Source organism: Vipera ursinii (genome assembly GCF_947247035.1).
Source record: "Vipera ursinii genome assembly, chromosome: W".
Classification (NCBI taxonomy): domain Eukaryota; kingdom Metazoa; phylum Chordata; class Lepidosauria; order Squamata; family Viperidae; genus Vipera; species Vipera ursinii.
The window spans coordinates 16,398,230-16,470,318 of NC_139522.1; positions in this window are offsets into that span (position 1 = coordinate 16,398,230).

Here is a 72,089-nt window from a genome sequence, read left to right on the forward strand (position 1 = left end):
CTCAAATTCTAAAAACAAACACATATTCATGTTCCCCCGGCTGACCTTAGACCAAAAAACCATGGATTTTGCAGATCTGATGTCTCCTTGTGGAGATAGCCCATGTTATATCTTGCATTTGTTTGGAAAATCTGCTTATAGCATGAAAAGTGCCCATTGCAGATAGAGCTCAAATTCGAAAAACAAACACATATTCATGTTCCCCTGGCGCAGCAAACACCAAAAAACCATGGGTTTTGCAGATCTGATGTCTCCTTGCGGAGATAGCCCATGTTATATCTTGCATTTGTTACGAAAAACTGCTTATAGCATGAAAAGTACCCATTGCACATAGAGCTCAAATTCTAAAAACAAACACATATTCATGTTCCTCCTGCTCACCGAAGACCAAAAAACCATGGGTTTTGCAGATCTGATGTCTCCTTGCAGAGATAGCCCATGTTATATCTTGCATTTGTTAGGAAAATCTGCTTATAGCATGAAAACTGCCCATTGCAGATAGAGCTCAAATTCGAAAAACAAACACATATTCATGTTCCCTCGGCTCACCGAAGACCAAAAAACCATGTGTTTTGCAGATCTAATATCTCCTTGCGGAGATAGCCCATGTTATATCTTGCATTTGTTACGAAAAACTGCTTATAGCATGAAAAGTACCCATTGCACATAGAGCTCAAATTCTAAAAACAAACACATATTCATGTTCCTCCTGCTCACCGAAGACCAAAAAACCATGGGTTTTGCAGATCTGATGTCTCCTTGCAGAGATAGCCCATGTTATATCTTGCATTTGTTAGGAAAATCTGCTTATAGCATGAAAAGTGCCCATTGCAGATAGAGCTCAAATTCTAAAAACAAACACATATTCATGTTCCCCATCTTGGCGGAGCCAAGATGGTGGAGAGGCAGCAAAGGCTGTAAAGAGCTCCTCCAAAAGTAAAGGTTTTATTTTATTTTACTTTATTTTTATTTTAACTTTTTAACCTCTTTTAATATTGTATTTTAACCTACCTTTTTTAAACTTTTTAAACCCATTTTTAACCCATTTCAACTTTTTAAACCATAGTTTTAAACTTATTTTTAAACCTGAATGGGGAAAAGAAGGAAGAGACAGCACTCTGCAGCAGAAAGTATATCCAAGCCTTTGAAGCAGCAGAAAATGGAGGATTATATTACAAACAGACAGTCTGCTCCAGTAAGTAACTCATTCGCAGGCACCTTATCAGATAAATTTAATTTATGTGACTCATCGGAATGGGACTTACAAACTGAACTGGAGAGCAGACAGCGTGTGGAGTTGTCCTCCTCCCTCTTGGAGAATGGCTCCCCTCCTTGGAATCTGGTAACAGCCTCTTTTACACAGGAGGGAGATGTAGCAAATTTGAAGGGGGAAAATGTGACAGACTTCCTCTCTAGACAATGTTTGCTTACAGCCCAAACTGTAAACTCAATATATAATCTCTTGTCAATTGTCATGGATAAGGTTGATTGTCTGAAAGAGTCTTTTGCAGAGTTTGTTAGGAGCCACCCAAATACTGTGGAAGGACTTGGGAGGATAACCATGGACAGACATGGGATGGCTAACTCAGAAGGTGAAAGTAGAGAAGGACCTTGTTCTCCTCCCAAAAATTCGAACACCTACAGAGAAAACACTCAATCAGGCAAAGGTCTAAGAGATGACCAATATAACTACAGTCTGCAAACTAACCAGGTTACTTTGCAAATTTATGACAAGAGAGTAAATAGAGGGCGTTGGAGCAATAGAAAAGCTATTAGGCTGTCCCTGAGCCAGCTGCTCCGCTGTGAATCCACTCTGATAGATCTACTACATGTAGAGTGGCTGCCAGCAAGAACACAATGTATGAGAATTCTCCTATCATTCAAGCAGCCCACAATTCCCTCCATGCTCTTCAGAATGAAGCCCTTTCTGAGCTTTTTCTCTATATTTCCAATAAGGGTCTTTTGCTCAGAAAAAGTGTGCCCACTCCTGAAACTGCGTCACCAAGAGGGAACTGTTGCTTTAAATCTAGGCTGCAACAGCCCTCACACTACTAAGCCTGAGGCTGCTGCAACTGAACTGACCCTGAGAAAGCAAAGAAGCAATATACGAACTGTGTTACCCACAGCTGCAGGAACTGCTGAGGATGTGCCAGAGGAAATGTTGATTGACCTATTCAGTGCACTGCCAGAACCTGAGCAAGTTAACATCATTCAAAGATTGGACGACCTAAAAGAGGCACTGACAACAACCCAATCTACAGTAAAGCCTCTATTTAATTTGGATCCACTAAACACGCAACCTTGTGACAAGATATTTAATCAACGATCTGCCTTTACCTCAACAGTAAAAAAGGTGTTGTCACACAGGCTGAGAGTGGAGTAACTGCACTGACTGACCCAGCCTCTGAGAAACAACTGAAAGACAAAGGGCTTCATCACACAGTGCCCCCTAAGCTGACAAACACTAAGGACACAATCCAGCTTCCATCCTCATCTGATTTAGAAGTTCCCACAACATCTCTCCACAAGATGAACCCTCAGCCAAGCCCCTCCAAAAATGGACATAAATCTACATTTATAGACTTAAGCCAGAGTACCTGCTCTTTGGAAAAAAAATCATTCTTGGAGCAAGAGCAGAGGCACACTGGCAACCGAGATATAGAGGAGCAACAACAAGTTCTGCAACCCACGAGGAGAAATATCAAACCTCACAACAACTGTGTTTATATGGGAAGCTTAAATGATATTGACCCAGCTCCATTGTCAAGTTGACATCTGGCATTTCCACCATCTAGCCAATCAACCAAGTCAGACCACGTTGCTTCTGAGAACCCCATACAGTTGATGAGCTGGAACATAGCTGGCTGGAAAAGGATGGTTGATAGTGGACTAATGAGCTTTCTTTCTAGATTTGACGTAATAGCCTTTCAAGAAACCTGGCTAACCGAAGTGGATGAACCAGTACAATTGCCAGGCTTTCAGGGATGGGCCTCCCCAGCCCTAAAAACAAAGAACAAAGGGAGACCCTCTGGTGGGCTATGCATTCTTATAAAGGAAGAGTTGCAATGGCAGGGAGAGAAATTATATAACGAAGATAAGTATCCGTACTTTCTAGCTGTCAAATTTGAATATGACCAGTTTGAGTTAATATTGGTAAATGTGTACATTCCTCCAAGCACATCCCAGCACTATAATTTTGAATATTGGATGGGCTTGGAAGTTATCTTAGAAGATTTATCTATATTGTACCCTCAGTCCATAGTGGTATTATTAGGAGATCTGAACGCTAGACTGGGTCCCTCTCTGTATGAGCTTGCCCAGAAGAAGGGAATCCCAGGGAAGTTCTTTGATAACCATCCTCAGTGGCTCTCAAGAGACTGTAAAAGTAATGCCGCTGGCCTGCTCCTAGTCTCCTTAATTTTTAAGGGTAATCTCCAAATTTTGGGAGGTAAGGACAAGAATTATACATACCCTTATACATACCACTCAGCCAATTCAAGTAGTGTACTGGATCTCTTTTGTGTGTCTAGAGATAAGGCTGACCTCTTCTCAGAGGTCACAGTACACTTTAGCGACAATAGCGACCATCAGCCTGTAAGTGTGACATTGCGAGGCCGCTCAGATTTAAGACCATATAACATGGCTGACAGATGGCTCACCAAAAAGGTAGAGGTGACCCAAAATAAAAGGTTAATTTGGGCCAAAGTTGATACTAAGGCAATATTAGAATGCCTTAAAACAGAGAATGCTACTAAGTGGGCTAGAACAATACAGGCATCTACAACTGACTGGATGTCAGCCTTCAATGCATTCTCCAATCTGTGTAACATACTGAAGAAACACCTAACAGCTAAACCTACTACAAAAAGAGCCCAAGTGGGTAGACCTCGCTGGTTTGATCCTGATTGCCAGCGACAGAAAAAGAAATTGAAGGCAGCCATGAGGCTTGCCCAGAGGAATCCTACTGTCCATATACAAGCTAAGATGCTGCACACAAGAAGGGAATATAAAAAAAACTATAACATTAAAGAAAAAACGTTTTGCCATTTCAATCTGGTCAGAACTTGAGTTGGCTGCCAGAAGTCATAATTCAGTATTATTTTGGCACTCAGTAGCAGGTATTCTGAAGGAACGGAGATTTGCATTTGACATACCAATCTCTGCTGCGGACTGGGAGAATTATTATCAGTGCTTGTTTGCCCCCACCGAACCGGTAAAGAAATTATTTTTAAACAGTGATTTGGTAAATCCTAGAACCCTCCCCCCTTGGCCACCAGTTTCAGAAAAGGAGATACAGTCCATCATTAAAAGCTTAAAGAGCAATAAAGCCCCAGGCGAGGATTTTTTACCAGCAGAATTATTTAAGAAATTTCCCAACTGGTGGGGTCCTGTATTAGCAGGTCTTTTTACACACATAAATAACACCTGCCATATACCAGACGGGTGGAAGATGGCAATAGTTGTCCCTATATATAAAAAAGGGAATAAAAAGGATCCTAGTAATTATAGGCCCATCAGCCTGATTGACATTGTAGCAAAAATATATGCTAGGTACCTTTTGAACAGAATTGAAATCTGGGTAGAGGAAAACAACATCCTCACAGAAGAACAAGCAGGTTTTAGACAGAACAGATCTACTATTGATAACTGCTTTGTTTTGAACCATCTAATTGCCAAATATGCCTATAAGAGGAGACCCCTGTTTGCTGCTTTTATAGACCTTACAGCAGCATTTGATATGGTAAATAGAGACGTACTATGGAGTAAATTGACATCTCTTAAAATAGAACCCCGACTTCTGGCTTTGATTAAAGCCCTTTACACAAGTACCTGTTTGAGGGTGCGGTATGGGGTTAATGGGGCCCTGACTAATAGGATTCACATAAATAAAGGGATAAGGCAAGGGTGTATCCTGGCCCCATTATTATTTAATTTATACATCAATGATTTGCCAGGGTTAATGAAGGATACCATGGTACACATGCCGATGATCCTAAATACTTACTGTAACAGCTTGCTTTATGCTGATGATATGATTTTATTATCATACTCACAAGTAGGATTACGTAGGCTATTAAGAAGATTCAGCTCTTATTGCCAGGATAACTCCCTAATTATTAGCAAATCCAAATCAAAAATAATGGTGTTTGGAAGAAACCATCAGAGACATAAGTGGCAATTAGACGGTGAACCAATTGAACAGGTTAATACCTTTGTATATTTGGGAGTAACTTTTTCCAAGACTGGATCTTGGGCCTGCCATCATCAACAAAGTACATTTAGAGCAAAAGCCCGTTTGAATTTATTGCTCAAACTAAAGAATCATAGTTACCCAGGGTCCCTAGCTCCACTACTCAAAGTTTATAAGGCTAAGGTTACGACAATGCTCTTGTATGGAGCAGAAATTTGGGGTCTTTATTCAACCACAGCTTTAGAACGAACACAGTCCCAGCATCTGAGATGCATTTTGGGTGTAGATCCAAGAACATCTGCTGCAGCAGTTAGAGCTGAATTGGGAATTCATACAATTCAGGCATTATCTAAAATTAGAGCTTATAACTACTGGTGCAAAGTTAATGAAATGGAGACTGATAGACTCCCCAAATTATGCCTACTAGAGCAAATAAAACTACAATCACAAAACTCCTGGATCACCAAACTAACAAATTTTGTAAGAAGCTGTGGCCTTCCTGTTTCTTGCGTAACAGGAGAACAATCTAAAAAAAGAGTTGCCCAAAGAATTAAGGATATAGAAGCACAAACTGATATAGCTACCCTTAGTAAGGTGGGTAACTTGAAATGGCTGAGTAAATACAAATGTACTTTTCAAGTGGACAGTTATTTGAAGTCACAACTCCCCAAACATCTTAGGGAGATATTTACGAGAGCAAGATTTGAACAGCTTGACACAATGGTCAGATATGGGAGATTTCATGCTATACCGTACAATGAGCGTCTCTGCATTTGCGGAGCGGCAGAGGTAGAGGACCTGGCTCACATCCTATTTGACTGTTGTTTGTATAAGAGGGTGAGAGACAGGTATCTTGGTCTATATACCAAATGAATGACCCATTGGGATCCCCATATCAAAATAACTTACCTTATGTCCGGCCAGAACTTGAAAATAACATCCAACGTAGCACAATATTTGAACAAAATGATCCAGTTAAGATCTGCATATGTGGGACTGATTGGGGTAGATTGTAAGGGCGACTCCGAAATATAATGTTTCCATATTTTATCTATATCTTAAAATAGAGCTCAAATTCAAAAAACAAACACATATTCATGTTCCCAGGACTAAGCGAAGACCGAAAATCCATGAGTTTTGCAGATCTGATGTCTCCTTGCGGAGATAGCCCATGTTATATCTTGCATTTGTTAGGAAAAATTGCTTATATAGCATGAAAAGTGCCCATTGCAGATAGAGCTCAAATTCAAAAGACAAACACATATTCATGTTCCCCCGGCTCACCGAAGACCAAAAAACCATGTGTTTTGCAGATCTAATATCTCCTTGCGGAGATAGCCCATGTTATATCTTGCATTTGTTACGAAAAACTGCTTATAGCATGAAAAGTACCCATTGCACATAGAGCTCAAATTCTAAAAACAAACACATATTCATGTTCCCCCGGCTCACCGAAGACCAAAAAACGATGGGTTTTGCAGATCTGATGTCTCCTTGCGGAGATAGCCCATGTTATATCTTGCATTTGTTAGGAAAATCTGCTTATAGCATGAAAAGTGCCCATTGCACATAGAGCTCAAATTCTAAAAACAAACACATATTCATGTTCCCCTGGCTCTCCAAAGACCAAAAAACCATGAGTTTTGCAGATCTGATGTCTCCTTGCGGAGATGGCCAAGTTATATCTTGCATTTGTTAGGAAAATCTGCTTATAGCATGAAAACTGCCCATTGCAGATAGAGCTCAAATTCGAAAAACAAACACATATTCATGTTCCCCTGGCACAGCAAACACCAAAAAACCATGGGTTTTGCAGATCTGATGTCTCCTTGTGGAGATTGCCCATGTTATATCTTGCATTTGCTAGGAAAAACTGCTTATAGCATGAAAAGTACCCATTGCACATAGAGCTCAAATTCTAAAAACAAACACATATTCATGTTCCCCTGGCTCTCCAAAGACCAAAAAACCATGTGTTTTGCAGATCTAATGTCTCCTTGCGGAGATAGCCCATGTTATATCTTGCATTTGTTAGGAAAAAACTGCTTATAGCATGAAAAGTACCCATTGCACATAGAGCTCAAATTCTAAAAACAAACACATATTCGTGTTCCCCCGGCTCACCGAAGACCGAAAAACCATGAATTTTGCAGATCTAATATCTCCTTGCGGAGATAGCCCATGTTATATCTTGCATTTGTTACGAAAAACTGCTTATAGCATGAAAAGTGCCCATTGCAGATAGAGCTCAAATTCTAAAAACAAACACATATTCATGTTCCCCCGGCTCACCGAAGACCAAAAAACCATGGGTTTTGCAGATCTGATGTCTCCTTGTGGAGATAGCCCATGTTATATCTTGCATTTGCTAGGAAAAACTGCTTATAGCATGAAAAGTACCCATTGCACATAGAGCTCAAATTCTAAAAACAAACACATATTCATGTTCCCTTGGCTCTCCAAAGACCAAAAAACCATGAGTTTTGCAGATCTGATGTCTCCTTGCGGAGATGGCCAAGTTATATCTTGCATTTGTTCTGAAAATCTGCTTATAGCATGAAAACTGCCCATTGCAGATAGAGCTGAAATTCGAAAAACAAACACATATTCATGTTCCCCCGGCTCACCGAAGACCAAAAAACCATGGGTTTTGCAGATCTGTTGCCTCCTTGCGGAGATAGCCCATGTTATATCTTTCATTTTTTAGGAAAAACTGCTTATAGCATGAAAAGTGGCCATTGCAGATAGAGCTCAAATTCGAAAAACAAACACATACTCATGTTCCCAGGACTAAGCGAAGACCGAAAATCCATGAGTTTTGCAGATCTGATGTCTCCTTGCGGAGATAGCACATACTATATCTTGTATTAGTTAGGAAAAACGGCTTATAGCATGAAAAGTGCCCATTGCAGATAGAGCTCAAATTCGAAAGACAAACACATATTCATGTTCCCCCGGCTCACCGAAGACAAAAAAACCATGTGTTTTGCAGATCTAATGTCTCCTTGCGGAGATAGCCCATGTTATATCTTGCATTTGTTGGGAAAAAACTGCTTATAGCATGAAAAGTACCCATTGCACATAGAGCTCAAATTCTAAAAACAAACACATATTCATGTTCCCCCGGCTCACCGAAGACCGAAAAACCATGAATTTTGCAGATCTGATGTCTCCTTGCGGAGATAGCCCATGTTATATCTTGCATTTGTTAGGAAAAACTGCTTATATAGCATGAAAAGTGCCCATTGCAGATAGAGCTCGAATTCGAAAAACAAACACATATTCATGTTCCCCTGGCGCAGCAAACACCAAAAAACCATGGGTTTTGCAGATCTGATGTCTCCTTGCGGAGATGGCCCATGTTATATCTTGCATTTGTTAGGAAAAACTGCTTATAGCATGAAAAGTGCCCATTGCAGATAGAGCTCAAATTCGAAAAACAAACACATATTCATGTTCCCCTGGCTCTCTGAAGACCAAAAAACCATGAGGTTTGCAGATCTGATGTCTCCTTGCGGAGATAGCCCATGTTATATCTTGCATTTGTTAGGAAAATCTGCTTATAGCATGAAAAGTGCCCATTGCAGATAGAGGTCAAATTCTAAAAACAAACACATATTCATGTTCTCCCGGCTCACCGAAGACCAAAAAACCATGGGTTTTGCAGATCTGATGTCTCCTTGTGGAGATAGCCCATTCATATCTTGCATTTGTTTGGAAAATCTGCTTATAGCATGAAAAGTGCCCATTGCAGATAGAGCTCAAATTCGAAAGATAAACACATATTCATGTTCCCCCGGCTCACCGAAGATCAAAAAACCATGTGTTTTGCAGATCTAATGTCTCCTTGCGGAGATAGCCCATGTTATATCTTGCATTTGTTTGGAAAATCTGCTTATAGAATGAAAAGTACCCATTGCACATAGAGCTCAAATTCTAAAAACAAACACATATTCATGTTCCCCCGGCTGACCTTAGACCAAAAAACCATGGATTTTGCAGATCTGATGTCTCCTTGTGGAGATAGCCCATGTTATATCTTGCATTTGTTTGGAAAATCTGCTTATAGCATGAAAAGTGCCCATTGCAGATAGAGCTCAAATTCGAAAAACAAACACATATTCATGTTCCCCTGGCGCAGCAAACACCAAAAAACCATGGGTTTTGTAGATCTGATGTCTCCTTGCGGAGATAGCCCATGTTATATCTTGCATTTGTTACGAAAAACTGCTTATAGCATGAAAAGTACCCATTGCACATAGAGCTCAAATTCTAAAAACAAACACATATTCATGTTCCTCCTGCTCACCGAAGACCAAAAAACCATGGGTTTTGCAGATCTGATGTCTCCTTGCAGAGATAGCCCATGTTATATCTTGCATTTGTTAGGAAAATCTGCTTATAGCATGAAAACTGCCCATTGCAGATAGAGCTCAAATTCGAAAAACAAACACATATTCATGTTCCCTCGGCTCACCGAAGACCAAAAAACCATGTGTTTTGCAGATCTAATATCTCCTTGCGGAGATAGCCCATGTTATATCTTGCATTTGTTACGAAAAACTGCTTATAGCATGAAAAGTACCCATTGCACATAGAGCTCAAATTCTAAAAACAAACACATATTCATGTTCCTCCTGCTCACCGAAGACCAAAAAACCATGGGTTTTGCAGATCTGATGTCTCCTTGCAGAGATAGCCCATGTTATATCTTGCATTTGTTAGGAAAATCTGCTTATAGCATGAAAAGTGCCCATTGCAGATAGAGCTCAAATTCTAAAAACAAACACATATTCATGTTCCCCATCTTGGCGGAGCCAAGATGGTGGAGAGGCAGCAAAGGCTGTAAAGAGCTCCTCCAAAAGTAAAGGTTTTATTTTATTTTACTTTATTTTTATTTTAACTTTTTAACCTCTTTTAATATTGTATTTTAACCTACCTTTTTTAAACTTTTTAAACCCATTTTTAACCCATTTCAACTTTTTAAACCATAGTTTTAAACTTATTTTTAAACCTGAATGGGGAAAAGAAGGAAGAGACAGCACTCTGCAGCAGAAAGTATATCCAAGCCTTTGAAGCAGCAGAAAATGGAGGATTATATTACAAACAGACAGTCTGCTCCAGTAAGTAACTCATTCGCAGGCACCTTATCAGATAAATTTAATTTATGTGACTCATCGGAATGGGACTTACAAACTGAACTGGAGAGCAGACAGCGTGTGGAGTTGTCCTCCTCCCTCTTGGAGAATGGCTCCCCTCCTTGGAATCTGGTAACAGCCTCTTTTACACAGGAGGGAGATGTAGCAAATTTGAAGGGGGAAAATGTGACAGACTTCCTCTCTAGACAATGTTTGCTTACAGCCCAAACTGTAAACTCAATATATAATCTCTTGTCAATTGTCATGGATAAGGTTGATTGTCTGAAAGAGTCTTTTGCAGAGTTTGTTAGGAGCCACCCAAATACTGTGGAAGGACTTGGGAGGATAACCATGGACAGACATGGGATGGCTAACTCAGAAGGTGAAAGTAGAGAAGGACCTTGTTCTCCTCCCAAAAATTCGAACACCTACAGAGAAAACACTCAATCAGGCAAAGGTCTAAGAGATGACCAATATAACTACAGTCTGCAAACTAACCAGGTTACTTTGCAAATTTATGACAAGAGAGTAAATAGAGGGCGTTGGAGCAATAGAAAAGCTATTAGGCTGTCCCTGAGCCAGCTGCTCCGCTGTGAATCCACTCTGATAGATCTACTACATGTAGAGTGGCTGCCAGCAAGAACACAATGTATGAGAATTCTCCTATCATTCAAGCAGCCCACAATTCCCTCCATGCTCTTCAGAATGAAGCCCTTTCTGAGCTTTTTCTCTATATTTCCAATAAGGGTCTTTTGCTCAGAAAAAGTGTGCCCACTCCTGAAACTGCGTCACCAAGAGGGAACTGTTGCTTTAAATCTAGGCTGCAACAGCCCTCACACTACTAAGCCTGAGGCTGCTGCAACTGAACTGACCCTGAGAAAGCAAAGAAGCAATATACGAACTGTGTTACCCACAGCTGCAGGAACTGCTGAGGATGTGCCAGAGGAAATGTTGATTGACCTATTCAGTGCACTGCCAGAACCTGAGCAAGTTAACATCATTCAAAGATTGGACGACCTAAAAGAGGCACTGACAACAACCCAATCTACAGTAAAGCCTCTATTTAATTTGGATCCACTAAACACGCAACCTTGTGACAAGATATTTAATCAACGATCTGCCTTTACCTCAACAGTAAAAAAAGGTGTTGTCACACAGGCTGAGAGTGGAGTAACTGCACTGACTGACCCAGCCTCTGAGAAACAACTGAAAGACAAAGGGCTTCATCACACAGTGCCCCCTAAGCTGACAAACACTAAGGACACAATCCAGCTTCCATCCTCATCTGATTTAGAAGTTCCCACAACATCTCTCCACAAGATGAACCCTCAGCCAAGCCCCTCCAAAAATGGACATAAATCTACATTTATAGACTTAAGCCAGAGTACCTGCTCTTTGGAAAAAAAATCATTCTTGGAGCAAGAGCAGAGGCACACTGGCAACCGAGATATAGAGGAGCAACAACAAGTTCTGCAACCCACGAGGAGAAATATCAAACCTCACAACAACTGTGTTTATATGGGAAGCTTAAATGATATTGACCCAGCTCCATTGTCAAGTTGACATCTGGCATTTCCACCATCTAGCCAATCAACCAAGTCAGACCACGTTGCTTCTGAGAACCCCATACAGTTGATGAGCTGGAACATAGCTGGCTGGAAAAGGATGGTTGATAGTGGACTAATGAGCTTTCTTTCTAGATTTGACGTAATAGCCTTTCAAGAAACCTGGCTAACCGAAGTGGATGAACCAGTACAATTGCCAGGCTTTCAGGGATGGGCCTCCCCAGCCCTAAAAACAAAGAACAAAGGGAGACCCTCTGGTGGGCTATGCATTCTTATAAAGGAAGAGTTGCAATGGCAGGGAGAGAAATTATATAACGAAGATAAGTATCTGTACTTTCTAGCTGTCAAATTTGAATATGACCAGTTTGAGTTAATATTGGTAAATGTGTACATTCCTCCAAGCACATCCCAGCACTATAATTTTGAATATTGGATGGGCTTGGAAGTTATCTTAGAAGATTTATCTATATTGTACCCTCAGTCCATAGTGGTATTATTAGGAGATCTGAACGCTAGACTGGGTCCCTCTCTGTATGAGCTTGCCCAGAAGAAGGGAATCCCAGGGAAGTTCTTTGATAACCATCCTCAGTGGCTCTCAAGAGACTGTAAAAGTAATGCCGCTGGCCTGCTCCTAGTCTCCTTAATTTTTAAGGGTAATCTCCAAATTTTGGGAGGTAAGGACAAGAATTATACATACCCTTATACATACCACTCAGCCAATTCAAGTAGTGTACTGGATCTCTTTTGTGTGTCTAGAGATAAGGCTGACCTCTTCTCAGAGGTCACAGTACACTTTAGCGACAATAGCGACCATCAGCCTGTAAGTGTGACATTGCGAGGCCGCTCAGATTTAAGACCATATAACATGGCTGACAGATGGCTCACCAAAAAGGTAGAGGTGACCCAAAATAAAAGGTTAATTTGGGCCAAAGTTGATACTAAGGCAATATTAGAATGCCTTAAAACAGAGAATGCTACTAAGTGGGCTAGAACAATACAGGCATCTACAACTGACTGGATGTCAGCCTTCAATGCATTCTCCAATCTGTGTAACATACTGAAGAAACACCTAACAGCTAAACCTACTACAAAAAGAGCCCAAGTGGGTAGACCTCGCTGGTTTGATCCTGATTGCCAGCGACAGAAAAAGAAATTGAAGGCAGCCATGAGGCTTGCCCAGAGGAATCCTACTGTCCATATACAAGCTAAGATGCTGCACACAAGAAGGGAATATAAAAAAAACTATAACATTAAAGAAAAAACGTTTTGCCATTTCAATCTGGTCAGAACTTGAGTTGGCTGCCAGAAGTCATAATTCAGTATTATTTTGGCACTCAGTAGCAGGTATTCTGAAGGAACGGAGATTTGCATTTGACATACCAATCTCTGCTGCGGACTGGGAGAATTATTATCAGTGCTTGTTTGCCCCCACCGAACCGGTAAAGAAATTATTTTTAAACAGTGATTTGGTAAATCCTAGAACCCTCCCCCCTTGGCCACCAGTTTCAGAAAAGGAGATACAGTCCATCATTAAAAGCTTAAAGAGCAATAAAGCCCCAGGCGAGGATTTTTTACCAGCAGAATTATTTAAGAAATTTCCCAACTGGTGGGGTCCTGTATTAGCAGGTCTTTTTACACACATAAATAACACCTGCCATATACCAGACGGGTGGAAGATGGCAATAGTTGTCCCTATATATAAAAAAGGGAATAAAAAGGATCCTAGTAATTATAGGCCCATCAGCCTGATTGACATTGTAGCAAAAATATATGCTAGGTACCTTTTGAACAGAATTGAAATCTGGGTAGAGGAAAACAACATCCTCACAGAAGAACAAGCAGGTTTTAGACAGAACAGATCTACTATTGATAACTGCTTTGTTTTGAACCATCTAATTGCCAAATATGCCTATAAGAGGAGACCCCTGTTTGCTGCTTTTATAGACCTTACAGCAGCATTTGATATGGTAAATAGAGACGTACTATGGAGTAAATTGACATCTCTTAAAATAGAACCCTGACTTCTGGCTTTGATTAAAGCCCTTTACACAAGTACCTGTTTGAGGGTGCGGTATGGGGTTAATGGGGCCCTGACTAATAGGATTCACATAAATAAAGGGATAAGGCAAGGGTGTATCCTGGCCCCATTATTATTTAATTTATACATCAATGATTTGCCAGGGTTAATGAAGGATACCATGGTACACATGCCGATGATCCTAAATACTTACTGTAACAGCTTGCTTTATGCTGATGATATGATTTTATTATCATACTCACAAGTAGGATTACGTAGGCTATTAAGAAGATTCAGCTCTTATTGCCAGGATAACTCCCTAATTATTAGCAAATCCAAATCAAAAATAATGGTGTTTGGAAGAAACCATCAGAGACATAAGTGGCAATTAGACGGTGAACCAATTGAACAGGTTAATACCTTTGTATATTTGGGAGTAACTTTTTCCAAGACTGGATCTTGGGCCTGCCATCATCAACAAAGTACATTTAGAGCAAAAGCCCGTTTGAATTTATTGCTCAAACTAAAGAATCATAGTTACCCAGGGTCCCTAGCTCCACTACTCAAAGTTTATAAGGCTAAGGTTACGACAATGCTCTTGTATGGAGCAGAAATTTGGGGTCTTTATTCAACCACAGCTTTAGAACGAACACAGTCCCAGCATCTGAGATGCATTTTGGGTGTAGATCCAAGAACATCTGCTGCAGCAGTTAGAGCTGAATTGGGAATTCATACAATTCAGGCATTATCTAAAATTAGAGCTTATAACTACTGGTGCAAAGTTAATGAAATGGAGACTGATAGACTCCCCAAATTATGCCTACTAGAGCAAATAAAACTACAATCACAAAACTCCTGGATCACCAAACTAACAAATTTTGTAAGAAGCTGTGGCCTTCCTGTTTCTTGCGTAACAGGAGAACAATCTAAAAAAAGAGTTGCCCAAAGAATTAAGGATATAGAAGCACAAACTGATATAGCTACCCTTAGTAAGGTGGGTAACTTGAAATGGCTGAGTAAATACAAATGTACTTTTCAAGTGGACAGTTATTTGAAGTCACAACTCCCCAAACATCTTAGGGAGATATTTACGAGAGCAAGATTTGAACAGCTTGACACAATGGTCAGATATGGGAGATTTCATGCTATACCGTACAATGAGCGTCTCTGCATTTGCGGAGCGGCAGAGGTAGAGGACCTGGCTCACATCCTATTTGACTGTTGTTTGTATAAGAGGGTGAGAGACAGGTATCTTGGTCTATATACCAAATGAATGACCCATTGGGATCCCCATATCAAAATAACTTACCTTATGTCCGGCCAGAACTTGAAAATAACATCCAACGTAGCACAATATTTGAACAAAATGATCCAGTTAAGATCTGCATATGTGGGACTGATTGGGGTAGATTGTAAGGGCGACTCCGAAATATAATGTTTCCATATTTTATCTATATCTTAAAATAGAGCTCAAATTCAAAAAACAAACACATATTCATGTTCCCAGGACTAAGCGAAGACCGAAAATCCATGAGTTTTGCAGATCTGATGTCTCCTTGCGGAGATAGCCCATGTTATATCTTGCATTTGTTAGGAAAAATTGCTTATATAGCATGAAAAGTGCCCATTGCAGATAGAGCTCAAATTCAAAAGACAAACACATATTCATGTTCCCCCGGCTCACCGAAGACCAAAAAACCATGTGTTTTGCAGATCTAATATCTCCTTGCGGAGATAGCCCATGTTATATCTTGCATTTGTTACGAAAAACTGCTTATAGCATGAAAAGTACCCATTGCACATAGAGCTCAAATTCTAAAAACAAACACATATTCATGTTCCCCCGGCTCACCGAAGACCAAAAAACGATGGGTTTTGCAGATCTGATGTCTCCTTGCGGAGATAGCCCATGTTATATCTTGCATTTGTTAGGAAAATCTGCTTATAGCATGAAAAGTGCCCATTGCACATAGAGCTCAAATTCTAAAAACAAACACATATTCATGTTCCCCTGGCTCTCCAAAGACCAAAAAACCATGAGTTTTGCAGATCTGATGTCTCCTTGCGGAGATGGCCAAGTTATATCTTGCATTTGTTAGGAAAATCTGCTTATAGCATGAAAACTGCCCATTGCAGATAGAGCTCAAATTCGAAAAACAAACACATATTCATGTTCCCCTGGCGCAGCAAACACCAAAAAACCATGGGTTTTGCAGATCTGATGTCTCCTTGTGGAGATTGCCCATGTTATATCTTGCATTTGCTAGGAAAAACTGCTTATAGCATGAAAAGTACCCATTGCACATAGAGCTCAAATTCTAAAAACAAACACATATTCATGTTCCCCTGGCTCTCCAAAGACCAAAAAACCATGTGTTTTGCAGATCTAATGTCTCCTTGCGGAGATAGCCCATGTTATATCTTGCATTTGTTAGGAAAAAACTGCTTATAGCATGAAAAGTACCCATTGCACATAGAGCTCAAATTCTAAAAACAAACACATATTCATGTTCCCTTGGCTCTCCAAAGACCAAAAAACCATGAGTTTTGCAGATCTGATGTCTCCTTGCGGAGATGGCCAAGTTATATCTTGCATTTGTTCTGAAAATCTGCTTATAGCATGAAAACTGCCCATTGCAGATAGAGCTGAAATTCGAAAAACAAACACATATTCATGTTCCCCCGGCTCACCGAAGACCAAAAAACCATGGGTTTTGCAGATCTGTTGCCTCCTTGCGGAGATAGCCCATGTTATATCTTTCATTTTTTAGGAAAAACTGCTTATAGCATGAAAAGTGGCCATTGCAGATAGAGCTCAAATTCGAAAAACAAACACATACTCATGTTCCCAGGACTAAGCGAAGACCGAAAATCCATGAGTTTTGCAGATCTGATGTCTCCTTGCGGAGATAGCACATACTATATCTTGTATTAGTTAGGAAAAACGGCTTATAGCATGAAAAGTGCCCATTGCAGATACAGCTCAAATTCGAAAGACAAACACATATTCATGTTCCCCCGGCTCACCGAAGACAAAAAAACCATGTGTTTTGCAGATCTAATGTCTCCTTGCGGAGATAGCCCATGTTATATCTTGCATTTGTTGGGAAAAAACTGCTTATAGCATGAAAAGTACCCATTGCACATAGAGCTCAAATTCTAAAAACAAACACATATTCATGTTCCCCCGGCTCACCGAAGACCGAAAAACCATGAATTTTGCAGATCTGATGTCTCCTTGCGGAGATAGCCCATGTTATATCTTGCATTTGTTAGGAAAAACTGCTTATATAGCATGAAAAGTGCCCATTGCAGATAGAGCTCGAATTCGAAAAACAAACACATATTCATGTTCCCCTGGCGCAGCAAACACCAAAAAACCATGGGTTTTGCAGATCTGATGTCTCCTTGCGGAGATGGCCCATGTTATATCTTGCATTTGTTAGGAAAAACTGCTTATAGCATGAAAAGTACCCATTGCAGATAGAGCTCAAATTCGAAAAACAAGCACATATTCATGTTCCCCTGGTGCAGCAAACACCAAAAAACCATGGGTTTTGCAGATCTGATGTCTCCTTGTGGAGATAGCCCATGTTATATCTTGCATTTGTTTGGAAAATCTGCTTATAGCATGAAAAGTGCCCATTGCAGATAGAGCTCAAATTCGAAAAACAAACACATATTCATGTTCCCCTGGCGCAGCAAACACCAAAAAACCATGGGTTTTGCAGATCTGATGTCTCCTTGCGGAGATAGCCCATGTTATATCTTGCATTTGTTACGAAAAACTGCTTATAGCATGAAAAGTGCCCATTGCAGATAGAGCTCAAATTAGAAAAACAAACACATATTCATGTTCCCGTGGCGCAGCAAACACCAAAAAACCATGGGTTTTGCAGATCTGATGTCTCCTTGTGGAGATGGCCCATGTTATATCTTGCATTTGTTAGGAAAAACTGCTTATAGCATGAAAAGTGCCCATTGCAGATAGAGCTCAAATTCGAAAAACAAGCACATATTCATGTTCCCCTGGTGCAGCAAACACCAAAAAACCATGGGTTTTGCAGATCTGATGTCTCCTTGTGGAGATAGCCCATGTTATATCTTGCATTTGTTTGGAAAATCTGCTTATAGCATGAAAAGTGCCCATTGCAGATAGAGCTCAAATTCGAAAAACAAACACATATTCATGTTCCCCTGGCGCAGCAAACACCAAAAAACCATGGGTTTTGCAGATCTGATGTCTCCTTGCGGAGATAGCCCATGTTATATCTTGCATTTGTTACGAAAAACTGCTTATAGCATGAAAAGTGCCCATTGCAGATAGAGCTCAAATTAGAAAAACAAACACATATTCATGTTCCCGTGGCGCAGCAAACACCAAAAAACCATGGGTTTTGCAGATCTGATGTCTCCTTGTGGAGATGGCCCATGTTATATCTTGCATTTGTTAGGAAAAACTGCTTATAGCATGAAAAGTGCCCATTGCAGATAGAGCTCAAATTCGAAAAACAAACACATATTCATGTTCCCGGGACTAAGCGAAGACCAAAAAACCATGAGTTTTGCAGATCTGATGTCTCCTTGCGGAGATAGCCCATGTTATATCTTGCATTTGTTAGGAAAAACTGCTTATATAGCATGAAAAGTGCCCATTGCAGATAGAGTTCAAATTGGAAAAACAAACACATATTCATTTTCCCCTGGCTCAGCAAACACCAAAAAGCCATGGGTTTTGCAGATCTGATGTCTCCTTGCGGAGATAGCCCATGTTATATCTTGCATTTGTTAGGAAAAACTGCTTATAGCATGAAAAGTGCCCATTGAAGATAGAGCTCAAATTCGAAAGACAAACACATATTCATGTTCCCCCGGCTCACCGAAGACCGAAAAACCATGAATTTTGCAGATCTAATATCTCCTTGCGGAGATAGCCCATGTTATATCTTGCATTTGTTAGGAAAAACTGCTTATAGCATGAAAAGTGCCCATTGCAGATAGAGGTCAAATTCTAAAAACAAACACATATTCATGTTCCCCCGGCTCACCGAAGACCAAAAAACCATGGGTTTTGCAGATCTGATGTCTCCTTGCGGAGATAGCCCATGCTTGTGTATATCTTGCATTTGTTAGGAAAAACGCCTTATAGCATGAAAAGTGCCCATTGCAGATAGAGCTCAAATTTGAAAAACAAACGTATATTCATGTTCCCCTGGCGCAGCAAACACCAAAAAACCATGGGTTTTGCAGATCTGATGTCTCCTTGTGGAGATAGCCCATGTTATATCTTGCATTTGTTAGAAAAATCTGCTTATAGCATGAAAAGTGCCCATTGCAGATAGAGCTCAAATTCGAAAAACAAACACATATTCATGTTCCCCTGGCTCTCTGAAGACCAAAAAACCATGAGGTTTGCAGATCTGATGTCTCCTTGCGGAGATAGCCCATGTTATATCTTGCATTTGTTAGGAAAATCTGCTTATAGCATGAAAAGTGCCCATTGCAGATAGAGCTCAAATTCTAAAAACAAACACATATTCATGTTCTCCCGGCTCACCGAAGACCAAAAAACCATGGGTTTTGCAGATCTGATGTCTCCTTGTGGAGATAGCCCATGTTATATCTTGCATTTGCTAGGAAAAACTGCTTATAGCATGAAAAGTACCCATTGCACATAGAGCTCAAATTCTAAAAACAAACACATATTCATGTTCCCCTGGCTCTCCAAAGACCAAAAAACCATGAGTTTTGCAGATCTGATGTCTCCTTGCGGAGATGGCCAAGTTATATCTTGCATTTTTTAGGAAAAACTGCTTATAGCATGAAAAGTGCCCATTGCAGATAGAGCTCAAATTCGAAAAACAAACACATATTCATGTTCCCCCGGCTCACCGAAGACCAAAAAACCTTGGGTTTTGCAGATCTGTTGTCTCCTTGCGGAGATAGCCCATGTTATATCTTTCATTTTTTAGGAAAAACTGCTTATAGCATGAAAAGTGGCCATTGCAGATAGAGCTCAAATTCGAAAAACAAACACATATTCATGTTCCCAGGACTAAGCGAAGACCGAAAATCCATGAGTTTTGCAGATCTGATGTCTCCTTGCGGAGATAGCACATGCTATATCTTGTATTTGTTTGGAAAAACGGCTTATAGCATGAAAAGTGCCCATTGCAGATAGAGCTCAAATTCGAAAGACAAACACATATTCATGTTCCCCCGGCTCACCGAAGACCAAAAAAACATGTGTTTTGCAGATCTAATGTCTCCTTGCGGAGATAGCCCATGTTATATCTTGCATTTGTTAGGAAAAAACTGCTTATAGCATGAAAAGTACCCATTGCACATAGAGCTCAAATTCTAAAAACAAACACATATTCATGTTCCCCCGGCTCACCGAAGACCGAAAAACCATGAATTTTGCAGATCTGATGTCTCCTTGCAGAGATAGCCCATGTTATATCTTGCATTTGTTAGGAAAAACTGCTTATATAGCATGAAAAGTGCCCATTGCAGATAGAGCTCAAATTCGAAAAACAAACACATATTCATGTTCCCCTGGCGCAGCAAACACCAAAAAACCATGGGTTTTGCAGATCTGATGTCTCCTTGCGGAGATGGCCCATGTTATATCTTGCATTTGTTAGGAAAAACTGCTTATAGCATGAAAAATGCCCATTGAAGATAGAGCTCAAATTCGAAAGACAAACACATATTCATGTTCCCCCGGCTCACCGAAGACCGAAAAACCATGAATTTTGCAGATCTAATATCTCCTTGCGGAGATAGCCCATGTTATATCTTGCATTTGTTAGGAAAAACTGCTTATAGCATGAAAAGTGCCCATTGCAGATAGAGCTCAAATTCTAAAAACAAACACATATTCATGTTCCCCCGGCTCACCGAAGACCAAAAAACCATGGGTTTTGCAGATCTGATGTCTCCTTGCGGAGATAGCCCATGCTTGTGTATATCTTGCATTTGTTAGGAAAAACGGCTTATAGCATGAAAAGTGCCCATTGCAGATAGAGCTCAAATTCGAAAAACAAACACATATTCATGTTCCCCTGGCGCAGCAAACACCAAAAAACCATGGGTTTTGCAGATCTGATGTCTCCTTGTGGAGATAGCCCATGTTATATCTTGCATTTGTTAGAAAAATCTGCTTATAGCATCAAAAGTGCCCATTGCAGATAGAGCTCAAATTCGAAAAACAAACACATATTCATGTTCCCCTGGCTCTCTGAAGACCAAAAAACCATGAGGTTTGCAGATCTGATGTCTCCTTGCGGAGATAGCCCATGTTATATCTTGCATTTGTTAGGAAAATCTGCTTATAGCATGAAAAGTGCCCATTGCAGATAGAGGTCAAATTCTAAAAACAAACACATATTCATGTTCTCCCGGCTCACCGAAGACCAAAAAACCATGGGTTTTGCAGATCTGATGTCTCCTTGTGGAGATAGCCCATTCATATCTTGCATTTGTTTGGAAAATCTGCTTATAGCATGAAAAGTGCCCATTGCAGATAGAGCTCAAATTCGAAAGATAAACACATATTCATGTTCCCCCGGCTCACCGAAGATCAAAAAACCATGTGTTTTGCAGATCTAATGTCTCCTTGCGGAGATAGCCCATGTTATATCTTGCATTTGTTTGGAAAATCTGCTTATAGAATGAAAAGTACCCATTGCACATAGAGCTCAAATTCGAAAAACAAACACATATTCATGTTCCCCTGGCGCAGCAAACACCAAAAAACCATGGGTTTTGCAGATCTGATGTCTCCTTGTGGAGATAGCCCATTCATATCTTGCATTTGTTTGGAAAATCTGCTTATAGCATGAAAAGTGCCCATTGCAGATAGAGCTCAAATTCGAAAGATAAACACATATTCATGTTCCCCCGGCTCACCGAAGATCAAAAAACCATGTGTTTTGCAGATCTAATGTCTCCTTGCGGAGATAGCCCATGTTATATCTTGCATTTGTTTGGAAAATCTGCTTATAGAATGAAAAGTACCCATTGCACATAGAGCTCAAATTCGAAAAACAAACACATATTCATGTTCCCCTGGCGCAGCAAACACCAAAAAACCATGGGTTTTGCAGATCTGATGTCTCCTTGCGGAGATAGCCCATGTTATATCTTGCATTTGTTACGAAAAACTGCTTATAGCATGAAAAGTGCCCATTGCAGATAGAGCTCAAATTCGAAAAACAAACACATATTCATGTTCCCCCGGCTCACTGAAGACCAAAAAACCATGGGTTTTGCAGATCTGATGTCTCCTTGCGGAGATAGCCCATGTTATATCTTGCATTTGTTAGGAAAAACTGCTTATAGCATGAAAAGTACCCATTGCAGATAGAGCTCAAATTCGAAAAACAAACACATATTCTTGTTCCCCCGGCTCACCGAAGACCAAAAAACCATGGGTTTTGCAGATCTGATGTCTCCTTGTGGAGATAGCCCATGTTATATCTTGCATTTGTTTGGAAAATCTGCTTATAGCATGAAAAGTGCCCATTGTAGATAGAGCTCAAATTCGAAAAACAAACACATATTCATGTTCCCCCGGCTCACCGAAGACCAAAAAACCATGGGTTTTGCAGATCTGATGTCTCCTTGCGGAGATAGCCCATGTTATATCTTGCATTTGTTAGGAAAATCTGCTTATAGCATGAAAAGTGCCCATTGCAGATAGAGCTCAAATTCTAAAAACAAACACATATTCATGTTCCTCCGGCTCACCGAAGACCAAAAAACCATGGGTTTTGCAGATCTGATGTCTCCTTGTGGAGATAGCCCATGTTATATCTTGCATTTGTTTGGAAAATTTGCTTATAGCATGAAAAGTGCCCATTGCAGATAGAGCTCAAATTCGAAAAACAAGCACATATTCATGTTCCCCTGGTGCAGCAAACACCAAAAAACCATGGGTTTTGCAGATCTGATGTCTCCTTGCGGAGATAGCCCATGTTATATCTTGCATTTGTTACGAAAAACTGCTTATAGCATGAAAAGTACCCATTGCACATAGAGCTCAAATTCTAAAAACAAACACATATTCATGTTCCCCTGGCTCTCCGAAGACCAAAAAACCATGAGTTTTGCAGATCTGATGTCTCCTTGCGGAGATAGCCCATGTTATATCTTGCATTTGTTAGGAAAATCTGCTTATAGCATGAAAAGTGCCCATTGCAGATAGAGCTCAAATTCGAAAAACAAACACATATTTATGTTCCCCCAGCTCACCGAAGACCAAAAAACCATGGGTTTTGCAGATCTGATGTCTCCTTGCGGAGATAGCCTATGTTATATCTTGCATTTGTTAGGAAAAACTGCTTATAGCATGAAAAGTGCCCATTGCAGATAGAGCTCAAATTCGAAAAACAAACACATATTCATGTTCCCAGGACTAAGCGAAGACCGAAAAACCATGAGTTTTGCAGATCTGATGTCTCCTTGCGGAGATAGCCCATGTTATATCTTGCATTTGTTAGGAAAAACTGCTTATAGCATGAAAAGTGCCCATTGCAGATAGAGCTCAAATTCGAAAGACAAACACATATTCATGTTCCCCCGGCTCACTGAATACCAAAAAACCATGTGTTTTGCATATCTAATGTCTCCTTGCGGAGATAGCCCATGTTATATCTTGCATTTGTTAGGAAAAACTGCTTATAGCATGAAAAGTGCCCATTGCAGATAGAGCTCAAATTCGAAAGACAAACACATATTCATGTTCCCCCGGCTCACTGAATACCAAAAAACCATGTGTTTTGCATATCTAATGTCTCCTTGCGGAGATAGCCCATGTTATATCTTGCATTTGTTAGGAAAAACTGCTTATAGCATGAAAAGTACCCATTGCACATAGAGCTCAAATTCTAAAAACAAACACATATTCGTGTTCCCCCGGCTCACCGAAGACCGAAAAACCATGAATTTTGCAGATTTGATGTCTCCTTGCGGAGATAGCCCATGTTATATCTTGCATTTGTTAGGGAAAACTGCTTATAGCATGAAAAGTGCCCATTGCAGATAGAGCTCAAATTCGAAAAACAAACACATATTCATGTTCCCCTGGCTCTCCGAAGACCAAAAAACCATGAATTTTGCAGTTCTGATGTCTCCTTGCGGAGATAGCCCATGTTATATCTTGCATTTGTTAGGAAAAACTGCTTATAGCATGAAAAGTGCCCATTGCAGATAGAGCTCAAATTCGAAAGACAAACACATATTCATGTTCCCCTGGCTCTCCGAAGACCAAAAAACCATGAATTTTGCAGATCTGATGTCTCCTTGCGGAGATAGCCCATGTTATATCTTGCCTTGGTGGAGCAGTGGGCTAATGCCTCCTGAAGTAACACCATCTCCCTGCAATTAGTGCAGGTTCGCATCCCACCAGGCTCAAGGTTGACTGAGCCTTCCATCCTTCTGAGGTAGGTAAAATGAGGACCCAGATTGTTGGGGGCAATTAAGCTGACTTTGTAATAATGCCGCTTGGGGGTGTGTGTGAAAGCCCTAATAAGCAGGCATATACATAGAATGAAGGCTACTGCTAAGCTTGCAAGCCGCCCTGAGTCTTCAGAGAAGGGCGGGATATAAATGGAATTAAAATTAAAAAAAACTAAAAAACAACAACAATGGTGATAATGGACATCCCTGTCTTGTACCCTTTTCAATTTTACAAGCTTCTGATAAGCTACCATTAATTATTATTTGAGCTTTTTGTTTGTGATATATAGCCCTAATAGGTTGTAGAAACTTATCCCCAAATTGCATCTTCTCTAACACCTTAAATAAAAATTGCCAATTCAATTGATCGAAAGCTTTTTCAGCGTCCAAAAAAATCAGCGCTGCAGGGACTTGGTTATTTCTTTCTAAATATTCTAATACATTTACAATGTGTCTCACGTTATTTTTCATTTGCCTACCACTTATAAATCCTGTTTGATCAATATAAATCATTTGTTCCATAATCTTCATCAATCTATTTGCTAAAATTTTTGCAAATATCTTATAATCAGTATTTAACAACGATATAGGTCTATAATTTTTGGTTTGTGCAGGAACTTGATCTTCCTTTGGAATCAACATTATAAATGCTGTTTTCCATGATGGGGGTACCTCCCCTTCAGATTGAATCATTCTAAACCATTCTTTTAAAGGTTCCACCATCTCTAATTGTAAATTTTTATAATAAGTAGCAGTCAATCCATCTGTCCCAGGTGCCTTTCCTACTTTTAATTGTTTAATTGCTAAAATAATTTCTTCAGTGGTTATCAATTGAAAACCATCATTGACACCCTCCATAAGGAGGGAAAGCCTCAAAAGATAATTGCAAAAGAAGTTGGATGTTCCCAAAGTGCTGTATGAAAGCACATTAATAGAAAGTTATGTGGAAGGGAAAAGTGTGGAAGAAAAAGGTGCACAAGCAGCAGAGATGACCGCAGCCTGGAGAGGATTGTCAGGAAAAGGCCATTCAAAAGTGTTGGGGACTTTCACAAGGAGTGGACTGAGGCTGGAGTCAGTGCATCAAGAGCCACCACAGACAGACGGATCCTGGACATGGGCTTCAAATGTCGTATTCCTCTTGTCAAGCCGCTCCTGAACAACAAACAACGTCAGAAGCGTCTTACCTGGGCTAAAGAAAAACAGACCTGGTCTGTTGCTCAGTGGTCCGAAGTCCGCTTTTCTGATGAGAGCAACTTTTGCATCTCATTTGGAAACCAAGGATCCAGTGTCTGGAGGAAGAATGGAGAAGCACACATTGCAAGATGCTTGAAGTCTAGTGTGAAGTTTCCACAGTCTGTGTTGATTTGGGGAGCCATGTCATTTTCTGATGTTGGTCCACTGTGCTTCATTAAGTCCAGGGTCAACGCAGCCGTCTACCAGGAGATTTTGGAGCACTTCATGTTTCCTTCCACAGACGAGCTTTATGGGGATGCTGACTTCATTTTCCAGCAGGACTTGGCACCTGCCCACACTGCCAAAAGCACCAAAACCTGGTTCAATGACCGTGGGATTACTGTGGTTGATTGGCCAGCAAACTCGCCTGACCTGAACCCCATAGAGAATCTATGGGGCATTGCCAAGACAAAGATGAGAGACATGAGACCGAACAATGCAGAAGAGCTGAAAGCTGCTATTGAAGCATCCTGGTCTTCCATAACACCTCAGCAGTGCCACAGGCTGATAGCTTCCATGCCATTGAGGCAGTAATTGCTGCAAAAGGGGCCCAATCCAAGTACTGAGTATATATACATGCTTATACTTTTCAGAGGTCCAATATTGTTCTATGTACACTCCTTGTTTTATTGATTGCATGTAATATTCTAATTTTCTGAGATTGTGGATTTTGGGTTTTCATGAGCTGTACACCATAATCATCACAATTATGACAAATCACAGCTTGAAATATCTTGGTTTGCATGTAATGAGTCTATCTCATATATTAGTTTCCCCTGTTAAGTTGCATTACTGAAATAAATGAACTTTTGCACGATATTCTAATTTTTCGAATTTCACCTGTATGTGGTTAATATTCTACACATTCTTATCTGAAGACAGTTTACAGAAGAAAATTGCAGAAGACAATTACCGGGGAGTATGTGTAGTTATGCTAACAGGATTATGGCTACCTTGATCAGCATCTGCCTTAAGGACAAGACTACGTTTGCTGACACAATGACTTTTAATACATTTCCTCTTTATTCCCCCCTTTTGAGACTTATCTCAACTTGTGACGATGAGTCTCAACAGAGGTCTTCTTTGGTTTGTAATCTTTCATATTCCCACATTGCCATTACCTGTGCAGTAGCTTTTCTTTCAGCAAGTAAATCTAAGCTATTGGATATAGTTCTTATAAAAATAGGCAAGAAACAAGGAATCAACACACATCCTGCAGCTATCAGTCTTATGAGAGCCACGATTGCTTGTAACCCTAGAAGTTTGGGAAACCATCCACTGAAAATCTCTTGGAAATTAAAACCCTTCCAGGTTTGATCTGCATTGTGTGTCAATTGCCTCATTTCAGTGGTTAATTGTTTGATTACCTGTCCAGTTTCATCAATTTGAAGACAAAAATTTGAAAGATTAAATTTTCCCCACACTCCACCTTCTTTTGCCAATAGGTATTCTAAAGCCAATTGGTTTTGATAGACTGCTGTCCGTGTCGTATGAAAAGAGACTCACACGAATCTTGAGCAGCTGTGGTCTTTATTGGTCAACATTCACTCATACATGTATGTCTTAAACAATAGCTTTAGCAGTTAAACATTAACAGTTTACATGCCATCCCGAAATTGGTTGTTTTTCCTTATCTATTGCTTATCCCTTTCAATTAACACAAGGATTAATATATTTTCCAGTTTCTTGCATTCCATAAGCTTATCTTTCTAATTTAAGATCTTGTTATCTCAAGCGCACTCTGTACACTTCCTATGCAGTCCTTGTCTGAGGTTTGCCATCCAAGACAGGAATGTGCAGAATGTGTATTTCAAGATGGACTCAGAAAACATGCCTACATGTCCTCTCTTTTTATTTTAAATTGAGGAAACAAAGCCTTTTGAAGATTTTGAAGCTGAATGGGATGGAGAGAAACTGGAGCAGGGCGAAATAAGGCAATGAAAGATGGTATACATTGAGCAAAACAACAACAAGCAATACAAAATGGCCGGGTAAGGTCAGGGGCTCTCGATCCAAATTTAATAGGAGGCCCCTGGTTACTTTTTTAGTTAAATTTTTTAGGGGGTTAGGGAGGGGGGCGGGGGGTAATGGTTGTTTGACTATGGGGGGTGGCCATACAACCACGGTGCAGGCCAGGCCTGGGTCTGACTGCGTTCAGGGGGAGCGGGGTGTGGTTACATCTGGGGCTCAGGAGCGGGTCGTGGGATTGCCGATTCCCACGACACTGGGGTATGGCAGCAGGCGTATGGACAGAGGGCCGTATCGTTACCGGGAGGGCCGTCCCCGCTGTTTACAAGCGGTGAGGCGCTCCGACCCTCTGTTTCTTCCCCGAGGTGCCGGGAGCGAGGATGCGCAGCCTCCTGAGCTCCGGCTGGTGTACCTGAATGCCAGGTCCGTGGTTAATAAGGCTCCCCTTGTGCGGGATTTGGTGGAGGGTGAGCATGCGGACCTGGCTTGTATTACCGAAACCTGGTTGGGCCCAGAGGGTGGGGTCCCTTTGGTTGATCTTTGCCCACCAGGTTTCCGAGCGTTACACCGGCCCCGGGCTCATGGTAGGGGCGGGGGAGTGGCGGTAGTTATCAGGGAGACCTTATGCCCGCGGGAGACCACCGTCCCTCAGATAGTTGGGTGTGAGTCTCTCTTTTTGAGGTTTGGTTCGGGGGCGCAGTTGGGCTTGCTGCTGGTGTACGTTTCGCCTAGTCACACAGCGGCAGCCCTGCCTGAGCTACTCGATGTCCTCTCCGGTTTGGTGATTGAGTTCCCCAAACTTTTAGTTTTGGGTGACTTCAATCTACCATCCCTGGGAGGGTCATCTGAGTTGGCTCGGGAGTTCATGGCTTCCATGACGGCCATGGACCTGACGCAGGTAATTTCTGAACCAACTCATGAGGGAGGCCACACCCTGGACCTAGTTTTTTTATCTGGACGATGGCTGGATGATCTTGGTGGGGGCTCTCCATTTATCATGCCCCTGTCATGGACGGATCATCACCTCCTGCGGCTGGTCTTCCGTTTTACCACCCCCCGCCGTGGGGATACGGAACCAATTAGATGGTACCGCCCCAGGCGCTTAATGGACCCTGATGGGTTCCAGGCAGTGCTGGGATCCCCACCTGCTTCCGTCGCTCACAACTCGGCGGATGCCTTAGTGGAAGCCTGGGAAAGGGCAGCCACTGAGGCACTGGACCGAGTTGTACCCTTGCGGCCCCTGACCCGGCGCAGATCCCATCGAGCTCCATGGTTCTCCGCGGAGCTCCGGGAGATGAAGCGTCGGAAACGGGGCCTAGAGAGCTGCTGGAGGTCCAGCCGATCCGAATCCGACCGGTTGCGGTTAAGAACCTATATTAGGTCTTATCTCGCAGCGATGAGGGTGGCGAGGTGTAACTACTTCTCCACCCTCATCGCGTCCGCAGATAATCGCCCGGCCGCCCTGTTTAGGGTGACTCGCTCACTTCTTAATCAGGAGGTGAGGGGGGATCCCTTACAGGGTCGTGCCGAGGAGTTTGGTCAGCATCTGTCGGACAAAATCGCTCGGATTCGGACCGGTTTGGACTCCAGCTGGGCAGAGTCTGACGATCAGGACACGGGCGGTCTTGTCAATGTTATCTGGGAGGAGTTTGATTCTGTGACCCCTGATGAAGTGGACAGGATTATGGGGAGGCTGAGCTCCACCACATGTTTATTGGACCCGTGCCCTTCCTGGCTGGTTTATGCAGCTAGGGAGAGGACACGAGGCTGGTTCCAGGCGGTGATATCTGCTTCTTTGAGTGAGGGTAATTTCCCCACCGTCTTGAAGGAGGCGGTGGTGAGACCCCTCCTCAAGAAGCCTGCCTTGGACCCAGCTGTGTTGAACAACTTTCGTCCAGTCTCCAACCTTCGCTTTCTTGCGAAGGTTGTTGAGAGTGTGGTGGCGCATCAGCTCCCTCTGGTCCTGGATGAAGCGGATTATCTGGACCCGTACCAATCGGGTTTCAGGCCCGGGTACAGCACGGAGACGGCATTGGTCGCTCTGGTGAATGATCTCTGGAGGGCTCGGGATAGGGGATGTTCCTCTGTCCTAGTCCTATTAGACCTCTCAGCGGCTTTCGATACCATCGACCATGGTATCCTGCTGCGGCGTCTCAGGGGATTGGGAGTGGGAGGCACAGTTCTTCGGTGGTTCTCCTCCTATCTCCTGGGACGTTCGCAGTCGGTGTTGGCAGGGGGGCAGAGATCGGCCCCTAGGTCTCTCGTTTGTGGAGTTCCTCAGGGGTCGGTTCTCTCGCCTCTCCTGTTCAACATCTACATGAAACCGCTGGGTGAGATCATTCGTGGTTTTGGAGTTGGGTATCATCAATATGCTGATGATACCCAACTTTTTATTTCTACCCCAAACCACCCCAGTGATGCCCTCGCTGTGATGTCCCGTTGCCTGGAGGCGGTTCGGGTCTGGATGGGGAGGAACAGACTTCAACTCAACCCGGACAAGACTGAGTGGCTGTACATTCCGGCATCCCGGGACATTCAAAATGTTCCATCCCTTTCTATGGGGGGTGAGCTGTTACCCCCCGTGGATAGGGCTCGCAACTTGGGAGTCCTCCTAGATTCACGACTTACCTTGGAAGATCATGTAGCAGCTGTGACTAGGGGGGCTTTCGCCCAGGTTCGCCTGGTGCGCCAGTTGCGGCCCTATCTGGACCGGGATGCCCTGTGTACGGTCACTCATGCGCTCGTGACCTCTCGCCTTGACTACTGTAATGCTCTCTACATGGGGCTTCCCTTGAAGACCACTCGGAAGCTCCAACTGGTACAGAATGCGGCCGCGAGAGTTGTCTTGGGAGTTTCCCGGTACTCCCATGTTACACCTTTGCTCCGCGAGCTACATTGGTTACCAGTTGTCTTCCGGGTGAGGTTCAAGGTCTTAGTGACGGTTTTTAAGTCCCTACATGGCATGGGTCCGGAATACCTCGGGGACCACCTGCTGCCGGCGTCAACCCCCCTCCGCCCTGTGCGTTCCCACAGAGAGGGCCTCCTCAGGGTGCCTCCAGTCAGAGAATGCCGGCTGGTGGCCCCCAGGGGGAGGGCCTTCTCTGTGGGCGCCCCGGCCTTATGGAATGAACTGCCGGTGGAGCTCCGGATGGCACCGGATCTCCGCTCCTTCCGGCGCGGGTTAAAGACCCACCTGTTTGAACAAGCTGGCCTGGCCTGATGGGGAGTTAATTTGGGTTTTTAAATATTTGTATATTTTACTGTTTTATTTTGGGCATTAATTTAATTCTATTTTAACTTTTGTAGTTTTGTACTTTTATTATCTGCCCTGTTCACCGCCCTGAGTCCCTAGGGAGAAGGGCGTTATAAAAATTTAATAAAAACTAAACTAAACTAAACTAAAACTAAAATCCAATGACCAAGAGGCCATAGAAAAACAGTTGACGGAGCCAAGTCCAATCAGGAAGCCAGTCAACCATTCAAAAGGGGAGGGAGTATGAGTATTATCCAAAATATATGTTTGGAGTTTAGCTAATTCATCCTCAATAGTTTTATTCAAAGAATGGTAATGCACAGCACAAGCACGATTACCCACAAGCTTACAAAATCCCCCCTGACGTGCTAACAAATAATCAATTGCAAAGCGCTGTTGAATCATGTCTTGGTTGAGTTCTTCAATTTCAGCCTGCAAATCACGCACAATGGCAGCAGTGGCATTGATAGTCTTCTCCAAGCGACAAGTGAGCCCTAGAATAGAATGGCTATTTTCTTGTGCTATGATGCCAGGATAAGAACCTAAGGTGATAATGTTAGTAATGGCACCAGTAATAGCACAGCCAAAGGTGGAACCTCCAGAAAGCTGTTTGTCAATGATAACATTATCCTCACACATGGGACCCATGAGATCTCGACGAAGCCGGGAGGAAGAAACTGCAGGGGCAACTTGAACAGGTAGAGAAGAATAACCTATAGCAGCACACTGATAATTTTGAGGGTGCACATTTGTGGCATACTTATCAAAAAGAACCACATATTAGGATCCTTCAGCTGCCATCCAGCACAAATGGAGCCTGGATTAGAGCTATCAGTGGCATTGAACAAGGGAAAATCTTGCGGATATGATTCAGGGGCAATATTATGGCCATAAAGAGAGGTGTTAAAGGTTCCCCATAACCAATAGTAGTCAGAACAATAGGTATAATTTCCAGGTTTATTGAGAATTTTACGAGCTTTACTTATATCCTTCCAGTTGTTAAGCCAAGTATGACCGGCATGGCAACAAAAACAAACCCCTTTGTGAAATGGGTAAGTTTAAAATAACGCCACTGAACATTGTTCAGCTGAGTAGAAGGTTTTGAAAAGATCCAAGAATTCTGAATATTCTGTAGTTGGGAGACCACAAATGCAGTGGACACTATAAGATTCGGTATAAATGCCACTTGGCCAAGGGCCATAGGCGGCTCATAATATAGCACAACCCCTGGACCATGTACAGTGAACATGTATTGAGTGTGACACACCCATAAATTGGGACTCGGGGCAACATATGTGGTATTGCTATCCTCAAGGTCAGTGGTAGCTATAGCAGAAGGAAACAGCAAAGAAAGGAACAATAAAACAGTGACAGAATTAGCTGTTATGATGGCAAATACAGCAGCTACCAAATACTGTGGTGTCTGAGGCAAGGCTGCCTTATCTAATTGCTGTTGGGCTTGATAAGTAGTAGCGTTCACTTGTCCCCATGTGAGTGTGCCAGCCCGTTCAGTTTTAACTTTTGGAAGCCGAGTCTCCGTTTTCAGCTGAAGATTGAAGTTCGGAATTGGATTGGACAGACCCTGATGCCATGCCATGATACGGACGAATACAGTGAGCAGGCACCCACACAGCACGTTTAGTGTCAGGATCTTCTACTGCACTGTAGCCACGTCCCCAGGTAATCAGTCGAGCAGGGCCTTTCCACTGCGGATCAGGGCTTTGATGATAGTGCACCAAAGGTCTCTCCAATAACTTTTCTACTTGAAAATGATAATGAACAGGGGGCTTTGAAAAAGAATCTGAGACAGATAGATAATTCCAAGTAAATAGCATGACTGCTAAGAAATCATTAATCCTTTGAAGATGGTAAGGCCCACTTTCCCCTTTCATTTGTTTTTCAAGTAAGCCCTTAAAGGTACGATGTGCACACTCAATGATAGCCTGGCCCTGTGAATTGTATGGTATACCATGAGTTAAAGAAACATGCCAGCGAAGGCAAAACTGTGAGAAATCCTTGCTGACATATGCAGGCCCATTGTCAGTTTTTAACTGAGCTGGATGACCCATCACAGAAAAAGCAGACAAACAATGGGAAATAACATCCGCTGAATGCTCGTGACGAGAAGCAGTAACCCACAAAAAGCGAGAGTAAGTGTCAATAGAAGCATGTAAATAAATATAAGGTTTAAAGGGAGGAAACTGGGTAACATCCATTTGCCAGAGCTGATTGGCTGATGTGCCACGAGGATTAACGCCCATAGGAAAAGGAACAGCAGATTGCTGACAAGCAGGACAAGCATGAACAATGTCCTGGGCATGCGAAAAAGGAATATGAAATTGCTTTACAAGAGGTTTTGCTGACTGATGAAAGAAGGAATGACTATCAATTGGATTGGAAAAAAGAGAAGCAATATTCCGTAACGCGTTATCAGCTACGGCATTCCCTTGGGTGAGAGCATTATCAAAAGGAGAATGGCTTCGAATGTGTTCAACATAAAGAGGACAAGAGTGCTGTTCTAAGAGATGTTTAAGTGTAAGAAACAAAGACAAAAAGTTAATGTCCAAATGAGGAGCACAATAAACATAGGGTAAAGTTTGCATGGCAAGATAAACATACTGAGTATCTACCACAAGGTTATGCGAGAATCACTGCTGCAAGTTCTGAACGTTGTGCAGACACTTGGCGAGAAGTAAATTTGGTATGCCAGTGATTTAAGGAAAACCACGTAACCACTCCTCGAGTCGGAGAGCCATCAGTAAAGACAGTAAGCGTGTTAGCCACAGGTGTCCAAGAAAATATAGAAGCAAATGGAGGGCTAAGCGTTGCCGTAATTGTCTTCAGCTTGCGCTTATTCCAACATCCCCCTTACCTACAGGATGTTTGTATACCCCATGTTCTGATAAAAGGATTAATATTCATGAATATTAATATATTAATATTCATGAATATATATATATATATATATATATATATATATATATATATATATATATATATATATATATATATATATTAATATATTAATATTCATGAATATTAATCCTTTTATCAGAACATGGGGTATACAAACATCCTGTAGGTAAGGGGGATGTTGGAATAAGCGCAAGCTGAAGACAAGAGGTAGCACAGGGAAGACGATCTACAAACCTCCCTTTAAGCTTGGCAAACAATGTAGCCAAACAATCTCGTTGTTTGTCAGAGAGATAAACCAGATCTCCTGGCTGCTTAGGACCTTTAAGTAATTGAAAGAGAGGAAGCATTTCCCCTGTGGTGATAGAAAAAAAGGGCGAGCCCAATTTATAATACCAAGCAATTTCTGCCACTGTACCAATGTATAAGATGATAAAACCTTCAGGTCAGGCAAGACAGGAATGGAAGAATCATGTAACAAACGATGTCCAAGGTATAGATAAGGCTCAACAAGTTGAATCTTTTCCTTTGCTATATACAGCCCCCTTTTTGCAACAACAGCCTCCAATACAGCCGCAGTCTTGCGAGGATCTATAGATTCACCAGCAACCAGGATATCTGTTGTGATTCAGGGTCAGCCTGTGGGTTCGGCAGTTGGGTCGGACGACTCAGAGGAGGAGGGGGGTGTTGAAGACCTTGCTGAGGGGGTTGAAGATCTTGCTGATGATAGCCCTCAGGCAGGCCCCTCCCACTTGGTCACCATGGAGACCCAGCTGTGTGAGCCTGACAGTGTGGATGAAGATGACCCACAGCTGGCCCTGTTCAAGGACGCCCGACGCAGGAGGCAGTCAATTAGGAGTAAACAGAGGAAGGCAATGGGGCTTCTCGGAAGGAGGCAGAGAGAAGCCACGCCCTGAACTCTTTATAAGGGGAATGTGTGGGGAGGGCTGGTTTGCTGAAAGCAACCGCTCGGATAGTGTTTCAAAGCTCCTGTATCTTGGTTCGTGTCTTGTTTGTTTTTGTAGTAATAAATTTGGCAGACGTCATTCCAGCCTCTTGCCGTTTGTAAAGGGGTTGCCTTTTCTGCAGGGCCGGTAGCAGGCTGGTACAGAACAGTTTGCTTTCAGCCTCCCACCCCTTACTAATACTACTGTATGGAGCAGCTATGTGCTGAGAATGCCCAGCTCACCCAGCAACTCACTTTGCTGGCAGCTCAGGTGGCTCAACTGTTGTGCGTGAGCCCCCAGTTCAAAGGGAGGAGCCAATGGAGCTGGGTGCCGCCAGGTCTCGTCTATCGGTGACTGAAATGAACAGACGACGATCGGGGGGGGGGTTGTGTTTTTACTGTGGGGACCCTGGGCATTTGGCTGCTTTTTGCCCAAAGAAGCGACAGCGGGCATCAGTGACCGAGCCTGCCCCGAGAAAGTCCCCTACTTTTTTGTCAGGAAACGCCCCGAGCCCGATCTAGACGGTGTGATAGATCGGGCGTCCCACAACAACACTGAGCGACGTCTTTCCGATGCTGCCTGTGGACCTCCACGGCATTTGATTTTGGAGGCACGTCTGATCCTTCCTGGCAAGCCAGAGGGGATTCCAGTCCATGCCTTAATTGACTCTGGGGCCACCACAAATTTTATGGACTCAGCATTTGTGGCCAAATGGGCTGTTCCCCAGTGCCCGGTGGATCCGCCCATGTTAGTGGAGACTATCGATGGTCGAGTGCTCCTGTCTGGGCCTATTACGGCCGCCACGCAACCATTATGTATGGCCATCAGTTCCCATGTAGAGGCCATCCAGTTCTATATCACCTCAGATCTGCATTTCCCCGTGGTCATCACGCCATCACGGTGCGCAACTGTTACCCGCTGCCCCTCATCCCCGAACTCTTGGACTGACTCCGGGAGGCTAAGATCTTCACGAAACTGGACCTGAGTGGAGCTTACAACCTCGTCAGGGTTCGGCCAGGTAATGAGTGGAAGACGGCGTTTGGTACTCGCTATGGACATTTTGAGTACACGGTGATGCTGTTTGGCCTGACCAACGCCCCCGCTGTGTTTCAGCATTTCATGAATGACATTTTCCGGGATTTGTTGGATCACTTTGTCGTGATCTACTTGGACGACATCCTGATCTACTCTCCGTCGCGTGAGGTGCACCATCAGCATCTCCATCAGGTCCTGCAGCGACTCCGAGAACATCGGCTGTTTGCCAAGTTGGAGAAGTGCCAGTTCTACCGGGTGACCATCGATTTCCTGGGTCACCGCATTTCTTCTGAGGGCATCGCCATGAAGCCGAGTAAGGTTGAGTCTTTGCAGAGTTGGCAACCCCCGCATTGCGTGAAGGATGTTCAGCGACTTCTTGGGTTCGCCAACTATTACCAAACTTTCATCCCTGGGTTTGCTGCCTTGACAGCCCCCCTCACCCGGCTCCTGCAGAAGAAGACTCGGTTCCAGTGGAACGCTCCAGAACAACAGGCTTTCCAGACTTTGAAGGAAGCCTTCATGAAGGAGCCCATCTTGAAGCATCCTGACCCGCAACGGCAATTTGTTGTGGAGGCGGACGCCTCCGACATTGCCATTGGGGCGGTGTTACTCCAGGCAACGACGCCCAGCGGTACCCTCTTCCCTTGCGCGTACCATTCACGAAAATTGAACCCTTCGGAGCGCAATTATACAATCTGGGAGAAGGAGCTGCTGGCCATCAAAGCGGCGTTCGAGGCCTGGAGGCATCATCTGGAGGGAGCGCGGCATCAAATCGAGGTCCGTACGGACCATAAGAATTTGGAAAGCCTGCAGACCGCTCGGAATTTGAACCAACGCCAGATCCGGTGGTCTCTTTTCTTTGCGAGGTTTGACTTCCGGGTTTGGTACATACCTAGCGGGCACAATCAAAGAGCGGATGCTCTGTCCAGGAAGCCCGAATATTCCCGAGTGGAAGACAAGCTTCTGCCCAGGACAGTGATCCCCGTCGAGTCTTTTGCTGCGGTGCGGGAGCCGGTTGATATACGGGCTTGGATCCAGGAGGCACAGCAGCAGGAGGTGTGGGTGGCTCAGCGGAAGGAGGAGGTGGGGCCAGATTCTCCTTGGACGGTCACGGATGGACTCTTGTATTATCGTGACCGGCTCTATGTTCCGGGAGGGCCACTCAGGGGACTCATCCTCAGCCAGTGTCACGATAACCCGGCGGCGGGACATTTTGGCCTGTTCAAGACCCTGAACCTGGTCTCCCGTACCTTCTGGTGGCCCCGAGTCCGACACGACATCCAGTCCTATGTTACCTCCTGCATCCCATGCAGGCAGGCCAAGTCAGCGACAGGGGCCCCGCCTGGATTACTGCAGCCCTTGCCAACACCCAAAAGACCCTGGGGGGCTGTGTCCATGGACTTTCTGATGGATTTACCCCCATCCTCTGGTTTTACGACAGTGTATGTGGTGGTGGACATGCTGACCAAGATGGCGCACTTCATCCCCTGTCACGGCTTACTGTCAGCCCGCGCCACTAGTCGTATGTTCATTCAGCAGGTGTTTCGGCAGCACGGCCTCCCTGATAGAGTCGTCTCTGATAGGGGGGCCCAGTTTACAGCCCGCTTCTGGCAGGAGTTGATGCATGCGTTGGATATCAAGATTTGTTTCTCGTCCGCGCATCATCCTCAAACTGACGGAACCGAGAAGGTCATCGGTATCCTGGAACAATATCTGCCCTGCTATGTCAATCTGCAGCAAAACAATTGGGTGGACTATCTGGCCATAGCTGAGTTTGCATTTAACAATTCGCAGCACACCTCCACACAGATGACACCGTTCTTGGCCAATGTGGGATATCACCCCCCGGTTTTTCCCCCTTTCTCCCGTGGACTCACCAGAGCCGGCAGCGAACGACTTCATTGCAGAGTTACAGGCGATCCATCGATTGGTGCGACGTCAGTTAGAGAAGGCCAAGGCCGATTACAAAAGGTTTGCTGATCGGTCAAGACGGGATACGCCTCCACTATCGGTGGGAGATCGGGTGTGGTTGTCCACCAGGAACCTACCGTCAACACGGCCGGTGAGAAAGTTAGATCACCGATATTTAGGACTGTTCCCAGTTGAGGCTGTCATCAATCCGGTCGCCTATCGCTTAAGTCTGCCACGTTCCCTGCGCGTGCACCCAGTCTTTCATCGGTCTCTGTTGGTCCCCGAGCAACCGGCCTGTCCACTCCGCCGAGCGGAACCTCCCCCATCAGGACCTTGTGATGGAGGCAGCACCCCCGAGTACGAGGTCGCCAGCATCAGGGATTCCCGTTGGCTGAAAGGTCGTTTCCAGTACCTGATTGAATGGAAAGGTTACGGACCAGAGGACTTCACCTGGGAAGACGCGACCGCCATTCATGCCCCTGAGTTGGTGACCGCTTTTCATGAACAATTTCCATCCCGACCGCATCCGGATCGGCAGACCCGGGGGAAGGGCCCTGCGGTGCGGGATAGTGTTGTGATTCAGGGTCAGCCTGTGGGTTCGGCAGTTGGGTCGGACGACTCAGAGGAGGAGGGGGGTGTTGAAGACCTTGCTGAGGGGGTTGAAGATCTTGCTGATGATAGCCCTCAGGCAGGCCCCTCCCACTTGGTCACCATGGAGACCCAGCTGTGTGAGCCTGACAGTGTGGATGAAGATGACCCACAGCTGGCCCTGTTCAAGGATGCCCGACGCAGGAGGCAGTCAAGTAGGAGTAAACAGAGGAAGGAATGGGGCTTCTCGGAAGGAGGCAGAGAGAAGCCACGCCCTGAACTCTTTATAAGGGGAATGTGTGGGGAGGGCTGGTTTGCTGAAAGCAACCGCTCGGATAGTGTTTCAAAGCTCCTGTATCTTGGTTCGTGTCTTGTTTGTTTTTGTAGTAATAAATTTGGCAGACGTAATTCCAGCCTCTTGCCGTTTGTAAAGGGGTTGCCTTTTCTGCAGGGCCGGTAGCAGGCTGGTACAGAACAATATCATCCATATAATGATACACAATATATGTGGGATACATATCCCGAAATGGCTGAAGAGCCTGATCCACAAAATACTGACATAAAGTAGGGGAATTCAGCATACCCTGAGGCAATACACACCACTGATATCGCCGGGTAGGCATGCTGTTATTCAAAACAGGGACTGTAAAAGCAAATTTTTCTTTATCCTGAGCTTGCAAAGGGATGGTAAAGAAACAATCCTTTAAATCTACCACCAAAATTTTATAATTTGTAGGAAATAAGTTTGGATTAGGTAATCCACATTGCAAAGGACCCATAGGTTGAATACATGAATTGATTTTTCTGAGATTGTGCAAGAATCTCCATTTCCCACTTTTCTTTTTTATTAGAAAAACAGGAGTGTTCCAAGGGCTAGTAGAAAATTCAATATGACCAGCTCGATATTGTTCCTCCACCAAAGTATGAAGGGCAGAAAGCTTTTCCTGAGAAAGTGGCCACTGCTCTACCCAAACAGGCGTAGTACAGGTCCATTTAAGAGGTAGAGCCATCATCCAAAACTAAATGAGCATCTAAAAAGATAAGGATATCATGACCCCATATATTGGTGTGAATGTCAAGAATATACAGATGCAAAGAGAATGCCTTACCAGCACCAGTGGAAACTGAAATAGCATGAATGCTTTGCCACACATCCGTTGAACTGCCAACACCCCACAAAGAAGAAACGGGTTGCTTGGGCCACTGAACAGGCTACTGTAATGAAGAAATAACAGTAACATCTGCTCCAGTATCTAAAAGACCCTGAAATGGTTGCTTATTTAAGTATAAAGTAAGTAGGGGGCAGGAAGAAGTAACTTGTTTCACCAGTGCCACCAAAGTGGAAGTGGAGCCAAAACCAGAATTTCCCCGAGCTCCCGGGGAACGACATAAGAAAGAAGTAATAGCTGAGCAATTGAAGAATTTTTAGGAATAAATTTTTACAACCAATTAGGGCACTATATCAAAAGCAAACAGCCCGTATAATAGTTAATAATAGTTTGACGGAACTATGTAACATTGAAAAGGGCACAAGGCAGGGGTGCCCGTTGTCACCTTTACTATTTGTTTTAACATTGGAGATATTATTGATTAAAATACGGGATTCAGAAAAAATTAGGGGAATTCAAATAAGAGATCAGGATTACAGACTGAGGGCGTTTGCAGATGATCTGGTTGTTACGGTAACTCAGCCTGAAGATTCAGTTGTAGAACTGATGGAGATAATAATGCAATATGGGAAAGTTTCTGGATTCAAGGTTAACATACAAAAAACTAAAATGTTGTCTAAGAATATGACAGTATCACAAAAGGCTGTTTTAGAAGAGCTAATGGGATTTGAAATTGTTAAAAGGGTTAAATATTTGGGGATATATTTGTCACCCTCAAATGTAAAGCTATATAAAAATAATTATGAAAAGTTATGGGGAAAAGTTCAAAAAGAATTGGATAGCTGGAAAAAACTACAATTATCTTTATAGGGAAGAATTGCAGCAGTGAAAATGAATGTTTTGCCAAAATTTTTATTTTTATTTCAAATGATACCTATTCTTAAAAAGGATTTAAATTTGGAGGAATGGCAAAAGGGTATTAATAAATTTCTCTGGGCAGGGAAAAGGCCACGAGTTAAATTTAAGATTATGCAGGATACGCGTGAGAGAGGTGGTCTTAAAATGCCTAATCTTAAACTATATTATGAAGCTGCTGCTTTGTCAGCGATAAGTGATTGGATTAATTTAACACAAGTGAGATTATTAAATCTTGAAGGCCATGATTTGTTATTTGGTTGGCATGCATATTTATTGTATGATAAGAAGGTGGATAATGTGTTCAAGGTACATATTTTAAGACATGCTCTGTTGCGAGTTTGGAAAAAGTATAGACATAAGTTAAATTATAAGATACCTATATGGGCAATACCGAAACACGCAATAGAAAATATAAGTGTTGGGTTTAAACATGATGTGACTACATATAAGGAAATTTTAAGTTTGGAAAGGAATGTATGGCATTTGAAGCCGTATAATATCTTAAGAGAAGAAAAGATTGTACAAACTTGGTTTCAGTATGGGCAATTACAGGCCAGGTGGAAAGAAGACCAGAAAATTGGTTTTTCAATGACTGATGAAAATTTGGTAAAGCAAATTAGAGATCAAGGTCAAGCACATATTAAAAGGATATATCTTGCATTTATAGAAATTGATTCAGAGACAGAACTTGTTAAAGACTGTATGATAAAGTGGGCTCAGAATTTTCAAGAAGATATTACAATGGATACTTGGGAAAAGATTTGGGTAAGAAATGTAAAATTTACGCAAGCTCAAAACTTAAGAGAGAACTTTTATAAAATGTTTTATAGGTGGCACTTAGATCCTAAAAAATTAGCAAGTATGTATCCGAACTGCCAGCCTAAATGTTGGAGGTGTGGTGGTGAAGATGCAACGTATTTTCATATATGGTGGACCTGTAAAAAGGTTAAAGCTTTTTGGATTAAAATCTGGTGGAACATGCAAAAGATATTTAAGAAAAGGATAAAGTTTTGTCTGCAATTGTTTTTATTGGGCATTATTACTGATACTACTGTTCTGGACATTAAGTTGATGTTGAATTTAATTACGGCAGCAAGACTTTTAGTAGGGCAATATTGGAAGAAGGAAGAGCTGCCGACTATAGAAGAATGGACTTTAAAAGTTTCCAACCTGGCGGAAATGGCAAAGATCTCAGCGTACTTGAAAGACCATTCGCAACAGAGATATATTGTGGAGTGGAAAAAATGGATTGATTATATCCAGAATAAATATGGGACTAAAACGTTTCATCTAGCATTTGAATAAGTATTGATGTGATATTTATATTGCTTGTAGTTATTTTATAAGAGTTAAAGTGCGATAGATTTAATAGTTTATTGTTGTTTGCATAAGGTAGATTATGATTGTTTGTATTTTTATACCCTGTATTTAGCTCTGGGAAGTCGGGGAGGGGGGAGGGGGAAGGGAGGGAGGTGTTGGGGAGGGTTGGGGAGAGGGGAGGGGGTTGGGAGGGGTTTTGTTTTGTTAAAAAAAATGTATTGTAAAACTTTTCAATAAAAAAAAAGAATTTTTAGGAAGAAGCTGGGGCATGTTGACCCAAACCTGCATCATAATAATTCCAGTATAGTCAGAATCTATGACACCTGGAACCACAAAGCAACCCCTTTTGTGCGCAGACGAACGAGGCAACAATAAGCCCACAGTATCAACAGGCAAAGGTACTGAGATGTAATAAGGTTCACTTGCAGCGGGAACTTAAAATCACTATCCTCCTGGGTAATTAGATCGATCCCAGCACTACCTGCTGTGGCCGGGGAGGTGGAGAGAAAGTCTGAGGAGGCTGAGCTGCTATCGGGAAGGCACTCTTTGGTGTCTGGGTGGGTGCCCCACCCATTAACAAGTTTCCCGAGCGAAAGCGACATTGATTAGCCCAATGAAATCCTTTTTTACAGACTGGGCATTTCTTTGATGGCCTATTTCGAGCACTGTTAGGGGCCACTGAACGACATTCCCTTTGAAAATGGCCAGGTTTTCCACATTTAAAGCAAGAACCAGTGGGTTTCTGGCCCTTCTGAATAGCCGCTGCCAGGAGATGCATTTTGTAAGTCTGAGAACCAATATCCTGGCACACGCGCAGCATATCAGCTAAAGTATAATAGCCAAAAGATTTCAATGGTTGAAGAGCCCTTTTACAATCAGTGTTGGCATTTTCTGTAGCCAGCTGTCATAACAATTCCCCAGCAGCTTCAGCATTATCAAACTGCTGTTTAATGGCCTTTGACAATCTTTCTACAAAATCTGCGTATGGTTCATTAGCAGCCTGCCGTATGCTGGAGAAACTTACTTTGCTTTCTCCAGTCTGGGGAACCTTCAGAAAGGCACGAAAGGCACATTCTGATACCATTGCCAAGGTGGCTTGGGGTAAAGCAAGCTGATTTGGTATGGTAGCAAAGGGTGCAACCCCTGCTAACTGCTCAGTGGTATACACCCCCCCCAGCCTGAGCATGACGAATGTACTCGCTCTCCCAGACTACATATTGCATTGATGTTAACATCATGCGACATAACTGCTTCCAATCTTCTGGTACCATAATATATCCATTCTTAATTCCTTCTAGAAGACCTTTTGTGAAATTACTAGTTAAACCATACTCAGTGATAGCCTTTTTAAGTTCCCTCAGAATCTGATAAGGTAACCCTTCCCATTCTGCTATCTGCTGCCCCAATAGTTGACCTTCCCCCTCTCTATATTGAACAGGGCAAACAGCCAAAAGCTCAGCGAGTTCTGCACCAGATAAAGATGGATCCTTTTTACAGGATTCCACCATTTTTTGAAAAGAAGACCTTGCAGGACAAGGTTGACCAGTATCTGTGGGAGCAGTGGGACTAATATAAGCCTCAGGGGCTGCCGGTGGACAAATAACCGGAGAAGTATAAGCCGGAGGGGGAGGTGGCAACACTAATGATACTACATTGTTGCCAAATTTTTCTATAGCATGCCGACATAAATGCCAGAGATGTAGAATTTCAACAGCAGCCCTAGGCTCCGCATGTAAAGTAGTTCCAATTTTTTCCCAATCTGTTAATTTTAAAGATCCCTTTTCCGGGTACCATAAACATTGAGCAGAAACCTCCTGAACCAGCCGGGAAAGGCTTTGCTGAGATACCTCATGACTGTCCTTTTTTAATAAAAACCCGAGTTCCTCAACATGCTTCCTTTGCAAATCAGAAAGCGAAGACCCCATACTTACAGAAACCCGAATAAAGGGTTGACGGTGCACCAAGTCCTTGCCGGACAAAGTATCAGGTCTCTGTTCGGGCACCACGTGTCGTATGAAAAGAGACTCACACGAATCTTGAGCAGCTGTGTTCTTTATTGGTTAACATTCACTCATACATGTATGTCTTAAACAATAGCTTTAGCAGTTAAACATTATTGGTTGTTTTTCCTTATCTATTGCTTATCCCTTTCAATTAACACAAGGATTAATATATGTTCCAGTTTCCTGCATTCCACAAGCTTATCTTTCTAATTTAAGATCTTGTTTTTCACATGTTATCTCAAGCGCACTCTGTACACTTCCTATGCAGTCCTTGTCTGAGGTTTGCCATCCAAGACAGGAACGTGCAGAATCTGTACTTCAAGATGGACTCAGAAAACATGCCTACATGTCCGGAGTTTATCAGTAGTTACAGCTAACAAGTTTAAGGCTTTATCTAGGTGTTGCCCTGCCAGATCCACAACAGCCTGCAGCCTAATTATACGGTTTATCATATAGATTGGTGTTCTGTAACCATAGGTGCCATCCTCTGCCCAGGTTGCTTGGCCATACACACAAACTATCCTCTCTGAATTCCACAAATCCCCCATTTTCTCATAATAATCAGATTCTCTACAAGGGAAATTAGAGACGGCTGTGTCAACCTCTCTTTTTCTTCGATTTCCCATTTGATCATAGACTGGCACACCAAGCACCTGTCATGACCGTATTGGCAAAAGAAAGAATGAGGGCTTTATCCAACCCAATACACATGATCCTGACCAATTCTTAGGTAACACCTCATAAGCAAAGGTGCCACAAATCCAGTACATGTCACTGGGGGCTACCCATTCCTCTTCCTTGTTGGAGTTCAGATAAGGCATGATAGTCATATCAAATTTCAAAGGCTCAGGGGCATTTCCCAAAGATGTACATACCTTATACTATTCATGCCAATCCCCCAAACAGATAAGATCTCCCACTGGCCGATCCCCTCTGCATGTGAAGCAATTTCGACCAACCAGATTTGTTGTGAGAGTCCACACTGTGCCATATACATGCATTCTTTGGGTGATGTTACCTGCCCTTGTCATGTTGTTATATATTTCCGGGTTAGCTTCCATCACCTCCCATGGCCACTGTTCCCCCATAATCGTTCCTCCACATACAAAACAATTCTTTACAGTCAGGGCTTTTGCTATTTCCTCTGCTAACGACAGAAATAAATTGGTTGCTTTCATAGAAACCTCGAATTGTTCTTTTGATTTCTCCATTTGGGCTAAAGTGTCATATACTGACCATCCTAGAGATTTTTGTTCTCCATCATAGAATACCTGTTTTACAATTGTAATATAATTCTTTGGATCCTCTCCTGTCCCATCAATTCCTATGGCATACACATATCGACTAGGCATCTCTCGGCTGATTTCTAGTACCACTTGATTACTCTGAGTCATTTGATGGACATTGGTCAAGTACTTGCACCCCTTATATCCTCCCCCGATATATTCACAAACACATTCCCACCATGAGCAGGCTGTTTTTCCACCATATCCTGCACAGGGGAGATATGTATGTCCATCTGTGATCCATGAACCCTTTCTATCACACAAATACTTATGATTGTACCAATATGTTTTTCTCCAACTGTCATTCCCATATGTTATGGCTCTTTTCCCCAAGGGGCTCCGATTCATGGCTTGGCAGAAATCAATAGTAATCTCAGTTCTATGGCTCCCAGTTTGTAATACCAGGGTCAAATTAAGGTAGTTGCTTGGCCCCACCTTAGCCTCATAAAACATACCTGCATAGATTGAGAAATTAAGCCTAATTGGGGTCTCAGGGTTGTAACATATCTTTTTTCCCTCTTGTGAACACAGGGAATACATAGTCTTGTTATGTAGACATATGATCCCTTCTGGTTTACAACCGATAGGCTTTTGGGTATGATATACCAAAGTATTAATTATATGAGTCCCATGCCTTGCCTTGGTTATACAGGCATCACATGCATCAGTTTTGGTCCCATTCCTTTGGTTACCCCTAACTTCTGTTGTCCTTGTTGGTGTGACCTGAGGAGCTGGTATTTTTGCCTGATACCTTATGTGATCATCCCTATAACATTTTATTCCATCTGACCCATTGCACTTTTTATATATTACTTGATTGATAGTACATACTGGCAAATTGAATTGGGTACAGCTTTTTGGCACTGATCCACTGGCTGTCAGGGTTTGTCCATTCACACAAGGTTCACATCCTTGGTGGCTTATGGCCCTTATGATTCTTGTCTTACCATGGCTTTGCTTCTTTGATAATAATAATAATAATAATAATAATAATAATAATAATAATAATAATAATAATAATAATAATAATAATAATAATAATAATAATAATAATAATAATAATAATAATAATTTAATTTCTATACCGCCCTTCTCCCGAAGGACTCAGGGCGGTGTACAGGGCAAATACAGTAAAAATACAATGTACAAAAGTTAAAAAAGAATTAAATAATACAGCCCAATTCCAATAAAATTAATACAGTTAATATTAAAAAACCCAAACCCATCAGACCAGGCCGGCTTGTTCAAATAAGTATGTTTTTTGGTCACGTCGGAAGGAGCGAAGGTCGGGAGCTGTCCGGAGCTCCACCGGTAAACGGTTCCAAAGGTCTGGTGCGCCCACAGAGAAGACCCTCCCCCTGGGGGCCACCAGTTGACACTCTTTGACCGACGGCACCCTAAGGAGGCCCTCTCTGTGGGAGCACACTGGACGAAGGGAAGTCGATGCCGACAGCAGGTGCTCCCGTAGGTAATCCGGACCCATGCCATTTAGGGCTTTATAGGTCATTACCAGCACCTTGAATCTTACCCGGAGGGCAACCGGAAGCCAATGCAGCTCGCGGAGTAGAGGTGTTTATTTGTTATGGGACTTATATGCCGCCCTATCTCCCAGAGGACTCAGGGCGGCTAACAACAATAAAAACCAACAGTACAAAAGTTTTAAAAAATTAAATAACAGCCCCAAATATTAATTATACAGTTAAAATTAAGACTTTTAAAAACCCATCATCAATCCAGGTCAGCCTGATGGAAAAAGAACGTCTTGAGGTCGCGGCGAAAGGACCGGAGGTCCGGGGCCATCCGAAGCTCAAGGGGGAGTTGATTCCAAAGGGCTGGCGCTCCCACAGAGAAGGCCCTCCCCCTGGGGGTCGCCAGCCGACATTGTCTGGCCGACGGCACCCTGAGAAGGCCCTCTCTGTGTGAGCGCACTGGGCGATGGGAAGTCGTCCCCGGCAGCAGACGGTCCTGCAGATATCCCGGGCCTAAGCCATGTAGGGCTTTAAAGGTAAGTACCAGCACCTTAAATCTCGCCCGGAAGACAACCGGTAGCCAATGCAGCTCACGCAGGAGGGGTGTAATATGGGAGTATCGGGTTGCTCCCATCACTACCCGCGCGGCCGCATTCTGCACCAGCTGGAGCCTCCGGGTGGTCTTCAAGGGCAGCCCCATGTAGAGAGCATTGCAGTAATCTATCCGAGAGGTAACGAGTGCATGAGTGACCGTACGTAGGGCATCTCGGTCCAGATAGGGGTGCAACTGGCGCACCAGGCGAACCTGGGCGAATGCCCTCCTGGCCACAACTCCAATATGATCTTCAAAATTGAGTCGTGAATCCAGGAGGACGCCTAAATTGCGCGCCCTATCAACGGGAGGCAACACCTCTCCCCCCATAACCAAAGATGGAACCTCTTGGACAAGACGAGATGCCGGTACGTAAAGCCACTCAGTCTTGGCTGGGTTGAGCTGGAGCCTGTTCTTCCCCATCCAAATCCGTACTGCTTCCAGGCAACGGGACATCACGTGGAGGGCATCACTGGCTTGGTTCGGGGTGGAGATAAAGAGCTGGGTATCATCGGCATATTGATGATACCTCACCCCGAAACCACGGATGATCTCACCCAGCGGCTTCATATAGATGTTGAACAGGAGAGGCGAGAGTACCGACCCCTGAGGCACCCCACAACTAAGGGGCCTAGGGGCTGACCTCTGCCCTCCTGTCAACACCGTCTGCGAACAGCCCAAGAGGTAGGAGGAGAACCACCGTAAAATGGTGCCTCCCACTCCCAACCCCGCCAGACGTCGCAGCAAGATACCATGGTCGATGGTATCAAAAGCCGCTGAGAGATCTAAAAGGACCAGGACAGAGGAATAACCCATGTCTCGGGCCCGCCAGAGATCATCCACCAGTGCGACCAATGCCGTCTCCGTGCTATACCCGGGCCTGAAACCCGATTGGTATGGATCCAGATACTCAGTTTCCTCCAGGACCAAAGGGAGCTGCCGTGCCACCACGCTCTCAACAACCTTCGCAAGAAAGCGAAGGTTGGAGACAGGACGAAAGTTGTTTAGAATAGCTGGATCCAAGGCAGGTTTCTTGAGGAGGGGCCTCACGGCGGCAGGGAAGCACCCCTCACTCAAAGAAGCATTTATAACTGCCAGGAGCCAGCCTTGTGTGACCTCCCGGGCCGCATAAACCAGCCAGGAGGGACACGGGTCCAACAAACACGTGGCGGCACTTAATTTCCCCATGATCCTGTCCACTTCATCTGGAGTCACAGGATCAAACTCTTCCCAAATATTATCGGCCAAACCCATCGTTTCCCCTTCGTCAGACACTGCCCAGTCGGAGTCCAAGCCAGCCCGAATCTGAGCGATTTTATCCACCAGATACTCACTAAACTCCTCGGCCCCTCCCTGCAAGGGGTCCTCTCTCGTCTCCTGATTTAAGAGGGAACGGGTCACCCTAAACAGGGCGGCCGGGCGGTTATCTGCAGATGCAATGAGGGTGGCGAAGTAAGCACGCTTTGCCACCTCCATTGCCACAAGATAAGATCTGGAAAAGGATCTTAACTGTGTTCGGTCAGACTCAGACCGACTGGACCTCCAAATGATCTCTAGGCCCCTTCTCCGGCGCTTCATCTCCCGCAGGTCCACGGAGAACCAAGGAGCAAGCCGGGATCTGCGCCGGGTCAGAGGCCGCAAAGGCACAACATGGTCGAGAGCCTCGGAAGCCGCCCGTTGCCAGGCATCAACTAAGGTCTCGACCGGGCTGTGGGAAAGGGAGGAAGGAATCAGTCCAAGCGCTGTCTGGAACCTATCTGGGTCCATCAGGCGCCTGGGGCGGAACCACCTGGTCGGTTCCGCATCCCAGCAGTGGGGAGTGGCATGACGGAGGCCCAGCCATAGGAGATAATGGTCTGTCCATGAAAGGGGTTGAGATGTTGGAGTAACCCCACCCAGACCATTAAGCCACTGCCCAGAGATGAAAATAAGGTCGGGCGTGTTTCCCCCCTCGTGAGTCGGACCCTGAATAATCTGGGTCAGGTCCATAGCTATCATGGAAGCCATGAACTCTCGGGCCAACCCCGACGCACCACCCAGGGAAGGCAGATTAAAATCTCCCAGAACCATAAGCCTGGGAAACTCAACCGCCAACCCTGAGAGAGCGTCGAGTAGCCCGGGCAGGGCTGTTGTCACGCAGCTGGGAGAAAGGTACGTGAGCAACAGACCCAACTGACCCCCAGGACCCCACCTCAGGACAAGGGACTCACATCCGCCAATCTGAGGGGCAGTGGTCTCCCGCGGACAAAGGGCCTCTTTAATAACAACTGCCACCCCCCCGCCCCTACCCTGAGCCCGAGGCTGGTGAAGCACATGGAAACCTGGTGGGCATAACTCAATCAAAAGGACCCCTCCCTCTGGGCCCAACCAGGTTTCAGTAATGCATGGGAGTATCGGTAAACTCCCATGACCACTCGCACGGCTGCATTCTGCACCAGCTGAAGCCTCCAAGTAGTCCTCAAGGGCAGCCCCATGTAGAGAGCATTGCAGTAGTCCAAATGGGAGGTCACGAGCGCATGAGTGACTGTGCGCAAGGCATCTCGGTCCAGATAGGGCTGTAACTGGCGCACCAGGCGAACCTGGGCGAAGGCCCCCCTAGTCACAGCTCCTATATGATCTTCCAAAGAGAGCTGTGAGTGTAGGAGGACACCCAAGTTGCGAGCCCTATCTACGGGGGGTAATATATCACCCCCCATGGTTAGAGATGGAATAATCTGAATTTCCCGAGATGCCGGCACCCACAGCCACTCAGTCTTGTCAGGGTTGAGCCGAAGCCTGTTCCTCCCCATCCAGACCCGAACCGCCTCCAGGCAACAGGACATCACATCGAGGGCGTCACTGGGGTGGTTTGGGGTAGAGATGAAAAGCTGGGTATCATCAGCATACTGATGATACCCAACCCCAAAACCACGAATGATCTCACCCAGCGGCCTCATATAGATGTTGAACAGGAGAGGCGAGAGGACCGACCCCTGAGGAACTCCACAAACGAGAGGCCTCGAGGTCGACCTCTGCCCAATTGCGAATGTCCCAGAAGGTAGGAGGAGAACCACTGAAGAACAGTGCCTCCCACTCCTAACCCCCTGAGACGCCGCAGCAAGATACCATGGTCGATGGTATCAAAAGCCACTGAGAAGTCTAATAGGACTAGGACAGAGGAGCAGCCCCTGTCCCGAGCCCGTCAGAGATCATTCACCAGAGAGACCAATGCCGTCTCCGTGCTGTGCCCGGGCCTGAAACCCGATTGGTACGTGTCCAGATAATCAGCTTCCTCCAGGAACAACGGGAGCTGATGCGCCACCATGCTCTCAACAACCTTCGCAAGAAAGCGAAGGTTGGAGACCAGACGAAGGTTGGAGACCAGATGAAAGTTGTTTAATACAGCTGGATCCAAGGCAGGCTTCTTGAGGAGAGGTCTCACCTTCAAGGCGGCAGGAAAACTACCCTCACTCAAGGAAGCAGTTATCACTGCCTGGATCCAGCCTCGTGTCCCATCCCGAGCCGCATAAACCAGCCAGGAGGGGCACGGGTCCAATAAACACGTGGTGGAGCTCAGCTTCCCCATGATCCTGTCCACATCGTTCAGGGTCACAGGATCGAACTCCTCCCAGATAATATCAACAAGACCGCCCATGTCCTCATCGTCAGACTCTGCCCAGTCGGAGTCCAAACCGGACCGGATCTGAGCGATTTTGCCCGACAGACGTTGGCTAAACTCCTCGGCACGGCCCTGCAAGGGCTCCTCTCTCACCTCCTGATTAAGGAGGGAGCGGGTCACCCTAAACAGAGCGGCCGGGCAGTTATCTGCGGACGCGATGAGGGTAGCAAAGTATTTAGACCTTGCCATCCTCATCGCTGCGAGATAAGACCTTGTAAAGGACCTTAGTCGCGATTGGTCTGATTCAGACCGGCTGGATCTCCAACAGCTCTCTAGGCCCCATCTCCGACGCTTCATTTCCCGGAGCTCCGCGGAAAACCATGGAGCCCACTGGGATCTGCACCGCATCAGGGGCTGCATGGGTAAAACTCGGTCGAGTGCCTCCATGGCCGCCTGTTCCCAGGCTTCCACAAGGGCATCGGCCGAGCTGTGAGCAAAGGAGGCAGGTGGGGACCCCAGCGCTGCCTGGAACCTCTCAAGGTCCATTAAGCGCCTAGGATGGAACCATCTCGTTGGTTCAACAACCCCACGACGGGGAGTGGCAAAACGGAAGACCAACCGCAGGAGAGGATGATCGGTCCATGACAGGGGAATAACAATTGGAGAACCCCCACCCAGATCATCTAACCACCGTCCAGATAGAAAAACCAAATTGAGCGTGTGGCCCCCCACGTGAGTCGGGCCCTGAATTACTTGCATCAGGTCCATGGCCGTCATGGAAGCCATGAACTCCCGAGCTAACTCAGATGATCCTCCCAGGAATGGTAGATTAAAGTCACCCAAAATCATAAATTTAGGGAACTCAATCACCAGCCCCGAGAGGATGTCGAGAAGCTCAGGGAGGGCTGCTGCTGCGCGACTAGGCGAAAGGTACACCAGCAGCAAGCCCAACTGAGCTCTAGGGCCACATCTCAAGAGGAGGGACTCACACCCAGCTATTTGGACAACGGTGGCCTCCCGCGGACAAAGGGTCTCCCTCACAAGTACCGCCACTCCCCCGCCCCTACCCTGAGCCCGAGGCGTCGCGATAGGATGTATGTGATATGTGATTTTGGAACTTGGGGGTGTGGTTCAGTGCTTGGCTATATTGCATTGTTTGCCTTCCTGAATCCACCACGCTTTGCAAACCGTTACTTTTTAGACTTTGTTGTGAAGTCTAATAAACTTCTTTTCTATTTGCAACTCAGATTGGATTTCAATTTGTGTCTAACATTTCCAGGTTGAATCTCTCCTTGATCAATTTCCATCCATTGTTTCTTGTCTGGCCTTCAGGAGCTTTGGAAAATAGGTTGACCTCTTCCTCTCTGTGACAGCCCCTCAAATATTGGAACACAGATTGGGTGAGACCTGGCTCAAAAAACAGCAACTGTGAGAGGGACCTTGGAGTCCTAGTGGAGATGCCTTGACTATGAGCCAGCCATGTGCAGCAGCAGCCAAAAAAACTAATACAATCCTGGGTTGTATAAACAGAGGCATAGAATCAAAATCACGACTGCATCTGCGCAGAGAAGGCGAAAAAGCCATTGACATCCCTGTCAGAGGATGACGTCACTCCTCCAAGCCAGCTGTCAACTCTGCCCCCACCCAGAGAAGGGGAGATCTAGGATTCGCCGGTTTCAGGTGTCGCCATATTGTAAAGGGAGTGCGTGCAGGAGGCCGCGGTAGGGTAGTGGTGGAAAAGCCCTTCTTCATTCCTAGTGTGCCGGAGGGCTGAGGTCCCCCACTTGACCAAGGAAACGATTATTCGGCAGAAGATTCGGGAGCTGATCGGCAGGGGAGGTTGACAGACGACATTCCAGAGGGAGAATCAGTAGCGGCAGCCTGTGGCAGCGGCTTTGGCCTAAGATGGCGGACCCAGCGCAGTGCAACATCAAAGTGATTTGTCGCTTCAGACATCTCAATGATTCGGAAGTGATTCGAGGCGACAAGTATATTGCCAAGTTCCAAGGCGAAGATAACGTCGTCATCGCGGTGAGCGGAGTGGAGGGGCGGGTGGCTGGAAGAGGCCGGGTGAGAAGAGGGAGAAATGAAAGAGAGGTCGATATCGAAGTTTTCGGGTTGTCCCAAAGGCTTGGGCAACGACTGGAGGAGTGGGTTGTATCGTTAGGGACGGCGGGAGGTGAATGTATCGGGATGGTTTCGGAGTAGAAAGCTGTTGCTGGGACCAAAAGTAGAGCCAGCGACCGGGATGAATGGGGGTGTAAGAAACCTGGAGGTGGGACTGGCCGAGTAGGGTTGTGGGAGCGGGAGGGAAGGGCTGGACGGATCATGGGATCCCATAGGCATAAGGCATAGGGGCTGGGAAGAGTTTAAAAGAATGGGCCCAAGCTGTGAGCTCTCCTTCCTCACACTCACACATAAGTATTTGAGCAGCTGTGAGCTGTTTGGCCATGATCTCATCCACGTATTGGAAAAGGGTACTGTAAGGACCCGCTTCAAAACCTCTTCCCAAGAAAGCAGAACTCCTGGAAGGGTTTCATGCCAAAAGGAACTTGTATTAGGAGAAGTTGGCAGCAGGCATAGAAGGCAGGATCTGAGGGGTTCCCACACAAATCAACAGGTTAAAAGAGCAAGAAGCAAACCCCGCCCCAATATTTCATCTGGTCAGTTCAAATGGGCCAATCCCCAGGTGATGAATCTACTGTGGGAACAGGGCAGATAAGGCACCGTTCCCAAGGCTGTGAAATAGTTGTTAGGTCTTTGCACCTAGTCTTCTGCAGCGAGAGATAACCCAGATGGCCAGAGGCACATTCCTTTCTCACCCCCAGGTTGTCATCAAGTGAAAAAAGTTCAAAGAGCAAGCAGATAGAGGAAGAGAGAGGATACATTGTAGCAGCTGAAGTAAAGTGAAAAAATACACTGTAGTTCCCATAGATTCCCCCTCCCCCAGAAGTATGGCAGAACCCATATGAAAGAAGGAGAAAAGACCTAATAGAGGAGAGAGCCCCCCTCCCAATATGTGGGTTATGACAGGTACTGACTGAAGTTATAGAAAAGCAGTCACTTCTGTTGGTGTATGCCTTATTGCAATTGAGGTATTCAAAAACATCAAAACAAAAGCCACTGGAGAGACAGTGTTCACTAACTGGTGGTTATTTAACTCATTGTTTGCCCAGTAAGTTGATAGCTGACACTTTTATAATGATAGATTTCATATCCCAGGAAGTTCTTTTTGAGAGCCAAATCCGGCCCAGAGGCATAGAATCAAAATCACACGAAGTATTAGTACCGCTTTATAAAACCTTAGTAAGGCCACGCCTGGAATACTGCATCCAGTTTTGGTCACCACAGTACAAAAAAGATGTTGAGACTTTGGAAAAAGTGCAAAGAAGAGCAACTAAGATGATTAAAGGCCTGGAGACTAAAACATATGAAGAATGGTTGCAGGATTTGGGAATGGCCAGTCTAAAGAAAAGAAATAGGGGAGACATGATAGCCATATTCCAGTATTTGAGGGGCTGCCACAAAGAAGAGGGGGTCAATTTATTTTCCAAAGCACCAGAGGGCAGGACAAGAAACAACAGATGGAAACTAATCAAGGAGAGAAGCAACCTGGAATTAAGGAGAAACTTCCTAACAGTGAGGACAATTAACCAGTGGAACAGCTTGACTTCAGATGTTGTGGGTGCTTCATCACTTGAGGTTTTTAAGAAGAGACTGGACAGCCACTTGTCTGAAATGATACAAAATAGAATAGAATAGATTTGGAAGGGACCTTGGAGGTCTTCTAGTCCAGCCCCCTGCTCAAGCAGGAGAACCTATACCATCTCAGACAAGTGACTGTCTAGCCCAGATATGTCAAACTTGCAACGTTGCGCGACGTATCACGACGGTTTTGCCATTATTATTATTTTTTATTAATTTAATTTGTATACCGCCCTTCTCCCGAAGGACTCAGGGCGGTGAACAGGGCAATACATAATAAAAAACAAGGTACAAAAATTAAAAAGTAATTAAACAGCAATGCCCATAATAAATTAATGCAGATTAAAAGGTTAAGATCAATTTATAAAACCCGACCCCATCCCATCAGGCCAGGCCAGCTTGTTCAAAGAGGTAGGTTTTAAGATCGCGCCGGAAGGAGCGGAGATCAGGCGCCATCCGGAGCTCGACCAGAAGATGGTTCCATAAATCTGGCGCGCCCACAGAGAACGCCCTCCCCCTGGGGGCCACCAGTCGGCATTCTTTGACCGGTGGCACCCTGAGGAGGCCCTCTCTGTGGGAGCGTACTGGGCGGAGGGAAGTTGACGCCGGCCGCAGGTGCTCCCCAAGGTATTCCGGACCCATGCCATGTAGGGCTTTGTAGGTCATTACTAACACCTTGAATCTCACCCGGAAGACAACTGGAAGCCAATGCAGCTCGCGGAGCAGAGGTGTGACATGGGAGTGTCGGGAAACTCCCAATACAACTGTCGCGGCTGCATTCTGTACCAGTTGGAGCCTCCGAGTGGTCTTCAAGGGTAGCCCCATGTAGAGAGCGTTGCAGTAGTCAAGATGAGAGGTCACGAGCACGTGAGTGACTGTACGTAAGGCATCCCGGTCTAGATAGGGCTGCAACTGGCGCACCAGGTGAACCTGGGCGAAGGCCCCCCTAGTCACAGCTACTATATGGTCTTCTAGGGAAAGCTGTGAATCTAGGAGGACTCCCAAGTTGCGAGCCCTATCTACGGGGGGTAATAACTCACCCCCCATAACGAGGGGTAGAATATCCTGAATATCCCGAGATGCCTTGTCAGGGTTGAGTCGAAGTCTGTTCCTCCCCATCCAGACCCGAACCGCCTCCAGGCAACGGGACATCACATCGAGGGCATCACTGGGGTGGTTTGGGGTAGAGATGAAAAGCTGGGTATCATCAGTATGCTGATGATACCCAACCCCAAAACCACGAATGATCTCACCCAGCGGTTTCATGTAGATGTTGAACAGGAGAGGCGAGAGGACCGACCCCTGAGGGACTCCACAAACGAGAGGCCTCGCGGTCGACCTCTGCCCCCCCTGCCAACACCGACTGCGAGCGTCCCAGGAGATAGGAGGAGAACCACTGAAGGACCGTGCCTCCCACTCCCAGTCCCCTGAGGCGCCGCAGCAGGATACCATGGTCGATGGTATCGAAAGCCGCTGAGAGGTCTAATAGGACTAGGACAGAGGAATATCCCCTGTCCCGAGCCCTCCAGAGATAATTCACCAGCGCGACCAATGCCATCTCCGTGCCGTACCCGGGCCTGAAGCCCGATTGGTACGGGTCTAGATAATCCGTTTCATCCAGAACTAGAGGGAGCTGATGCGCCACCACACTCTCAACAACCTTCGCAAGAAAGCGAAGGTTGGAGACCGGACGAAAGTTATTCAAAACAGCTGGGTCCAAGGCAGGCTTCTTGAGGAGGGGCCTCACCACTGCCTCTTTCAAGGCGGCGGGGAAACTACCCTCACTCAAAGAGGCAGATATAACCGCCTGGAACCAGCCTCGTGTCCCCTCCCGGGCTGCATAAACCAGCCAGGAAGGGCACGGGTCCAATAAACATGTGGTGGAGCTCAGCCTCCCCATAATCCTGTCCACTTCTTCCAGAGTTACAGGATCGAACTCCTCCCAGATAACATTGACAAGACCACCCGTGTCCTGATCGTCCGACTCTGCCCAGTCGGAGTCCAAACCGGTCCGAATCCGAGCGATTTTGTCCGACAGATGTTGACTAAACTCCTCGGCACGCCCCTGCAAGGGTTCCTCACTCACCTCCTGATTAAGGAGGGAGCGGGTCACCCTAAACAGGGCGGCCGGGCGATTATCTGCGGACGCGATGAGGGCAGTGAAGTAATTAGACCTCGCCACCCTCATCACTGTGAGATAAGACCTAATATGGGTTCTTAGTCGCAATCGGTTGGATTCAGATCGGCTGGACCTCCAACCTCTCTCTAGGCCCCGTCTCCGACGCTTCATCTCCCGGAGCTCCGCGGAGAACCATGGAGCCTACTGGGATCTGCGCCGGGTCAGGGGCCGCAAGGGTACAACTCGGTCAAGTGCCTCCGTGGCCGTCCTTTCCCAGGCTTCCACTAAGGCATCTGCCGAGCTGTGAGCAGAGGAGGCAGGTGGGGACCCCAGCGCTGCCTGGAACCTCTCAGGGTCCATTAAGCGCCTGGGGCGGAACCATCTAGTTGGCTCAGCACCCCCACGGTGGGGAGTGGCAAAACGGAAGACCAGCCGCAGGAGATGATGATCGGTCCATGACAGGGGCATAACAATTGGGGAGCCCCCACCAAGATCATCTAACCACCGTCCAGATAGAAAAACCAAATCCAGGGTGTGACCTCCCACATGAGTCGGTCCATGAATTACTTGCGTCAGGTCCATGGCCGTCATGGAAGCCATGAACTCCCGAGCTAACTCAGATGATCCTCCCAGGGATGGTAGATTGAAGTCACCCAAAACCATGAGTTTGGGGAACTCAATCACCAGCCCCGAGAGGATATCGAGAAGCTCAGGCAGGGCTGCCGCTGCGCGACTAGGCGAAAGGTACACCAGCAGCAAGCCCAACTGCACCCTAGGACCACACCTCAGTAAGAGAGATTCACATCTGACTATCTGAAGAATGGTGGCCTCCTGCGGACATAAGGTCTCCCTCATAACCACAGCCACTCCCCCACCCCTACCCTGAGTCCGAGGCCGGTGTAGCACCCGGAAGCCTGGTGGGCAAAGATCAACCAGGGGGATACCACCCTCTGGGCCCAACCAGGTCTCTGTGATGCAAGCCAGGTCCGCATGCTCACCCTCGACCAGATCCCGGACGAGAGGAGCCTTATTAACGACGGACCTGGCGTTCAGGTACACCAGCCGGAGCTCAGGTGGCTGCACATCCTCGCTCCCGGGGCCTTGGGGTGAAGACAGAGGGTCGGAGCGCCTCACCGCTTGTAGATAGCGGGGATGCCCTCCCGGATATCGATACGGCCCTCTGTTCATACACCTGCTGCCATTACCTAACGTCGTGGGAATAGGTAATCCCACGACCCGCTCCAGAGCTCCGGAGGCAACTAACCCCGGCTCCCCCCCTACGCGATCTGTCCCAGGCCTGGCCTGAACAACGGTTGGTGGATTACCCCCCATTTCCAACCAACCATGACCCTCCCCCCTCCCTAACCCCACAAAAATTTTTGCTAAAAAAGTAACCAGGGGCCTCTTATTAAATTTAAACCTGAGGCCCCTGTTCCTGCCCAGCCATCTCTCAGGGTCCCAACAATTGGGCCCTTCATCAAGAGGCAGAGTGGAAAATGAGGCAGGTCGTACCCAGGATGGGGGGGCACCTCTGAGGGCAAACAGAACGGTACTAGGGTAACTAAGGCGCTTAATAATAATTAAATAAATCCAGCGGTCCACATTGGGCTATTTGTAGGCAGCTAGATAGTTAGAATAAAGTTAGAATAGAGATGTTAAAGAATATTGTTGACCTTGTCAAGTCAGGGCGGCAAAACATAAAAAACCATTAAGCCAAGCCCGTCCAAGCCAGTCCAAGCCAAGCCAAGCCAAGCCAGCCAAGCCAGCTCTACTCTCACCCGAGCTGGCAACAGATATAAAGCCATAACAGTTCTCTCACAACAAATGGCGATACATCTGGGCAAAACATGGCAAAAGACAACCGGGATAAATCCACCTCAGCTGATCTCTCACATCAGAGGGTGGATTGATAGTTAATTGTTCTGCCCTCTCACTGCAGACAAGTCCCAGATCTGTCAGGGCCAATTCTTGGCCAACAATAACTCTTAAAGTTGCAGCTGATGCTCCATAAGCAAAAGAGAGAGGGGGTGCCGGTTGGCTGCTCCGAAGCATCAGAGTTGGTTCCTAGCCGCCGTATCCCACAGTATCTTGCAACTCCGAAAGAGGGAAAGGTCTCCACGGCACAAAACAGCAGTCCAACAGATGATCCAGGGCCTGGAACCATAACCATCTCAGTCGGGGGAAGGAAGGAGAAATCTCTTCGTTGCGGCATATACTGTGCTAGCTGAAACTCCGCCAGCTGAGACACCAGCTGAGATGCGTAGTAAAACAGCAGGCAAACCATGATCACTGCTCAAAGAGCTCCCTACATCTCCACAACCAGCACTAATCAGCTGTTAATAGGCGGCAATTAGTTTGAATCGCCATATCATTCCCCAGTCTTAAAACTCCAAGAGGGGGGGAGGTCTTCAGGTGCAAAACAGCACCCCATAGTTGACACAGACCTCAAAATCACCATCTCAGTCAGGGGGGGAGGAGGAAGGGAGAGGGGGGGTTTCCTCGCTGAGGCAGCAAGCAAGCTGAAACTCCGCCAGATGGAAATCACGGCGAAGTAACAGGAGGTCTTCAGGCGCGAAACAGCAGCCCATAGATGATACAGACCCCGAAAATCACCATCTCAGTCGGGGGGAGGAAGAACGAAGCAGGAGAAGTTTCCTCGCCGCAGCAACGCACGAGCCGAAACGCCGCCAGCTGGAAATCGCGGCAAGGTAGTAAACACATCCTCAATCACCAGCCCAGCTTCGCCAGCGCCACAACCAGTTCGAAGAGAGCCTTCACACCACGAAACGGTGCCCGGCAACCACACTACCCACACTCCATCCAGGAACAGCAAGTTCCTCAGCTGTTCAGCTGCTCAAAAAAAGCCCATTGCGGAGCTCACAAACTCAGCTCCCAACCGCGGCTGCCATCTTAATCTAAGCTGGCAATGGGGTAGGCGTGGCTTCCAGATGATGCGTCCAGCCTGCAGGCTGGCAGTTTGACACCCTTGGTCTAGCCTCTTTTAAGAATCTCCAGTGATGGAGCGCCCACGATTTCTGGAAGCAAGCTCTTCCACTGGTTAATTGTCCTCACTGTCAGGAAGTTTCTCCTTAATTTCAGGTTGCTTCTCTCTTTGATCAGTTTCCAACCACTGTGTCAAGTTTCCGATGTATGGGCTTTTCAAGTGACTCTCAGGCATTGTTTACCTTAAAAGTCCTTTATTAACCTAATACACCGGCAAATGCTTGCTCGAAGGCAGCTGGAATCTGAAATCTCCACCCCTTGCACAATATAATTAAACACAATTCTCCACCTTTCTAATTTTGTCATTAATCATATTCTCCAATTAATTTAAAGAATCAGTTTCCCTTCAGGTCTTACCTTCTTTAGTTAGAGATGGCCTTGAAAGGTGCAATCCTACTCATCCCCCCTCCCAACCTTAAACTTTTAAAGCAATACACAAGTTTAACATATGAAATGGCTACTTCTTCATCTCTTGTCAAGCAATAACATTCGATGTTAGCAGCGTTGACACATTGTTTCTTGTCCTACCCTCTGGTACTTCGGAGAATAACGTGACCCCCTCTTCTTTGTGGCAGCCCCTCAAATACTAGAACACTGCTATCATGTCTCCCCTATTTCTTCTTTTCTTTAGACTAGCCAGACCCAAGTCCCGCAGCCGTTCTTCGTATGTTTTAGTCTCTAGGTCTTTGATCATCTTAATTGCTCTTCTCTGAATTTTTTCCAAACTCTCAATATCTTTTTTGTAATATGGTGACCAAAATTGGCTTCATTATTCCAGCTGTGGTCTCACACTAGAGTTTTATAAAGTTGTACTAATACCTTGCCTGATCTTGATTCTACGCCTCTGTTTATACAACCCAGGATTGTATTAGCTTTTTTGGCTGCTGCTGCACACTGATGGCTCATAGTGAAGTGATCGAACACTAGGACTCCAAGGTCCCTCTCACAGTCACTGTTTTTAAGCCAGGTCTCAACTAATCTGTATTTAAACCTTTGATTTTTGCTGCCTAAATGTATAACTTTGGCTTTCTCCACATTAAAACTCATTTTGTAGGATAGGGCCCATTGTTCAAGTTTGGATCCTGAGCTTGTCTTCTGGGGTGTTGGCTACTCCTGCCAGTTTAGTGTCATCTGCAAATTTGATGAGTTCCCCTTCAATTCCTTCATCAAAGTCATTGATGAAGATATTGAAGAGTACGGAACTTTGTGGTATACTTCTCTCCATGTGGATGTAGTGCCATTGAGGACTACTCGTTCAGTACGGTTTGCCAGCCAGCTACAGATCCATCTGGTAGTGATGTTGTCTATTCCACCTTTTTCTAGCTTACTAAGCAGCCAGTTGTGGTCTACTTTGTCAAATGCCTTACTGAAGTCTAAGTATACTACATCCAGAGCATTTCATTGGTCTACTAGTTTAGTCACTTTATCAAAGAATGAAATAAGATTGGTTTGGCATGATCTGTTTTTGACAAACCCGTGCTGGCTACTAGATATAACTTTGTTTGCTTTTAGTTGTTCGCAGATCTGTTTTTTGAGTATCTTTTCTAGGATCTTCCCAGGTATTGATGTTAAACTGATTGGTCTGTAGTTTTCTGGGTCTGTTTTTTTATCTTACTTGAAGATGGGAACCACATCAGCCATTTTCCAATCCTCAGGTATTTCCCCGGTGCTCCAGGATTTTTGAAAGATATGGTGTAATGGTTCTGAGATAACATCTACCAGCTCCTTCAGAACTCTGGGATGTAATCTGTCAGGTTAGGTGTTCTCTAACCATTTCCTTGCTTATTGTAATTTTATTTCTAGTCTGCCTTTTATGGTTAGGTTTTTGGTAAGTTCGGCTATAGTTTCTTTTTTTGTGAAGACTGATGCAAAGAATGAGTTATGCAGCTCTGCGTTCTCTCTGCTGCCTGTTACTTCCTTGCAATCTTTTCTCCCATTAATGGACTGATTGTTTCCTTGACCTTTTTCTTGTTTTTTATATGTTGAAAGAAACTTTTTTTATCATCTTTGACTTTTGTTGCAAGTCTTTGTTCTTTCTGAGCTTTTGCTTTCCTGATTTCACCTTTGCAGATTCAAGCTATCTGCTGATATTCTGCCTTAGTTATGTGTCCCTCTTTCCATTTTTTTTGTACTTGTCCTTTTTGTCTTTCAGTTTGTCAGAGAGATCATTGTGCAACCATGCTGGTTTCTTCTTGAATTTTTTGTTTTTATTTTTCAGTGGTATTGTGCTGGTCTGGCCTTTTATGATTGCATTTTTCAGAGTTTCTCACGTTTCTTGAGTTGTTTTCCCCTTTAGGATTTTCATCCATGGAATCTTTCCAAGGTTCTCTCTGAGCTTGTTAAAATCAGCTCTTTTGAAGTTTAAGACACTGGTTGGATTGTTTTCTGTTGCTAGTGTTTGCATTATATTAAATTCCAGTATTACATGGTCACTGTAACCCAAGGTTCTGGCACCTTCAACTCCCTCTATCATTTCTTCTCTATTAGTAAGAATTAAGTTCAGTATAGCTTTATGCCTAGTTCCCTCCTCTACCTTTTGGATGACAAAGTTGTCGGCTATGTTGGTTAGGAATCTGTTTGATCTCCTGCTTGCTGCAGAGTTTGTCTCCCAGTTGATATCTGGATACCTGAAGTCTCCCATTACTACTGTGGTATGCTTCCTACATCCATTTGTTAACTGGTTGGCAAAGAGTTCATCTATTTCTTCTGATTGGTTGGGTGGCCTGTAATATGGCAATGTCACTTGTTTTCTGTTTTATATTGACCCATATACATTCTGGAGAGATTTTATCTTTGATCATGTGCATTTCTGTAGATATGTAGTATTCTCTTACATATAGTGCAACTCCCCCTCCTCTTTTTGTAGTTCTGTTTCTTTTGAACAATTAGTATCCATCTATCAGTCCATTCCAGTCATGGGTTTCGTCCCACCAGGTTTCTGTAATGCCAACTATGTCATATCCACCCTTGTGTACTATTGCTTCTAGTTCACTGTTTGTTCCCCAAGCTTTGAGCATTTGTATATAAGCATTTAAGACCTTTATGCCTGTCTGTGGATATGTTTCCTGCATCTCCTGATTGTTGGAGTTTTTCTTTTTTCTCATCACTCCTCATTGTTTGATTTGTTTTCTTGGGATTTATGATTGGTTTTGGGTTCTAGAGATTCTAAAGATTGGTCACCCTTCCCCCTCAATTTTAGTTTAAAGCCCTCCTGATGAGTTGGGCCAGTCTTTTTCCGAGTATATTTTCCCCTGTTTTTGTGAGGTGCATCCCATCCCTTGCCAAGAGTCCTTCACGTAGGAAATGCAGTCCATGATCCAGGAAACCAAATTTTTCTTTTTTTTTTTAATTTTATTAAATTTATTATTTAAAAACATTGGACACAGTACCAGCGAGCTGACAAACCTTTTTGTCTACAATGTTTAAATATATATATATACATGTATATATGTACATCAAAAATACACTTAAATACACTTAGATTACAAATCAGTGGAATACCACAATATTAAAAACAGTGAGCTAGTCTGTAAAACCTAATAGAGACCTTTCTTTTTATCCATCCAAAGATACAATTTGTTCCAAATTCTATAATAGTCTGATTGATCTTTATTCTTTAATTCCAAAGTTAATTTGTCCATTTCAGCGCAATCCCAAATTTTCCTAATAACCTCTTTTTCTCCTGGGATCTCATTCTTTTTCCATTTTTGCGCAAATGATATTCTAGCTGCTGTGATAATATGGATCATTAAGTATAGCACATCTTTAGGATATTTCTCTTTCGTGATTCCCAACAAGAAAAGTTCTGGACTAAACTCCAAATCTTGTTTCAATATTTCTTTCAGCCAAATCCAAATCATTCTCCAAAATTTTTGTGTTTTACTGCAAGACCACCACGTGTGGAAGTATGTGCCTATCTCTTCAGAACACTTCCAACATTTGGGAGATGCTGTTGTGTACATTTTTGCTAAGCGGGCTGGGGGGAGATGCCATCGGTAAAACATTTTAAATAAATTTTCTTTATACGATGAGGCCAGTGTTATCCTTTTATTTCTATCCCAAATTGTTTGCCAAGTATCTAAGTCGATGTTATGTCCTAAATTGTTAGCCCAGGTCAACATGGGGTCTTTCACTTGCTCTTCAAACAGCTTATATCCCAAAAGTAATTTATAAAAATTCCTTATTTGTTTAGAGTCCGGTCCCAATAATATTTTGTCCAATGCTGTTTCAGAGGTATATATCCCCCATTCATTTTTATCCTTCCTAAATCTCGATTGGATTTGTAAGTAGGCCCACCAATCGAGTTTTATACCTTGTAATTCTAGTTCATTCCTAAGTTTCAATTCCCCCTCCTCATTCAGAATATCCTTGTATGAGATTATGTTACCCAAATCAAACAGATTTGGGTAAACTATCGCTTCAAGGGTGGATAGCCAGACCGGTATTTTGAAACCAAATTTTTCTTGACGACACCAACCCTTTAGCCAGTGGTTTATTTCTAGAATTCTTTTTTCCCTCAATGGGTGTTGCCCTTTTGTTGGGAGTACTGATGAGAATACTACTTGTGCTCCTAGCTTCTTAACTTTATTGCCTTGTTGTTTATAATCTCTCACTATTGTACTCAGGTTCTTTGTTGTGTCATTCATCCCAATGTGGAGGAGGAGGAAAGGGTAGTAATCTGTGGGCCTAATTATTTTGGTTAGGTTCTTGGCCACATCTTTGATTACCAACACTCGCCTTCCTTTTGGGGGGGCTGCACTCTGGGGTGTTTTTGTTTGTCTCAGGTGTGTTCAGTGATGTGACCTTTTTAGGGATATTTGAAGTTGTTTCTTTGCTAGGCGTCTGCATGTTTTCTTTGAGGGGGAGGTTGTGGGCCTGCGTGTTTCCATCTAAGGGGAGAAATCGATTGCTCAGTTTTAATGGGGCTGCTTCTGGTTGGGTTGGATTGGGCAGAAGGGGTTTGTTAGTTGTATGCTGCTTCTTTCTTTGAGTATTGTGTTTCCTTCTATGTGTGACATACCTCCATTTGTCTTCCTCCAAGGGTTTATCAGTAGGGTGAAATCCTCTGGGTGTTACTTTTTTGTTATTTAGTTCGGTTTATGTAGAGCTTTCTTTCGTAGATTGGGTTTGGCTAGAGTTGTGTTCTAAGTCCCTTACTTTTTCCTCCAGTAGTTCACATAGTTCAGGGCTTTTCAACCGGTGGTACGCGAGCACCTGGCTGGTGGTACGCAGCGTCACCTTCGTCCCCCCACCTCACCCCGCTCCACTCCTTCCCAGCTCATTTGCAGAAAACATGCTGCTTGGCAGTGGCCTGCAGGCACCCTACCGAGCACGTGCGAAGAGTGCAGACGCAGAGTGAGGCACCGCCCTCCCCAGGGACTCATTGTGCAGCAACCGGATTGACTTCTTCTCATGCGGGATCCGTGTCGCCCTTCCCCCCTCTTCTTATTTCACAAGCAAGCACGAGCCTGAATGGGACAGAGCCATCCACTCCCTTGGCAGAAAGGTGTTTGAGATGGCTCACATCATGGCCCTGAGTGCCAACCTCACAACCGCCCCTCCTTCTTTTCCCCCTTCTCTCTCTCCGTTGAGGCCTCACTCTTTTCCATCTTCTTTTCCTCTTCACCCCCCGCAAGTTTCCAATACCCCTCACGGCCCTCAGGTTGCCTCCCGGGCCTCGAGAGTTTTCCCCCTCTCTTCTTCCTGAGGTGCCCGGCTTTATGGAGGTGAAAGCAAAGCGGCCAGATGGCACGCAACCTCCCCAAGGACTCATCCCGTGCCTCTCTTGAAAGACAGGGATTTGTACAGCAGAACAAAGCAGAGAGGCAAAGACGCCTGCTCTCCACCGCTGTGGAAAAAGAAGCACAGCATTTCCTGCAGGCAGTCTGGGTCCTGCAAGAAGCCAAGTGGGAACGAAGCAGCCCTCGGTTCTGCGCTGCAGAAAAGCTGCAAGCGCCAGTGTCGCCTGGGCACCTGCCCAGCTCACTTGCTCCCGGGGAAGGCAGTGGCAACGGTTGTGTCGAGCTCTGTGGGGGGGTTCCAGTTCTCGCTTTTCCCCTTTGCAAAACGGGCTTAAATTGAGCTGCGCTCTGACTTCGCGCGCCGTTCCTTGGGAATCCTCCCCCCCAAAAAAGCAGGGCTTTTACTTGCTTTTTGTGCCGCTGGGCTTTGCATGACTCCTTTGCTGGGGTAAGTCGTGCAAAGTGCGGTGGCGCGAAAAGTGAGTAAAAGCAAAAGGGGAACAGCCTTTCTGGGAACAGCCTTTCCGGGAACAGCCTTTCCCGGGGTGGGATTGGCGCCCGCAGAGGAAGGCGAGGCGGCGGGTCTGTGCACAGGGTGGGAGAGCAAGCGGGGGTCTTGCCGAGGCAGGAGGAGTGTGGCGAGGCGGTCTCCCCTCGCCGCCTTTGCCCACTGGGAGGAGGGTGGCCACTCCCGGGGGGGCGCCATTTCCCAGGACTTTTGCTTTTACTCGCTTTTCGTGCCACTGCACTTTGCACGACTCACCCCAGCAAAAAGGTGAGTCGTGCAAAGTACAGCAGCGTGAAAAGCGAGTAAAATCCCTGCTTTTTGGGGGGGAGGATTCCCAAAGAACGGTGCCCAAAGTCAGAGCACAGCTCAATTGAAGCCCGTTTTGCAAAGGGAAAAAGCGAGAACTGGAACCCCCCCCAACGGGGCCCGACATAACCGTTGCCGCCACCTTGCCCGGAAGCAAGTGAGCTGGGCAGGAGCCCAGGCGACAACGGCGCTTGCAGCTTTTTTGGCAGTGCAGACCCGAGGGCTGCCAGACTGCAAGGAAGGAAACCCCAGATACGGGGGCAAGCTGGGGAAAGAGTGTGTCTGTGTGTGGGGGGAGAGAAATCCCTGGCTGCAATTCCTGTGCAAGATTTACTGCTTGCAAAAGGAAGGGACAAAGATGGAGGGAAGGAAGGAAGGAAGGAAGGAAAGAAGAAAGGTAGGGACAATGGGAGGGAAGGAGGGAAGGGACAAAGAGGGAAGGAAGGAAGGAAAGGGAGGGAGGAACGAAGGAAGGGAGAAAGAGGGAGGGAAGGAAGGAAGAAAGAAAGGGAGGGACAGTGGGAGAGAGGGAGGGAAGGAAGGCACCCATGCCAGTCTCACCCCCCTCCACCAGAGACCCACAGATTTCCCCCCCCAGGCACCCTGCAACCTGAGAGACGGCTCTACACATGGACATCACCAGACGGTCAACACAGAAATCAGATTGACTATGTGCTCTGCAGTCAAAGATGGAGAAGCTCTATACAATCAGTAAAAACAAGACCAGGAGCTGACTGTGGCTCAGACCATGAGCTTCTTGTTGCAAAGTTTAGGCTTAAACTGAAGAAAGTAGGGAAAAGCACTAGGCCACTCAGGTATGAATTAAATCATATCCCTGTTCAATATACAGTAGAGGTGACAAATAGATTTAAGGAATTAGATCTGATAGTCAGAGTGCCTGAAGAACTATGGACAGAGGTTCGCAACCTTGTACAACAGGTAGCAACTAAAACCATCCCAAAGAAAAAGAAATGCAAGAAAGCAAAATGGCTGTCTGAGGAAGCTTTGCAAATAGCTGAGGAAAGGAGGGAAGCGAAAGGCAAGGGAGAAAAAGAGGGAGCACCTGCTGCCAGTGTCAATTTCCCATCGTCCCACAGGGAGGGCCTCCTCAGGGTACTGCCGGTCAAGGATTGCCGGCGGGTGATCCCCAGGGGGAGGGCGTTCTTTGTGGGCGCGCCTGCCCTATGGAATCAACTGCCAAGGGAACTTCGGACTGCCCCCGACCTTCGTTCGTTTCGCTGGGACCTGGCTCTTTGAGCTATCTGGCCTGGACTGAGGGGTTTTAATGATTTTAAATTGTGATTTTGACTTTTTGGGGCTATACTTAATTTAATTTTATTTTAATTTTATATTGTATTGTTTTTAAATTCTGCCCTGTAAACCCCCCTGAGTCCTTCGGGAATAGGGCGATATATAAACCGAATTAATAAATAATAAATAAAAAGAAAGATACGCCCACTGAATGCAGAATTCCAGAGAATAGCTAGAAGAGATAAGAATGCCTTCTTAAATGAACAGTGCAAAGAAATAGAAGAAAACAATAGAATAGGGAAGACCAGAGAACTCTTCAAGAAAATTGGAGAGATGAAGGGAACGTTTCATGCAAAAATGGGCATGATAAAGGACCAAAATGGCAGGGACCTAACAGAGGCAGAAGAGATTAAGAAGAGGTGGCAAAATTACACAGAAGAACTATACAAGAATGAGCTTAACGTCCCAGATAATCACAATGAGGTGGTCACTAACCTCGAGCCAGACATCCTAGAATGTGAAGTGAAGTGGGCCTTAGAAAAGCTGAGCAACAACAAAGCTAGTGGAGGTGACAGTATTCCAGCTGAGCTATTCAAAATCTTAAAAGACAGTGCAGTAAAAGTGCTACACTCAATTTGCCAGCAAATTTGGAAAACTCAACAGTGGCCACAGGATTGGAAAAGATCAGTTTACATTCCAATTCCAAAGAAAGGCAGTGCCAAAGAATGTTCAAACTATTGCACCATTGCACTCATTTCACATCCTAGTAAAGTTATGCTTAAAATCCTACAAGCTAGACTCCAGCAGCATGTGGATCGGGAACTACCAGAAGTACAGGCAGGATTTCAAAGAGGCAGAGGAACTAGAGATCAAATTGCCAACATACGCTGGATCATGGAGAAAGCTAGGGAGTTCCAGAAAAACATCTACTTCTGCTTCATTGACTATGCTAAAAACTTTGATTGTGTGGATCACAACAAATTGTGGCATGTTCTTAAAGAGATAGGAGTACCAGACCATCTTATTTGTCTCTTGAGAAACCTATATGCGGGTCAAGAAGCAACAGTGAGAACTGGACACGGAACCACTGATTGGTTCAAAATTGGGAAAGGAGTCCGGCAAGGCTGTATACTGTTGCCCTGCCTATTTAACTTATATGCAGAGCAAATCATGAGAAAGGCAGGGCTAGATGAATCAAAAGTTGGAATTAAGATTGCCGGGAGAAATATCAACAATCTAAGATATGCAGATGATACCACTCGAATGGCAGAAAGTGAAGAAGAACTAAAGAGCCTCTTGTTGCGGGTGAAGAAGGAGAGTGCTAAAGTTGTGTTGAAACTTAACATTAAAAAACCAAGATCATGGCATCCAGCCCTCTCAATTCCTGGCAAATCGATGGGGAAGAAATGGAGGTAGTGACAGATTTTATTTTCCTGGGCTCCAAGATCACCGCAGACGGGGACTGCAGCCAAGAAATTAAAAGACGCTTGCTCCTGGGGAGGAAAGCCATGGCAAATCTAGACAGCACACTAAAAAGCAGAGACATCACCCTATCAACAAAAGTGCATATAGTCAAGGCTATGGTCTTCCCAGTTGCAATGTATGGCAGTGAAAGTTGGACCATAAAAAAGGCTGAGCGCCAAAGAATTGAGGCCTTTGAACTATGGTGCTGGAGAAGACTCCTGCAAGTCCCTTGGACTGCAAGGCGATCAAACCGGTCAGTCCTAGAGGAGATCAACCCTGACTGCTCTTTAGAAGGTCAGATCCTGAAGTTGAAACTGAAATACTTTGGCCACCTAATGAGAATGGAGGACTCACTGGAGAAGAGCCTAATGCTGGGAAAGTTTAGTTTAGTTTAGTTTTATTTGATTTCTATACCGCCCTTCTCCCTAAGGACTCAGGGCGGTTCACAGGGCATATATAAATAACAATACAAGAGTTAAAAGGAAATTAAACCAGTGCCCAGTTAAAAACAACAATAATAAAGTACTAAAAAACCAATTTAAAAACCCATATTCCCCCATCAGGCCAGACCAGCTAATTCAAATAAGTGGGTCTTCAACCCGCGGCGGAAGGATCGGAGGTCTTATGCCATCCGGAGCTCAACCGGCAGTTGGTTCCATAATGCTGGAGCGCCCACAGAGAAGGCCCTCCCCCTGGGGGCCACCAGTCGACATTCCCTGGCCGGAGGCACCCTGAGGAGGCCCTCTCTGTGGGCACGTACTGGGTGGAGGGAAGTTGACGCCGGCAGCAGGTGGTCCCCGAGGTAACCCGGACCCATGCCATGCAAGGACTTAAAGATCATGACCAGGACCTTGAACCTCACCCGGAAGACAACTGGTAGCCAATGCAGCTCACGGAGCAAAGGTGTAACATGGGAGTACCGGGAAACTCCCAAGACAACTCTTGCGGCCGCATTCTGTACCAGTTGGAGCCTCCGAGTGGTCTTCAAGGGAAGCCCCATGTAGAGAGCATTACAGTAGTCAAGGCGAGAGGTCACGAGCGCATGAGTTCCATGCAGTAATAACTGCTTCCTTGAAGGAGGGTGTCTTTCCTGCCGCCTTGGAGGAGGCGGTGGTGAGACCCCTTCTCAAGAAGCCTGCTTTGGACCCGGCTGTTTTAAACAACTACCGTCCAGTCTCCAACCTTCGCTTTCTGGCGAAGGTTGTTGAGAGTGTGGTGGCGCATCAGCTCCCTCTGTTCCTGGAGGAAACTGATTATCTGGACCCGTACCAATCGGGCTTCAGGCCCGGACACAGCACGGAGACGGCATTGGTCGCGCTGGTGAATGATCTCTGGAGGGCTAGGGACAGGGGTTGCTCCTCTGTCCTGGTCCTATTAGATCTCTCAGCGGCGTTCGATACCATCGACCATGGTATCTTACTGCGGCGTCTCAGGGGGCTGGGAGTGGGAGGCACTGTTTTACGGTGGTTCTCCTCCTACCTCCAGGGCCGCTCGCAGTCGGTGTTGACAGGAGGGCAGAGATCCGCCCCGAGGTCTCTCATTTGTGGAGTCCCTCAGGGGTCGGTTCTCTCGCCTCTCCTGTTCAACATCTATATGAAGCCGCTGGGCGAGATCATTCGTGGTTTTGGGGTGGGGTATCATCAGTACGCTGATGATACCCAACTTTTTCTTTCCACCCCGAACCAACCCAGTGATGCCCTCTCCGTGATGTCCCGGTGCCTGGAGGCGGTTCGGGTCTGGATGGGGAGAAACAGGCTTCGTCTCAATCCCGCCAAGACTGAGTGGCTGTGCATATCGGCATCTCGGGTTAACCAAGTTATTCCATCCTTAATGATGGGGGGTGAGGTGTTACCCCCCGTCGATAGGGCTCGCAACTTGGGCGTCCTCCTGGATTCACGGCTCAATTTTGAAGACCATATAGGAGCCGTGACCAGGGGGGCTTTTGCCCAGGTTCGCCTGGTGCGCCAGTTGCGTCCCTATCTGGACCGAGACGCCCTACGCACAGTTACTCATGCGCTTGTGACCTCCCGTTTGGACTACTGTAACGCTCTCTACATGGGGCTGCCCTTGAAGACCACTCGGAGGCTTCAACTGGTGCAGAATGCGGCCGCGCGAGTTGTAATGGGGGTTTCCCGATACTCCCATGTAACACCTCTACTCCGCGAGCTGCATTGGCTTCCGGTTGCCCTCCGGGTGAAATTCAAGGTGCTGGTTATCACCTATAAAGCCCTACATGGCCTGGGTCCGGGATATCTGAGGGAACACCTGCTGCCGGCGTCAAATGCCCTTCGCCCAGTGCGCTCCCACAGGGAGGGTCTGCTCAGGGTCCCGCCGGTAAGAGACTGCCGGCGGGTGACACCCAGGGATAGGGCCTTCTCGGTGGGAGCGCCTGCCCTCTGGAACCAGCTGCCGGTGGAGCTGAGAACTGCCCCCGACCTTCGATCATTCCGCCGGGGCCTGAAGACCTGGCTCTTCGAGCTCTCGGGCCCAGACTGAGGAGGAATTTTTAATTTGGGGTTCTTTTTAACTGACTACAGGGTTAATTTAATATTTTTTAATTTGGTTCTTAATTTTTGTATTTTGGATTTTTTAATTTCCTGTAAACCGCCTGAGTCCTCAGGGAATAGGGCGGTATATAAATATAACTAAATAAATAAATAAATAAAATGAGTGACCGTACACAGGGCATCCCGGTCCAGATAGGGCCGCAACTGGCGCACCAGGCGAACCTGGGCGAAAGCCCCCCCTAGTCACGGCCACTATATGATCTTCCAGAGTAAGCCGTGAATCTAGGAGGACTCCCAAGTTGCGAGCCCTATCCACGGGGGGTAAGAGCTCACCCCCCATAGAAAGAGATGGAACATTTTGAATGTCCCGGGATGCCGGAATGTACAGCCACTCAGTCTTGTCAGGGTTGAGTTGAAGTCTGTTCCTCCCCATCCAGACCCGAACCGCCTCCAGGCAACGGGACATCACAGCGAGGGCATCACTGGGGTGGTTTGGGGTCGAAAAGAAAAGTTGGGTATCATCGGCGTATTGATGATACCCAACTCCAAAACCACGAATGATCTCACCCAGCGGTTTCATGTAGATGTTGAACAGGAGAGGCGAGAGAACCGATCCCTGAGGAACTCCACAAACGAGAGACCTAGGGGCCGATCTCTGCCCCCCTGCCAACACCGACTGCGAGCGTCCCAGGAGATAGGAGGAGAACCACTGAAGAACTGTGCCTCCCACTCCCAATCCCCTGAGACGCCGCAGCAAGATACCATGGTCGATGGTATCGAAAGCCGCCGAGAGGTCTAATAGGACTAGGACAGAGGAATATCCCCTATCCCGAGCCCTCCAGAGATCATTCACCAGAGCGACTAATGCCGTCTCCGTGCTGTACCCGGGCCTGAAACACGATTGGTAGGGGTCCAAATAATCCGCTTCATCCAGGACCAGAGGGAGCTGATGCGCCACCACACTCTC